General features: G+C 27.1%; 1 protein-coding gene and 1 long non-coding RNA gene across 2 annotated transcripts in view; both read right to left on the bottom strand.

Annotated features, from left to right (window-relative positions):
* The window catches only part of LOC129966987 (uncharacterized), a 4,467-nt gene extending 2,841 nt beyond the window's left edge, over nucleotides 1–1,626 (bottom strand). The window contains exon 1 of the long non-coding RNA XR_008784336.1: nucleotides 1,553–1,626. This is a non-coding gene — a long non-coding RNA (uncharacterized LOC129966987). The remainder of the gene's footprint in view (nucleotides 1–1,552) is intronic.
* Nucleotides 1,627–15,357: 13,731 nt separating this feature from the next.
* Nucleotides 15,358–50,365, bottom strand: LOC129966178 (ubiquitin conjugation factor E4 A-like). Its single transcript, XM_056080581.1, has 18 exons — nucleotides 50,208–50,365; nucleotides 46,459–46,716; nucleotides 45,301–45,404; nucleotides 37,256–37,408; nucleotides 36,104–36,239; nucleotides 35,084–35,286; nucleotides 32,283–32,468; nucleotides 30,139–30,256; nucleotides 28,416–28,625; nucleotides 26,820–27,071; nucleotides 25,977–26,233; nucleotides 24,376–24,527; nucleotides 21,212–21,404; nucleotides 20,367–20,480; nucleotides 19,570–19,821; nucleotides 18,948–19,211; nucleotides 16,563–16,720; nucleotides 15,358–15,923 (listed from the first exon to the last, which is right to left on the bottom strand). Exons 2-18 carry the CDS (start codon nucleotides 46,709–46,711, stop codon nucleotides 15,803–15,805), a joined length of 3,126 nt encoding a protein of 1,041 aa, XP_055936556.1. The 5' UTR covers nucleotides 46,712–46,716; nucleotides 50,208–50,365; the 3' UTR covers nucleotides 15,358–15,802.
* Nucleotides 50,366–72,089: the final 21,724 nt, after the last annotated feature.

Here is a 72,089-nt window from a genome sequence, read left to right on the forward strand (position 1 = left end):
GATCCACCATTCTGCTAAGAATAAACAGTGTTTTATTCAGTGCAAATTTCAGGGACCCAGTCTCTTCCTCAATTTCCAAAATCATATAGGCGGCATGTCATTATAAGTGGCACTGAACATTTCAAATCGTCATTTGAAATTTTCAACAATTTGTAAATAAAATAATAATAATAATATTTTTCGAAGACACTGGAAAGAATTGAAATAAAAATTTCTGATTTCCCTGACATAATTTATTTTTTGCAAGAAATCTGTTAGTAACTATTCCATCTTAAAAACCTTTTCGAGCACACGGTTTTTTAAATATTTATCAGAAGCGATGATCAGTTGTCTAATACTTTAAAATATGACAAATTAATTAAACTTAATTGAGTGACATGAAAATTCTGGACTAAATAAATAAATATAATAAGGAAAAGAATATTCATATTTTTATAAAAAAATCCTAGGTCCTTAAATGATGTAAAAAATACGCAAATCATGTTTGAATTCATATTTCAATAAATAAAATGCATTCATTCTTTTAAATAAGAATCGCATAGTGTTTATAAGCATTTAAAGCTGATTTTTCTGTAAATATACGGATTATGTTATATTAGTTAAAGAAAAAGTTTTCAAAACATTCATTTTGAGATATACGGATGTTTCCAAAATTTTTTTTGCGATAAACAGATTTAACTTTTATTTATTACGGTATATTATCTATAAAAATCAAATTAAGAAAACAAGAAAGTGAAAACTGCATCTTTTTTCTGATTTTAAAATAATATAAATCTGTTGTTGTTGTTGTTGTTTCTTATGGCACTTGCCACGGAAAAGCCCGCTGTTCAAAGACAGCCGATTTAAGCCTAAGGGGGAGCGCCTCTTGTTTTTATCGTAGAGCCAACTTGGGCCAAGAGTCATTCGCTTGCACAACCCCTTTTTACAGGAGGGCACATTCACACAACTCACAGATAGGACAGGAAGAACAACCATGCCCAAACCGGGACTCGAACCCGGGACGCTCAGATCAAGGGGAAGATACGAAGTGATGAAAATTTTAGCTTTAACTTGAACAGCTTGCTAGGGAAAAATCTATTTCCAAGAAAATTTCCATTCATCAAGAGATAAACAGGCTTATTAAAAAAAAATATATATATATATTGATTTTGGAAGACAAAGGGGATATTTATTTTTAAAAATTCAATTTTAAATTTGTAAATGTCTTTAAAGATAGTCTAAAAATTATAGTGACTGTCTGTTTTAAAAATAGCAGTTTAATGGGCAAGCTTTCTAAAAACCGCACGAAAAAATATATGAAAATAGAATAATAAATTCTTAGCAATACTATGTTAATAAATGACCAAAAGTCTTTAAAAATTCAAACTTGATATAATTGCTTTTAAAAGGTAAAAATAGTGGTAAATATTATATAAGAACTAGAGAAAAATCAAATGGAATACATTTTCTAAATGCTATATTTTTTACAAAGAAATCGATATCGATATTATGGCGAAAAGCAGATAAATGATTATATTAACGATATAATTTACAAATAAGATTACAAACTTACTTGGTGGCAATTTAGAGTAAGAAGTTTCAACAACAACACTAGTTAAATTTCACTCTGTGAAACAAGACTGAAACTTCAGTCTATTTATACTTAAAGCAATCTAAATCGAATAACTGTATTCGAAAATAAATCCGTAATTCTTTATTGCTTTATTATACACGAAATAGCTGGTACGACTTATTTTATGTAAAGAGTATGTTTTGGTGCTTACGTCAGAGAGACCCGCGTTCCTTTGTTCAAGAGTGTTATCAGAAACACTTGGTATTGTTAAAAAATTTCAAAATACACAATTTCTGTCTCAAGTTCAGCATGAAGATTTGCTATTATATTTGTTTTGCAATTTTGTAGGTGGCAACTGTAGTCTAAGAATTATGAAAATATTTTCGATAAATCATCAGAAATCGCACAACAGTAATTGTATTGATGAAGACTGAGTTTATAGCTCAGCAGAATCCTATCGTATGAATTTTAAATTCTTCCAATATTAATTTCTTATAATTTTATTAAAAAAATTTTGCATTCATGTGCTTAGTATACATTAAGTGACGTTGATCATGAACCTTAACATAAATTGTTTAGAATCTTTCTCAAGATGCTTGGTAAGAACAGAGGTAGCTTGATGTGATTTTTAAAACACTTTTTTAAAATAATCAAAATAATTAATTTCATAGAATTTTTAATATATTTTAAATTAAATACTTAAAATAAAATAGATTACCCCTTTATTTTGATTTTTAATTTAAAAAAATCAAAATGGAGGGATATAGTAATAAAAAAAGTCATTTGCTGTTTATCTGTTTCTTTCATTCTCAAATATGTAAAGTTATAATTTTCAATTTAAATAATTTTACTTTAGTTGGTAGAATTAAAATTTTGAGCATGCTACAATTTTTAGAGTTTTGTTACAATTATTAGAAGAAACAGTAATACGTTAAAAATAACTGTATCGTGTATTTAAAGAAATGAGACATACGATAATTTATCTAGAAAATAATAAAAAGAAACAGGCAAAATTCTTTTATTTTATAAATTTATTAACAAAATCAAAAAAATAAAAATATTGAATGATACACTTTACTTCTTAATATTCATAAAATTTGAGCAAAAGATTATTAAGACATTTAACTAATAAAAATAGCATTGATACAGAACTTTTTGTTGCAATGAAAGAAAAAAGAATCTTAATCACTGTTGTCAGTTAGAATCAAAGAATTAAATTTGAATGTTTATTTGACAAGTTAGATTTCAAAGATTTAGGTGGATTTGAAATCTGATCACGTGCTTCCGGGCATAAATGTAGAAAATGAATGTTTAAGAAAATTCAGATCAATAAGGAATAAACCCTTTCGAACTGTAATCGATTAAGGGCATAAAGAATTTGGCAAAATGCCAAAGATCCATAGAAAGCGAACCCTATTCGGGACGATACATTCCTATTTCACGGGAGTTCCCTACTATCTGTATACGACTCCAGCGAATGGCCAAAATTTCTTTACTTTCTTTTAAGTAAACAATTTTTTTTACCTCACCTCTATTAAGAAAATTAAATAGATAACAATAACTCTATTTGCAATTCCGGTAATAATTTCGGAAAGCATAAATTCAAAAACAAACAAACAAAAAAAAAAAAAAACTTTTGCATTTAAAAAAAAAAAAGGATCTGTTCACTAATGTTAGTTTTTAGTCGAACTATTTTCTGATTTGCTAAATTTTTTTAAATACTGCCTCCAGCCGAAAATATAGTACACTTTTTAAAAATGCTTTAAAGATTAACAAGAAAAATAAATAATTTAGTGATTACATTGGCTAGTTTCTGTCAGACAATAATTGTTAAGCAAGACGAACATTGAACATTTCACGAACATTGAAATTAAGAAATTATTAATCAATTTTTTTGTGATTAGGTTAAGATAAAATAAGAAATTACTATATTTACGAAATAAATTATTTTTTATGAAATCAGAATATATTGCAAAAAGGGAGAAGGAATTCATTGAAATTTCAAAACGATTCCTCATATCGATAAAGTAAAACTTTAGTCTTGAGAAAGGATTATGAGAGAATTGAAAATGTCCTTTAAAAATAAAACCAGATCTTACTTTAGCGTAAAAACTTCTTTTTATTAGATTATATTACTAACTTGATAATGTCTATATGTTGGCATACTATTTGTAAACTGTGTCATATAGATACAAAAATCTTACAAGCATTCTAAAAGATAGATGGTTAACTACCATGACATCAAAGAAGGGTGTTGCCATAGAAAATATCAAATTTTGTGTCATTTTAAATATGTAGATAGTTTTAAGAATATCATCTTTTAGAATACATTATTTTCTTTAAAATGTATTTTTAGTTTTTATGTATGATGATCGACAATAGAAAGAGCTGAATGGTTCCTTATTTTATCCATCACGTATTAAATTCTTGGATAGTAAATCTGCACTAAGGAAAGATTTTTAGAAATTTAATATAAAATAAGTATATATATATATATATATTTCATTAGAGGTATATAACCAAACGAAAACATATTTACACCAACTCAAAATTCAAAAAATAATCTTTTTTGGTTAAAATAATTAATTTTAATGATCTAAAAATAATTTTAAGTATATTTTATAACAATATTTTTCACTTTTTTTAGGACCTGTGTTTATTTACGCTCGCGATTTAATCATATTAAATTAATTTCTTACTTTTCATCATTGCTGTAATTTAGAATAAATTTTTAAATACAAAAATTACTTGATTTAATGACTGGTTTGTACTCAGCCAGTTATAAGACGACCAGTAGGCAGCGCATGCGTAGAAAGGCAGAAAAATGTTGTTTCGTCAATGGCAAGTAATTGTCCTGACGGGACAACAGCATGCTGCTTTATTGTATTCCCTCCCTTTTACTGCACATGCGTTTGTAGAATTGTGGTGGGTTTTTTTGAAGTGAAAAAAATTGATCACTTATAGATTAATTCCGACATGTTTTGCTCTTTGTTCTATCTGATGCGAGATTGAGTTTTTTCATTTTATTTGTCATTTCTTTTTTATAGTTTTCTAAATTTAGGTATGTTGACTTTTTATTTTATTTTTTTATTTTACCATGTTTCTCTGTGTAAATATCAATCATTTTAATACGATACGCAATGAAGAAGAAAAATTCAGGGACACCAAAGCGGGAATTATCTTATGAAATCAATCTGAATCTATCTTATGAAATTGTGGAAAACATAATCAGTTTCTTTCTGCGATTGCGCTGCTTACTGGCAATCTTATAACTGGCCGAGTGTAAACCCGGCATATGTCTAAAATATTATTATGATACAATGTCTCAAACTAGAAGGCTTGAATCTTCTTTAAATTTTAAATGTATTTATAAAATTAGTATTTATTTTGTATATGTTGCAAGTTATCATTGCTATAACTAACAGTAAATTTGAAAAATAAAGATTGGTTAACTAAACCTAAAATATGATATTTGATATTTTGGACTGAAGGCTTGAATTGTCTTTAAATTTTCATGTATTAGTGTAATTAATGTTTATCCCGTACATTTGCTTATAAATAAACTCCTTACTTAAAAAATAGATATAATTTTTTTCTTTGAAAACATTTCAGTATTCGAGAATAATACATTTTTTTAAAAACAATTTCAGTATTCGAAAATAATACATTTAAAAAAAAATCAGTATTCGAAAATAATACATTTAAAAATATTCAGTATTCGAGAATAATACAATAAAAAATATTCAGTATTCGAGAATAATACATTTTTTTTTTAAATTTCTTGAAACGAAAAAAATAAGGTATGCTTGGTATCACATAGTCTCGCTACGCCCCTCTATTGCTGCTGTATAGTTAAGATTAATTTTAATAATAAAGATTGGTGAAGAAAACCTAAAACATCAGCCAACTTCATTTCGGATCAGAGGCTCAAATCGCCTTTAATTTTTATTTTTCATGATTCATAAAGCTAGTATAATATGGGGCTTTACATCAAACATACTGTATTGCAAAGACTGTTTTTATGAAAGCCCTCGAGAAATGAAAGGATTATATTTTCCATTTGATTTCTCAAAAAATTATAAAACAAAATTTATTTCCCATTTTTTTCTTTTCTTTTATCCAAAATCCCGCCAGAAGACAAAAATCCCGTCTATCTGAACTCTGAGAACAAGCACAATAGGAAGATAGCTGAAATACGTATTTCATTTCACCCGCTTGGTTATTATAAAATCAATGGGAAAAAATATCGCCTCTTTTCCTATTCTGCAATTTATTACGTGTTAGACGAATGCAATAAACTCTTGCCCAAACAAAAGCACCATTGAGTAAGAATTGCATCATCTGACTTCTGAAAATAAAAATTAAAAGCAAATGCGTAGTAAAATAAGCTCGTCTTATATCATAATATAATAGATGATTTTTCGTATGATAATAAGTTTTGAGTCTGAATTTCTCAATGTTGGAGTCTCTCTATTTTAAAGCATGATATATTCATAAACAATATATCATTGCATAGTCAATCGAAAATCGTGTTTTTCTGTTGATTTGCATTTTTTTTTTGTTTAATTTCATGGCTTAGTGATAAGAATAAAACAATTGAGACGATATTCCATTGCCTGATTGGATCGAAAATCTCATATACATATATAATTTGGGTATCATGAATACATATAAAATTTCATTCATTTTTACTTTCTCGTATAGGGAAAGTCTAGTTATTGTCAAAAAAAATTCGAACTCGAGATTTTGACAAATCCCCACGTTTTAGACCTCACTGAGTTGGAAAAACACATTTTTAAGAAAATGTCCGTCTGTCTGTCTTTGATAAAGATAACTCGAAAACGCTTTAAACTAGATGGTTGAAATTTGGAAGAGAGGAAGTCCGTCCGTCTGGTTGTTTCAATATAAAACGATAATAACTAAATGAACAGAGCTATAAAATTCGATGCACATATTTAATATTTATAATGTCAATATGTGCATCTATTGCCAAATTTTGAGTCAAATCCAACAACGGGGCGACTGTCTGTCTGTCTGTGCTTTCAAAAACAAGTCAACGCGATCATTCAAAAACGCAATGATTTAAATTCATCAAACTAAGTATGGGATTTTGTGACTACAAGTGCAATTTGGTGTCAAATTTTTGTTTCAATCGGTTGAGAAAAATGTGTCTAAAACACAAATTCACTACTATTAACACATGCCAAAGATTAATCGCCAAAAACCTCGCCAAGGATGGCACGATAGATTCAGTAAAAATGCTAAAATTCACACCAAATATAAATTTTTTTAACTATTGTACGTCATTGTCATATAAGGCGTTCTCTGGCAAGACAAGTTTATTAGAGAGTATGCGAGAAAGTTTTTGGAAGACCACTCCCCCTGGTTTGTTTAAGTTTGGATGCTCAAGAGCAAATAGACAATTTATACCGAGATAGACTTGATGAAAAGTTTGACACGTCTATAATTTTGATAGAAAGTTCATGTATTAATTTTATTCTGCTCGCTTGTAGCGTGAATTTTATCAAAAACTTAATGAGGTTTCTAATCAAATAATCAATTTTAACTTATCCTCTCAATAATTTCGACACATATTATTGAACCAAAGCTGTTTTTACATCATTTTAAAATTTAAAAACTTAGCTTTTCCATGCAGAAATATTTGTAAGTAAATTTTTCAAAATTACTTTTTATTCTTTTATCAGCCGGGCTTATACACGCGTACGTTGAGAGATATTCCGTACATTTTTGTGTGAATGATATGTTATTTTAATCAATCGAAAATTATTAAAAATAATTTATGAATCAATACTAAAGCCTTGTTATGTTTCGAAACTAAAACTGGAATTCCAAAAAACTTTTTTTTTTTTTTTTTACGTTAGAAATCTACAGTTATTAAGAAAATTGTCACTCCGGGTAAATATCGTATAAATATTGAGCTTCAGCTATAAAGATCATAAATCTTTCTCTCGACAGTTTTTACACTAAAATTAAGGGACTCGAATATTTCCTTTACATGGTTAAATTAAAAACAAAGTTATATCAGTGGTTTTTCTCGGAACTGTTTAATAAATGTTCTCTTTAATAAATATATGTGTATATTAATGTGTGAATTTCGAAATCGGGATTTTGATGCCACATTTCACACATCCCTGAGTTTGAAACACATATCTGTTGTGTGTTGTGACTTATGGCACTTTACAAGCCCGTTGACAGTTATCTGTGAGAAATTTAAGCCGAGTGAGCATCTCTTGTTTTTACAGTAGCACCAACTAAGGCCAAGAGCTAGACTTAGACGACTTAGCTACTCACGCGTCACAACCCTTTTTACGGGGCAGACTTCATTCACAAGTCATAATTTAGACCTGAAACAGAGACGATCACCTCTGAACTAGTTGTTTATTCTTGACATGGAGGACTTTGTGACCACGAAATATGTATACATGAGAGTCTTCGGCCGGCGGGGTTCGAACTCACAACCTAAGGGATGCGAGTCCAATGCTCTACCAACCGGCCCGTAAAACATATCTTTTGGCATTATGTCTGTCTGTGAACACGATAACTCAAAAATGCTTTGAGCTATTTGATGTATGGACTTTGCACACATTTCTACTAAATGTTTGAACAAAATTTGCTCAGAGGAAGTTTGTCTGTGAAGAGCAGGAGTTCAGAATAGTTAAGGATATAGTTGCGGAAGTTAGATATTAAACGCTATAAATTCACAGATTTTTATTTCCACAATCCTCATATAAGTGTTTCGTGCTTAGTACGGATATAAATAAAGCCGCAATATAGTTTGGACAACTTTTTAACGATTGAGCGAAACTAAAATTTGAATACAATTGACATACAAGCTACAATTTTTTAATCTGCATTTTGAAATTACAACTTTAGTCAAATTTCATTTATGCAATTAGTTATGCTTTTAAATTAATACAATTAATATTCTTACATAATACAAACGTACCGACAGACAGACAATAAACTTCTGGATGGATTTGGTTCAGAATTTGATACAGATCTGAACTTAAGATGATAAAATCGTATAAAAAATTTTATGTATCCAACTTTTTGACTTTTGTATTTATCCAGTTCGCTTACACTCGGCCAGACAGACAAACTGCCTGAGAATGAATTTTGTTCAGAATTTTATATGAATCTACGAATTTCGTATAAAGAACACATATTAAATTTCATGCGTCTAGTTCGATCGGTTTTGAGTAATCCATTCACAGACAGGCAAATATAATTCGAAATTCAAGGATTTTCCGAACTTAAGGAGAGGTGAAATGAAGAAATACGCCACTATCTCGAGATCGATTTCTTCAATCGATTAATCGATCGAGGCTTACAATATTTCCTCTTTGTATGCTTCGTATAAAAGGTGGCCGAAAGAATGGAAAAAACAGTTATTTTCCTAAATATTGCACCTAATACTATATACTTCTAATTACTAAGTTTCATTAAATAAGATGAGAAGTTGTATGAAAATGCTTTGGCTTCTATGGAGGTTGATAATACAAAACTGTTTTTTTTTATTTAATGAAATATTTAAACGTACCCCTATAAAGTACAAACGACAATTACTAAAATATTTGTCGATACTCACAAAATTTCAGGTTTCTATCTCAAAATATACAGAGATATGCTTATTTCTAAATTGAGAAGGCTTTAAACCACAAATGCAGAAGGAAACACTTATTTTTGAAATGCATATTTATTTAAAGCATAAAAACTGTCATAACAAATATTTGTAAAGTAGTTGAACATTCAATCGTCACGATTGGAAAGATATTTGTTACTCACACATATTGTTGTTTTCTTTGAATGGTTGACAGTTGCAACTTCGATTTTTTAAAGAAGAGTAAATTGAAAATTTGAACATTTAAGGAATCTCAAAGTAGAACGATTCCGAATGTGCTGAGGGAAAGTTCAGTTAAATGAACGTGCGGTTTTAAAGCAACACTAGGGCTATTTTGGAACGGTCCTAGCCATTTTGAACTGCGATCAGATGAAGAGGGCGACACTTGAGCAGGCACCTCCCTAAACTAACTTCCGCACCACACCAGCAAGAGGACGTTTGTCCCCGACGGATTTAACATCCACCAAACCCGTTTACACAACTGTTCTTCTGTTACCGGGTCTCGAACCTGAAACACTCCGCTTCATGGTGTAAGGGGAAGTAGATCCCTCGCAATTATTTACGTGATATCAAGCTTTCGAAACAAGGGGGAAAAAACGAATGCATCTAGCTGAGAAAAGTTTTGAAATTAAGATAATTTATGCAATACCTAATCGTAACTCAACTACATGTGTATATATTATTAAAAGATGGAACTTTCAAAAGGTGTCGAAAATGTTCATTTTAATCAAGCGTTATAAGTACTTAAACTAATGCATCATCTATTTATTTTTTTTAATTTAAAAAATAAATAAAGGCGTTATTTCTTAACTGTCCTTTCAATAACTTATTGTGATAATACATATATCCCTAAAGTGTACAAGATTCATTTAAACACAAATTTGTCTTTGAGTACATTTGCAAATTTTGTAGATAGAAACGCGAAACTTTATTTGATAGTTACTTTTACAACATGGAACTTTATTTGAATTCGTGACTATAGAGAGAATTAAAAGAAAGAAAATTGCAAATTGACACTTTTATATTTTGGGAGTTGTATAAAATTAAAAAAAAAATCTTTTAAATTAATTTCCACGGAAATCAAATAATACCATTACCTACCTTACGCAATGAAATTATTTCCTTAAATATTGCAGAGTAAAGAATACATTCTGAACTTCTTACCTGGAAATCTTTGGATTCCAAATTTGAAAAAGGTCTTAAATTATTATACGAAGATTACAAACCAAATTTCGTTTAATTAATTCGCTGCATCTTTGGATCCTTAAATTCACATACATACAAATATAGAGATCGACAAACAGTTGTGGAATTTGGTTCGAAATTTGACAAGTAGCTACAAATTTGTTATGTAGATCATGTTATCGCAGATTCTTTCAGATTCAAAATTGTAGAATCTGAAAGAAATCTACAATTTTGGTGATAAAGCCAAAAATCTAACTTCAGCCCTTCTATCTTATTTTGTTTTCTTGCCCGTAGATAGATCAATCAACACAATTCCAAAAGTTATTTCATTTTTCTTCTCAAGGTCTAAAATCGTAAAAATTCAACAAAATCTCAAGGTTAAATATTTTGCAATAATCGCTCTTTATCGGTTTCGTCTACGATTGAATAGTTATTACTGTTAAAGAATTTCAAAATGTTCGAAAATAAAAGTTCAAAGTAACTTATGCTTACCGAGCTATTTAGTGTATAAACCTAATGCCTCACTGAATTATATCTGATAATTCTAATTCGTATTCAATATTTAATTCTATAGCACATTGCAAAATTTGTATTTGTATTGACAGTATCCATTTTACATTGCTAAAATTTATTCCAGTTCATATAAGTCGCTCTATTTGCTCTTATATTCGAAGTAAATATGACATATTGATGGTATTTGAATGATCTGCAATATTTACACAAGAGCAAATCGACAAGCAATTCTACGAATTTAGCGCAAAATTCTTCATAATTAGATGCACTTTTAGTAACTTGAGTTCTTGATGTTCTCAACCGAACATCTTGAAAGATGCTTTGTTCCACTTATCTCAGGTAATAAAAGTGAAATTGTTTGATATTGTAAAGGGAAGACTCTAATAAAACTTATGTGCCTCTTAGAGTGTGTATGTTTTAATTTTAAACCAAAATTCTGATTATACACAGCAATTAGTGAGGAAAATACAACGTCATAAAACGCTCCAAGTTTCAAAGAAATTATATTTTTAAAAATGCCAAATTAGATGTGCAATTTCTCTTATCTTTAACAAATTTTTAAATATGTTTTGCAATAATTTTTATTGTAGATTAAAAGATTTTTATAATTATTACTGTAGATTTAAAGATTTGATGGAGTCAAAACACTCCATCAAATCTTTAAAAACTATTTTTCATCTGTGAAGTAAAATTATATCAAATTAGCCTCAGTTTTTGCCTACTGACTTAAAAACAGATCATTTTTTCAGTGATAATGATGCCATTAATCTGGCTTTTATAAACTCTTAAAAATTTCACTCGAGATGTAATTTGCAATATTATTTTCTTTTGTTATAGTAAAATGAAAGCAAATTTCAATTCTTGTAGTCCAATGCCCCTCTTCTTAAAAAAAAAAAAAAAAAAAAAAAAAAAAAAAAATCATTTTTTTAAAAAATGCATTAATTATTTGAAATCTGGAATGAAACACAGATTTTAAAAACTTGTTTCCTCGATTAAAGTTTATACAATCTTTTCACATATTACAAGAAAATTTTCTCTTCAAATTCTGTTGTACTATTTACGCTGTTATTAGCTTAAATATATATTGCATTAAATACATATGAAATTATTCGCAATTATTATAATTTAATTATGATAATCTAGTTAAAATAGAACTATCCTGTAAATGCAAAATGATACTTTTTAAATCTCAAATTTTTTTAGTGTGTAATTTTGCCTAAACTTATTTAATTTATACACATGGAAAAATTCGACTGAATCATTTTATTATGTAGTAAACATTCAATATATTTTCATTTTGTTTATGGATCGAAATTTAGCTCATATACTGACATATTTTCTGTATATTATATTTTCCAATTTGTTTATTTGTTGCAATTAATATTTTCATCTATTGAAAGTTAATGTCTGTCCATTCGTGGAGGTTGCTACAGAAACCGGTTGCTTTAAGAGGAGTCCATTTCATATAGGTAACGGTTCATTCTTACAATGATACGCTTTGCGCCAAATTAGCTACATCTAGTATTGTTAAATTTTTGAAAACGAAATAACTGAAATCTTCAAAATATAATGTATCCCTGTTCTAAGTATATGAAGAGTAATACAAATCAAATGGGATGTATGCCTAATGGTTACATAATAAAGAGAGGGAAAAAAAAATCAGTCAAGAAATATAAAGGAGTATATGAATCAGTTCATGACAAATAAAATTTTTCATTCCATTTGTATTAAATTTAGACAAGAAATTAACATCAAATAGTTGAATATAAAAACGGTAGTATAATTAATCGCAATTATTTCATAATTTCTATGAAAGCTTCTTTATATTCTAATATCAATTAAGATGCTCCCTTATTAAATATGCATGAAACCTTTCCAAAATTTATATTTCAGTGAAAGTAAATAAGAATAATTTTTTTCCAAACACAAAATTAGTAATTATCATAAACATTTAAAAATGGTTTAAAATTTGATTTGTGACTTAATTTCAATAAGCAACACTTCCTAAGTCATATATAACTTCATGAAGTAAAAGTATTCATATTTTTAAAATAATTCAATTGCACATTCAAACGCGCGCTAAAGATCCCGAACTTAAAAAGAGAACCCAAATGAAACCGTTTTTCTTAAATTTTATTTTAAATATCACTTTCCATTATTTATATTGAAAAAAGTTGTAAAAGAATCCTTTTTCCAAGCTTCAGGGAAAAAAAAAAAAAAAAAAAAAAAACCTAATTATTACAAATAAAATATTTTCTCAAGAGTTGTCATTTCAAATAGTAGAGTGAAAAAAATGAGCTCTCCTTTTCAATGAATATCAATATGCATTAGCTGTATAACAATAAAGGAGCAACCCTCGGAGTAAAGTACTGCAACGTTTCGCATAATTTTAAGTGCATGCAATTTTAAAGTTCCTCCATTCTTAAATTTAAAAAAAAAAATCCTTTCAGTTTAAGATTTAAGAAACAAGTAAAAAAAACTATAGTGAAATGTAATTTATTTAGCCCACAAAAAGTTTAATAAATTTAAAAGGAGCAAGTTAAATTAATATAAAAGCATGTACAACTGCAAGGAGATGAATGACTAACAGCTCTAACAAGGGCTTGACGTCCGTTTCCTTTCCGCATTCGTGCAATGTTTGCAGCTTTCCCTACAGGGTCTTCGAGAGAGAGCATCTGCATTTCCGTGAGAGATCCCTTTGCGATGCTGCATCTCGAATTCATACACCTGAAGTCTTTGAATCCAGTGAGCTATCTGACCTTCAGGTTCTTTAAAATTTAAAAGCCATCTCAAGGAAGCATAATCAGTCCGAAGAAGAAATTTCCGTCCATAGAGATAATGATGGAAATGCTTTATAGACTTTACAATGGCTAGAGTGGATTTTTTTTTTTTTTTTTTTTTTTTTTGCTGGGAATTTTAATTATTCTTTGCAGTGTAGTAGTATTTTTGAAAACTATGCTCAATTTTGCAGACAATAAATACCTTAATTGTAACAAAAAATTATTTTTCTGCAGAAAAATTTACTAATACGTAGGTAATCACCAGATTTAAGACAATTAATTTTTAAAAAGTAAGATTAGATATGGTTTACTTAGAATTCGATACATACGATTACATTGCGATAATACTACGCTGAAAAGTAGTTAGAAAAAAACTTTTAAAAAAAAACTTAAAACAATATATCTGGCATTCTAAATGATCAGCACTCGTTAGTAAATACAAGTATTTTTACTAGTAGCTGATTTAGATTATCCTTCAGAAATGCTTCAAATTAAATCTAGAATTCCTGACTTTTTTATGCAGTTACTTTATTTTATTTCAATACAAATATTTCTGGAATAATTTAAGTGTCTAGTAACTTCTCAGTGGATTGAAATGAAGGTATAAAGATTTTAATATTTCACTTCTGATATAGAAGAACTTCTAATTATTAATTTTGATAGATTTTAGCAACCTCCTTCAGTATTTTAAAATTAGAATCATACCTTTTAATGAATGATTAATTATAAATTATTAAATCAATCAATTTCATAAATTACGAAAAATAATGGTAAAACCGACACCTTACTTAAAAATCAAAACCAAAATGTATTTTTAGCAGGAATATATCCAGTACAAGTATTAAAATTTAAAGCTGAAAAGTAATGTAGGTCATTTTAATACTGTGTTAGACTAATACATTAGTGATTGGGAAGTATATATGCCCAAGGCCCCCTTCAAGTAGGGGGAAGGGGGGGGGGGGGGGTAAGCATGAAGATAAAACATTCATTTCTTCTTGTTCAAATGATTAGACAAATAGATGGGCCCAACTATAATCGTATATTACTTATAAAGTTACAAAATCATATTAAGTTAAAATATTAAAGAATTTATAACATTAAAAAATTAAGAAACAGGGGAAAAGACGAAAGTCTACAACGAGTATTTCTCAGAAATGAAATTATGCAAACTCATTCCATACCTCTTAGGAATGTACTTAAAAAAAAAAAAATGCTGTCAAAACAGGGTTTAGGAGGCAATTAGGGTTCAGCTGGAAAGTTCAAGTGGGGGAACTAAATTCAAACTTGTTGCTGGTACAGGTACATAAGGAAAGGTAAAAAAAAAAAAAAAATCTGGTACAACAGTTGTACCGTCCATAAGCTAGAGGTTAAGATGTACAAGGGTAATTCTTAAATAAAATTTTAGTGTCTTTAGTCTTAATGAAATATTTCTATTCTGATTGAATATTTATCTTTAATAAAGTGCAACCTAAATCCATATTTTTCAGTATGAGTATCTGTTATCAAATGAAGAGCTAATAAATACTTCCTTACAAAATAACTGGTGTGATAAAATTCTAAACTTATTTTGGATTTAAAAGTAATATTTCTGAAATCAGTACATGAGAATGAAATATTTTACTTTCAAAATAAAAGAATGGAAATTGACACAGTTGACAAAAAAAAGATTTATAAGAGTCTTGGTATGCAATATGAATCTTTATTTAGCAAATCCTTTCTTTTATTCACACGAATAAATATATGCATTTCTTTCCATAGCAATTGAATGAAATAACTGCAGAAAAGTACTCACTGCATATTTTTGAACATCTGACCCAAAGTTTCCAATTCAAAAGAAAATTGGACACATACTTTGAGGAGAAAAAAAAGGAAGAAATATTAAAAAAAATTCAACTTGCCAAGTGCACCATTTCTACACAAATTAACACAAGACAGTTTCCTTACACTTATTTTATGACAGTCATAAATGGACTATTATTTTACAAAAAGTTGCTTCCTTATGCAACAGTTCTTAAAAATTGTATAATAAAAAAACATAATAAAATACAAAACACTAACTTTAAAGATGTATGAAACATTTAATTAAAATGCAATGGAAATATATTTTTATTTCCTTATGATTTTATAATTTTATGTCTGTGAAGCTGATCTTCGTTCATCAAACCATTTTTGCATCCTGCCTTTCAGTTCATCATCTGGTACAACCATATCCATTGTTAAAGGACTGCGGTTAAAAGGATCTGTCTGGTCACTAGAAAATTAGAAGTTCAAATTTATGTGATTTTGAAGACAAAGAATTTATAACATTCATAAATTTCTAACACAAATTTGTACTCTCTCCATAACATAACTAATCTGATGATGAATCTGACTAAACTTATAATAACACACACACAGTTATTATTCTTTGAAAAATTTAATGATTTTTAATGGCTTTTCTCTATAGAAAGCAGACTTCAGAACCAAGTTAAAAGTCTTAAATTATTTTATGAATTAAAAAAAAATTAAGTGATCAAAATTCATTAATCAAAAATTATATTGTGTTCCATTTGAAACAATATGGTTATTAATGAACAGATTTCTTTAAAATGTGAACAATTCATCTACAAGTTTCACATTTTCGGGATCAAACAAACACCACAACAACTGACTTACATTTCTATAGTATATTCACCCACAAATCTTAACTTTTATGAAAGAAGAAAATGCAACATTTTTCATACAGTTATTTGAAAAATATACATAAAATTATTAAGCTAATTGAAAATAAGTAAAATTAAGAGAGTATAAGGGGCAAGCATTTAAAAAAAACAAAATGGCATTCTTTCATAAAAATTCATACAAATAAACTGAAAACCTTTTTAAAAGTAATATTAAAACAAATCCTTACCTAAGAAGATGGCGAGCAATTGTAGCTCTGTCTACAGTAACACCAGAAGATGGAAGTTTGACAGGGTCTTTCATTAGTGTGTTCATAATTGGATCAAGGAATTCATCTGGTGCTCCAAAAAGTAGTTCATCATCTTGTTGTTGTTTCACAGCCAATTGCTAAAAGGGGAAAAAAATCTTGAATAAAATGTGCAAGAATGTAATTACAAAGTTATCCAGGCAGTATATAAAGCAACAAAGACTACTGACGCAATGTACCCTTCTAGCTATACTAATGTCTATTTTTTATTCTAATAATCAAATCGAATTGAAACATATATTTTTAACATAAAAATATATTAATTTGTGGCAGTTTATTTTAAGAATTCGACTCAATTTCTCACTTATTACATTATAAAACATTTTATTAGTTACATAAAAAAATAATAATAATCACAAAATTTGTTTTTCAAAATCAGACATAAAATAAAAATCATTCAGCCTATTATGATTAAAAATGCCACATAATAAAGTACTTTAACAAATCTCAGCAGAACAACAATCTCTGTTCAAGTAGAAAACATGGCAGTAGCAAAATTTAGTATATATCCGGTTTCTGACATAAGCCAATGACAGTCATGTTCAAAATACTTGAATGTTTCTTTCCCAAATTTAAATACAGAAATTTTTTACAACGAAGACTACACAAGAAGGTCACAGAAAAAATTAAATTGATATTTATGGAGATCATTTACTAATACAAGCTATCTTCATTTTTCTTAAGATTTGGAAATTCTATTGCTTGAAATGAATGAGAGTATCATTATTTAAAATAAATGAAAAAAAATGCATACTGGAAAGTATATTAATAAGAAATCAGAGACAATCATAAAAGAAATTTTAAACAGCCAGACTAAATATTTTTTAGCGATTAAAAAACAAAACCCAGGGAAGCAACAGCCCAATATGGGCCAAAGCCTACAGTGCCCATATCTGCTTTCTTGCCCGAGGGCCCTAAGGTGTGAGGCATATGTGTTGGTTAGGTGGTCCTTAGTTAATCGACCCACTGAAGGGATGAAAAACTGATTCGACCTTGCCCAGCCTGAAGATCGGACCTCGGACCTGTGTGTTGGGAGCCCAAAGCACTACAATCAAACTACCGGGCTTCTATTTATTAGTGCTTATCAGTGCAAAAAAACATTATCTAGGAGGATGTTTGTTTCAAAATCTATACAAAGGCATATATATTTACATCAACCACATACATAAAATGGGAGAAGGATAATCAGTATTTATTTTTAAATTACAGCACTATACAACTTCTGTTTAAAAAAGTAAGCATACATACTAGTCAATTAAAAATAATTCTTATAAGATCATTTAAAAGATGGGTTTTTAGTCACATTGTTCATATAATTTGTGCTTTTCTCACGAGATAAATATGAATATACAATATTTTACGAAGTGAGATTGACAACATAGAATTATATTCTATAATTATAAACTGTTTATACCTCTTACAAATGCTAATTGCTAATTTTACAAGTTAATGTATGATAAAATTAAATTTGTAAATAACACGGTTCATTTTAACTCATGTCTTTGAAATGATAGTTGTAGTTCACTGTATAGTTAAAAAAATAATAATAAAAGAAAGAAAAAAATACAATTGTTTAAAATTATCATAAAGACAAAATCAAGCTGTTTGATATAGACATGTTTTTTATCTTTAATTTTGGCATTGTTAAACTGCTACTTCCCCAAATTAAAAACAATGTTTGGAAGTTAATAACTTCTGAGTCCAAGTATTCTGTGAACCCTCATACATATTTGCATATTTTTTCTTCAAGCAATTTATGGCGGGGAAATTCATAAGAATTTTCAATTTAATCTATTAGAAGCCATGATCCTCATTTGGAGATTTTGGAATTTTATGTATACTACTGGCACCAAAAATAGTTTTAGTTTAGTTTTATTATATATATATATATCAGTCAATAGTATGTGTAACAGAGAGTGTGTGTTCTGACCTTCAGTTCTTTATGACAAGCGAACAAATTTGAAATTTGTTTGTAAGTTGAACAGAACAAAGATGTCATATTCGAAGCATTATATTTTTGGTATAGTTTTTATAGTGTAATGAAGTATGATATATAAGTATATATAATGTAGAGGTTATAGCAATGGTCTGTTACGTACTCATTTTGTTTTTTATTGAAATTATTTTATTGATCATTTTATAATGATATCCTTTCCCAAAAATATGAAATATTTACAAAACAAAACACAATTTGAATATAATTATAATACTATACTATAATTATAATACTTTTTATACAAACGACTTACTTGACCAAAAATTAAAAAAAAAACTGACAGTTATTAGGTTAATGTAAAAATTACTTACATGGACTTTAGAAGCTATGATTTCCAACTGAGATGCAAGAACTCCTTGACCAATCTTATGCAAAACAACTTGAGCAAGGGGAAACAATTCACTAGTATAAGATCTGCCATCTCGAGATACAGCAGAACAAAAACGTTCAGCTTGTATGTCATCATTTAAACCAAGATTTTCATAAATTTTACAAATGTCTCGAACTAGTTCATGAGGCTTAAATTCATACTCTTTGAGATCTTTCACTTTAAAATTCTTTTTCTGAGGTCCAACCTGTAAAATAATTTTTCATTAAAGATTTTATAGTCCAATAATTTAGCTTTAATAATAAAAAATGATGATTTCAAATTTTAACAATTATTTTCAATATTAAATATTAGTCTAAAAATAATAACTTATACAAGCTCAAAATTTTATCATTTGAATGTAAGCGAATCTTATGATTTATAAGTAATGTCTTTCACACATTAGTTTTAAGCATATAATAATATAAGTAAAAAAGAGAAAAAAAGAAAATTTAATTTTTTTAAACTTTAAATCTTTTAAATAACCTCTGAAATCAGTTTAGAAAAATATACAAAAAAGAAATCAAATTAACTTAATTGAAACCAGACTGAGTAAGATTTCTTACCAGATTGAGTAAGAAATAATTGAGCATAGCAGTGATTCGCTCCACAATAGTTGGATGACAAAATATAGACTTGATTTCAGTTGTAAGCCACTGTATTGTGTTTATGGTTTCATTGCTCATTACATTATGGAATTTAGCAAGTAAACCCATATGATGGAAATTCCCTTCTTGTTGTTGCTGTTGGTCAGGAGACATGGTATTCCAAGTACCACTATCTCGTTGCTGTTGAATTTCTCGTAACTTGCTCATGTACTGTTTTTAAAAAAGTTCAAGATATAAATGGCAATCTTGCAAAATATTGCTGTTACATACATTACAGATTACAAATTTTCAATGTTAAGAATTTAATTATAAAAGGACTTTCAAGTTTCCAGGAATAAAAAAAGATTTCACAATTAATATATTTAAGAGTCTGAGATAATATATAAAACAGTAAAATTCTATGCTTAAGATTTATGATCAAGATATTATGCGAAATAAAGTTTTAATAATAATTGACAACAATGGAAAAACATAATATATTGATTATACTATACTGACTGGATAATTGTGCCAAACACACACACACATACAGTTCTGGAAAGATTTTTAGATAATCCCTAAATATTTTTGTTTGTTTCAATTTTTCAGAACAAATTTCTTTGCTGTAAAATGCTTTCTAATATATAATGCATTTGTTGATTTTTTAAAAAATATATAAAATGCAATGACCCAACAATACACAATTTAAAATGTTTACATTTAAGGGTATATGAGAAGAGCATTATTTTTAACTACAAATATATATATATACTCACAGTGAGAGCTTCATCCAGTAGAAAAATAGCATCATTGATCAAAAGATTGATAAAATGAAGAAACAATGGTGGGTGGGGAGATTCCATATTTTGTTCAGCAACTTCAGCCAATTCCTGTAATACAATAAATTTACTTTCTTCTTCAAATATCTAATTTATTTCAATATATTTTTTATATATTAATTCATACATACATTTTGAGTCTTTATTTCATTAAAGAATGCTTTAAATTCATTAAATATGCTTCCTTATTTTCTTTAAATAATGAAGAATACATACTATGCAATTGTAAATTGTAATGGTTGCCATACAAATATATTGCCATACAAACAAATTTTTAAAAAAGTAAAAATTTGTTTTAAAAAATTGAAAGTAGTAAAACTGATTTTAAAAATACTCAATGACTTAATTCAATAGCATTACATTCCAAAAAAATTTCTGGGAAAAGAAACCATGTTAAAAACTCTTTTGCTGAAATTTAATTGCTTTGAAAGTTAATTAGTATAATTCTTTTCCTTGAAAATAGTAGCTATAAATTCAGTGCAATAAAGTAAATTCAGCTCCTTGATTTTGAGATTATATATCAATCTTATAAATGTTCAAAAAAGGATTAGCAAAAAATCCATTGTTGATTAGTAGAGAAATACTACTATTTCATTTTCTAAAACTCTTTATCAAGATATTTTCAAATCCCTATACATATTCAAACAGTTAAAAAGAATACAGATAAAATTTTGGCTACTATTATATAAAAAATTATCTAAAAATAATTATAAAATTAAGATAATACATGAGAGAATGTTAAAACCAATAAGAAAAACAAACACATCTAAAACATTTATTACCTTCATTTTCTTCTTATGAATATCAAAATTCCACAAATAGTCAAGAACAATATACATTGGTCGTCTATACTGGAATTTCTGTTCGAAAGCAACACTTTGACCAGTCATTTCTATGCTCACAAAAACATTTAACAAGGTAGGAATCATTTCATCAACAAATATATGTGAAGTAAAGAGTTTCTCTCGGTAGACACTAAAATGAATTGGGGAAAATATAAAGTTATCACATTTTGTCAAAAGAGCTATTTAAAAAGTTGAAAATATATATAGCATAACTGACAGCAAGAAAACAAAATAGAAATACATTTAGGAGGATTTTTTTTTTTTTTGAAAATTACTTTTAAAATTGTTGTTTACAACACTTCATAAACATTATTATAAAAGAAAATATTAAAACAAACAACAATCTTGAACAAAGAATGAACTAATTAGATGAAAACACATTAATATATAAATGTCAATGGATTGCTTATTAAAAATAAATAAATAAAGCTTTGTGATAGCATTTGAGGATACTACTATGAAAGAAAAGAAAAAAGAAACGAGACTTTTTACAAAATTTCAAATTACCTTTCTAGAGATAAAAATGACTACTAAAACATATGACTTTAGACAGAAATTATTTCTAGAATAGTAAGCAATTTTTTACTTTGAAACATAAAATTACTATTATATGAAACAGATCTATTATTATCTCGAAAAAGCATTAAACAATAAATAACAAATACATAAATCAAGTGCAGTGCTAAAAATGATTAATTATTTAAGTTATTAAAAGAAATACTACCTCCCCCCCCCAAAAAAAACAGAATCAGCTCAATTTAGATTATTTTGATAAATGGATTCAATAATTTTATATTTGATAAAAATTGACTTCATTCTATTTTGCAAACATACAATATATAACATAGTAAGAAAGAGCTGCAAAAATTAAGAATAAAAAAACAAATCCCTTTGCTTAAAAAAAAATGTATAGGCATGCATAATAGACACATGCATTTTCTAAACATGGGATGTTTCTTTTTTATATTATAGTATAGTTTTTTTATCAAAATATTGAATAGTATTTGTTTTTATATATGCAGCAATAAATAAGATTCTAAATGCTGGAATGAAAAGTGCAAATTTTCTCCTGTATTAACTTAACATGCTAAGCTATCAGGACAATTTTATTTTCAACTTAAAAAGATAAGAGTTAAAGCATTTTAGATGTGGAAATCATACGATTCACAAAGTTTCCATGAAACTGACAAAAGAAAAAGGCCATGCTCTAATAGTATGCTAATTGTCTAGTTAAATTTTTAACAGAAAAAAATAGCAGCATTTAGATTGTAAGAACTTATTTTATTAGCTTCTTACTTTTGAAGTTAGAAAGAGCTTTTTACAATGTTTAACATCTCCATATATTAAAATAAAAGTCCATGTGCAATATACAAAAATAAATAAAATGTAAAGAATTTTAAGAAAAAGTAATACTACTTTAAAATAATACTTTTTAAAAATTATAAAATAATGTGTGATAAAATATTTTTAAAAGAAATCAAAATGATTTTATAATTACTGGTTTTAATAAATAACAGAAAACTATCAACAAAATTTAAAAAGATGTCAAGTGTTTTTTTTTTTGTTTTTTTAAGTATTTTCTCAAAAACACAAGATAATATATCACATTGCCTTCTCAACAATCATTAAGTGAAAGATCTCTTCCAATGATCAACTGTTTTAAAGTTGATAAGTAGAAAGTTTTTTTTTTTATATATATATATATAATCATGACAGTATTATGGTAAAGTGATGCGACTGAAGCAATTGATAAAGCAATGATATTATAATAATTTTCATTACACTAAAAATTATTGTAACAAACTGTGTCCAAAATTAATTTTAAAAATTATTAAAGAAAAAAAGTGCAATCAATTAAAACTGACATCACTGGAAATACTATAATTACTTTTAAATCTTTAAGAAAGTGTGAAAATAATTTTACTAATTACTGAATATATTATGGAAATATGTTTACATTTTATTCTACTGGGGAACCTAAGAAAAAAAAATATGTAAATCCCACACACACACACGAAAAAAAAACTATAGAATCTGGAATAAAAATGCCATATTTTTTTTTTATTTCTTTTAAATCTTAAGCATTATATCAAGCAGAATTATTTAATAAAACATGACAGTATTCCTTTGTAGGTTATTCAAGAGAACTCTCCAAAATGACATATTAACCAGAACAATAAAAGATAATTAAATTAATGAGAATAAAAGTTAAGTATCATTTTTTAGAAATTAAAACTAATTTGTGTATTCTTCTTTAACAACCTATAAAGGATTAAACATACATTTACCAAGTTAACTAGAATAAAATTTTTGCCATCTTGAACACTAAAACTTATAAGAGTTTGAATATTTTCAAATTGCAACAAATTTGGCGCAACCTGTATTTCAGATTACCTTTCAAGATAGCCATTTCAGTATTTAAATATATGGTGGTTACCAATGGTGAAGGAAGAAGGAATGCAAGAAAGGTCATTAAATGTTATTTTAAAGTATGCTAATACCCCTGATATATTGCATCCCAGATTTCTTCCCTTTCATCTATTTTCTTTCTTAATACGTCTGATAAATAAACCTCTGAGTTTTTATTTGATTTATCATATTTCACATATGGAAAGAAAAAAAAATGTTTTCTTTGCATTTATCAAGAAAATTGAACACTGTCTAATGCCCCCCCCCCTCCTTTAGAAACTAAGCCTTTTCAGAGTGCTAGAAAATGGTTTTTAAATGTTAGCATTTTTATGATGCTATGAACCCTGCAGTATAGGAAACAAATATTATTTCTTTTACAAATGTACACAAATAAAATTTTACAATTAATTTCATTATATTCGGCAAAATATTGCAGAATTTTCGTTTTTTAATTCAAAAATTATATCAGCTTTTCAGATAAGAACTTTTCTTTGAATACCTTAGATACAAAGAAAGGAAGACATATTAATAAGTAAAAGTTTGTAGATGACACTTTAGCACGCTTAAAATTGAACAAAAAATAATCCTTTGTAACATAAATAATAGTGGGGTTTTTTTAAACATTTTATATGACAAATTACAAACAATTATCATAAATTACAATTTTAAAAGTTTTTTTTTTTTTTTTTTACCTTGACAAAAGAGTGTTAGATTCATCTTCAGGCATCAATGATTCTAACATTTCTGCTAAATGAGCTCGCAGATGTGGATTCTTCACTCTTTCTGGACTACCCATGAACATCAGAATCATTGTCATAAAATGATCCAAATTATCACCTACAAGCTTTTAGAGAAGAGGTAAAAAAATAATGTCAAAAAATACATTTGAGAGCACAATTTCGTAATAAAATGTAAAGAATGCATGTAGTTGATGTGCCATAAAAAATATGTAACAGAAATTTTTAAAAAATAATTCCCTTATCTTATTCCAATTATTTGGTAGTGTTTTTAGATTCATTTGCCAATCATGAATTGAGACATAAAAATCCAAATGTATTCTCACTTCACAAATACTTCATTTAACAATTATTTCATAAATTTGTTTAATAAAATATCTGCCACAATCCAATTATTACACTTGATTCTTTTTATCTGACTCATGAAATAATTACATTTCTGTAGCTCTGGCATAAAAAATTTCTTAATTCAGTACAAGTCTATTTAGAAATATTGCGAAGAATTGAACATTCAAGAAATATCCATTTTCTTGATTGACCACAAGATAAGATGGGTATAGGTTATATAAATAAATTTCTTATTGAATGGTATAAATGAAGTAATGGCTCTTATGGAGTTATCAGTATTATAGATAAGATAATGCTACCTTTTCAATAAAATACATTTTTTTAACCCATCAATCTGTTATCTACAAATAAAAACTACATTATTAGGATCCAAAACTAAGTTCACTAAATGGATTATAATTAAGAAAAAGCTGCAACAGGGAATTTTGTTTTTCAAGAACAGGAATCAATAGTTTTAGAAACAAACAATTATTTTTCTTTAATTATTTTAAGGATTCTAATTAAATCAACTTGAATGGCAAGTATTATTATGAAGATAATATTATAAATAACATTGACGTATTTAAAATACTAGTAAAATGAATATTGTTGCCAGAGAATAAAAAAGAAAATTCACCAATTCCACCTTTTGTCATATATTAATTTCAAAATGATTTAAATTTAAAACTAGGAGATATGCAGCAAAAATTAATCTTAAGAACTGTTCAAGAAGATGCATTTAAAAATTATAATTTTTAGTGAATTTTAAAAACATATCCTAGTATAACATGCATTTAATAATTATAATTTATTTTGATCAAACTTAGGAATTTCAGTAATTTTTTTTTTTTTCCAAAATATCCGAGTGAAAAAAGGACATGTTAAGAGGTGCTTCTTTTTTTAAAATCTTCCAATATAAAATTTTTATGTTTTCTTACATACAAGATTAGTGATCAAGAAATTCAAAAATAATTTTTAATCCATTTCAAAAATAAATATTTTAACATGGCATTTTTGAATATGAAACAAAGGGCAAAAATCATGGATAAACAATTTATTTGTGTTTTTATGTATATAAACTTTGCTTTTGTAAACTACAATTTTACCCAAGTCTAAAAAAATTTGGAAAGGATTTTCTGGTAAAGCAAAAACATTTTTAAATTTAAATATTGCGATGTATAACTACAATATAACAGATACAATAAGGTACATTACTAAAAACAACTTACCTCAAAGGATTTTGTACTGAAACGCTTTAAAAATATAGTACAATCTATAATATTTTCTACAATAAATTCAGGAACATACGATAAGTTACAAGATGTTTCATTCTGGGGAGGAAATTGTGATGTTTTGTATACATTTAATTTGTCATTGGTAGATAAGTTGACCAGCCAAGTAGCAGATGCAATATGGAATTTCAGCATTAAGTGAAGAGTTTCTGGTACTAACAAGGCTGTGCGGTAACTTAAAAACCGTGTCATTCCTACATAAAGAAACACAGTTTATCAGTATAAAATTCAGAAATCTCGGATTGTAAGTTTTTTCAAAATTATGCTTAAATAATCTAAGTATTATTTCACTTAAAGCATATAAAGAAAATAAAAGTATGAACTATAACAAATGGTTACATTCAAAGAAAATAATAAGATTTAACATAGACAAAAATCAAGCACCCAACAGTCTTTGGTATTTTATGTGCAAATGTCTATAAAGCATTCAATAGATTCCAGACGAATTTTTCTGTTGATGTTGCTAATGATTGGAAATAACATTAGAAGATTAAAAAAAAACAAGATTAAAAAAAAAAAAAAGGAAACTCTCAAATTAAGCTAAAAAACAAGCCAAGAAGATGAATCAGCATGCCAGTAAAACTGATTATTTAACATCTTTACAAAACAGATTTTATTATATTAATGTAAAGGCAAATGTACAAACACATAAGTTTAAAAAAAAATTATTAAAAGCAAACATGCTATATTTGATTATCTAAACACACAGAAGATTATGAACTCATTTCCTAAATAAAATATCAAAAATTTAATTTAAGAAAATAATTAAGAAAAACTTGCCTCTTTCCATTTTTTCTTTCAATTGCTGTCCAATTTCTGATGATTCTCCACCTTGCATGCGAGCTTCTTCATACAGCCTTTGGGTGCGAATTAAATCTTGATTTTGTTTTACCATTTTTTCATTAACAACATGAAAACCAATTCTAAATGCATAATGTGTAAAAAAGAATATCTCAGTCATGAAATTGTACACTGTTTCATCTGTTTCCATTGGCTCATCTCTAGGCAAAAGGCAAGTTTCAGATGATATACCTAAAAAATATATGTAAAAAAAAATGCATAAATAAATTTGATCAAGATAAATTACAATGCTCTAATCATCTCTAAAAGAAGAAAATATTAATAATGAATACTACTGCTTCTTTATTTAAAACTTCACTAAACTATAATACCCTGGACAAAAAAGTCTACATATCATTACATCACTTTTCTTTAGTATTTTGGGGTATATAAAAGTCATTCAATTTCTTTTCCAACACAATTTTCTAAGAGAATCTTAGAAATAATTAGACAATTATCTATATCACTGGCCTGAAATTCAAACCTTTTCATTATTTCATCAGGTATTTAAACATGATCAAAATCAAAATTAAATGGTATCGAAATCTAAAGAAGGATTCTATTTAATATCTGTATAGTTTACAAGATGACAAAAGAAGCGGTTAGAATATTGTAAAATTTAGAAGAAACATGAATTGTATATTTACATTTTTATGACAGTTATAATATCATGGGACTAGTCTTTATTAGAAAGGTTCATATATGCAATGAAGAGAACATAAGTAAGACAAATAAAATAACATGGTTTTAATGTCAGACAGTTTAGCAGAATCATAGACATGAAGTTATATCAAAGCAGCTTAAATAATAACAAATATAATCAACATCCCAGGTAAACAAGCTGATCACCAAAGGGAAATATAAAACATAATGCATTCATTAGGAACATAACAATTAAAAGCAATGAGATTACAACTGTACAATACGTATTCTTACTATGTAAAGGAAACAGGCAAGTATATTTAATGACATTATATTTTGTATGAAATATCGATTCAAAATGTAAATTAATATAGTTTAACTAATGTATAAAAAATTTATAAAAAAGGAGTTGAACAATTAAAATTACTAATTTTAGGAATGCGATGATGTAATTGAGAAAATATGGAATCTCCCCATGCACTATTATTTCTTCATTTTATCCATTTTTTGAACAATGATGCCATTTTTCTATAAGATAAAGCTCGCACTATGAATATATATATATATATCTTTGTAGTTAAAAATACTTCTGAAGTCCTGTAATGATGTTTCATGCATTGAAGACTTGTAATTTCAGTTTTTTAACCCATTATCAATATGAAATTTCAGCATTTCAATACAAGTAAACATTATTTCTCAATTAGCATAAACAATTTATGATCTAATGATAAAAAAAATTAACATTCTATTTTTTTTATTATTAGTTTTTTTTTAATTGCATGTTTGGAATAAACTGACATTGCAGTTCTTAAATTCATGTATAATTCCAATCAAGAAATGTAAAGATTTTTTTTTTTTCTCTCTCTATGCATGATTCAATAAATTATAACTTACTTTTTATATGAACTCCATTTTTCTTTGTTTCAGTTGAAAGAGGTGCAGCACAATACAATGGGTTTACTTTTGCTAATTTTGGAGAGCATGGCTCTGCAAATGGTTTGCATAACAGCAAAAGAACAGCTAATAAATTAATGAAAAAACCATCTGATCCGTGAAGAGAAGCATACACTTCAGGCAACTGGCTATTCCAAATTTTGGCACGTCCTATAAAATAAAATGGATCTTAGTAATCTTTTCACATAAATATCTAAGAAAATTTATTTACTACCTTAAAAAATATAATTGCAAATAAATATTATATCTATTAAAATAAAACTATGAATCTAACAGTACTTAGAAGTTTTAAATAGCATTATTTCATTTTTTGTTGTTGATTAGACTAATTTTTATACCTAGTAAAAATTGATAATGATAGGAAATTTTTAGCTGAAATTTTTGGTCTGATTTTCATTTTTTACTCAGTATTTTCATCAAATTGCAAAATAGTTAACAGGGTTTTCACTGAAATCGGAGGGGGAAAAAATCCCTCTACGCATATTTAAGATATAAAGAAATGCACAAATAGTACACCTGTGCTAGTTATAATGCAATATAATTTTAAGAAGCGGAAAAAGCAAAGAAAGGAATCAATAATTTAATATTATTCAAAATAATATATAAAAGAAGGTTTATATTTACACATAAAAAATTCTCTTTATTTATTATTTAGAATTTATTAATACCAAATTTATATATTGGGGGGAGGGAGATATATTACCTCTCATGTCTTTAATTGTACAAAATTACGGACTCGGGTGGAATATAACAAAAAACATTTTTGTTATCATGATACAAATAATTTAATGATTAGTTAACAAAAAACATTACAAATCAAGATTACTTTTTTTATTTATAAATTTTTATCAATTCATGTATTTGGACATCAATTTCTACACCCTCTGCAGATTTTTCAACTAATCAATTTTATGGATAACAAATAAGGTATGACATTTTTGTACAGCCTAATGTACACTTTTTTAACTACTTCACTTTTAGTGAACATACAAGAAAATATTTTGTATATATCATTGAATGCATTAAAGACACAACAAACTGTAATGCTCATAAAAATCCAGTTTTAAATTATAGTTCATAGAACCAAAAAAAAGTTTGAAACTGGTTTATTTTCATTATATATATCTTAGTATACAAATTAAAGAAGATATATTTCACATTCCAGTAAGCTCGTACTTGATAAACTTATTAATTCATAATACAAAATAAAGAAATTTCAATTGGGATTTTGCATAGATCTGAAAGAATATATATTCTTGTCTTGGTAAAAAGCCTTCTGTATTTAGTGAAAATATAAAATAACTTTAAGTTTCCTTAACTGAAGTGAAAAATTCCTCAGTCAAATTCTGAATTTATCTATATAAGTATATAGTAAAATTTACGGAGCTCATACAAGTAATGTTAAAAACAGAAAGACATCAACTAATAGTGTTTTATTAGACATTTTAAGAAAAGTATAAATGTACTTTGCCGATTATATTTTTAAGAATATAGTACATCAAAAACTTGAAAAAGGAAAAGGCAAAGGGAACAAATAAGTAAAAAAAAAAAAAAAAAAAAACCTATGGAATATTATTTTTAGCATCAGACTGATTGCACAGAAGAAGTATAATTCAGAAAGAAGTATATTAGAGAGAAACTATCATACAAAAAGAAAGCATACCAGAATTTGCATCTAGGCAACAACCAAGCCACTGAAGAAGTAGCTCCCTACTTTCTGCTGATTTTCTTAGTATTTTTTCTAATAAACGATGCATGTCTTTTGCAATGGTTATTAAAGGCTATATAAAAAAAAAGATATCAATAAAAATTTTTTTAGTTAAAAATAAAACAAAAAATAGAAGTTCATAAAGAAAGTAGGCACAAAATTTTACTTTACTAATTAGCATATACAGGTTTATTAAAAAAAATGGAGCCAATTTAATTAATTTGCATTTAATGTATAAATTGTTCATGAATAATCTTTATGCTAATGAAAAGAGGAAGTTTCAAAGTTGTTTTAACATAGGCTATAAATTTTCACCCCCCCCCCCAACAGCTAACCACTAAGTGATAGCCAAGTTTGTCCCACACACGAAAAAGGATGTTGCGTATTACACTAATCTTGCAGCAGTGACAGAATTCTGCAGGTCAGCCAGAGATTTTGAGGAAGTGGGATGTAAACAGCCAGCTTAACATAAAAAGTCACATGACAAGATATTAAGAGAAGTTAGTGAATAAAAGTGTAGAACAAGTCTTGATTCACCATGTGATCTATCCATTGCTGAGGAAGAGATTGAGTTAAAAATCTTCAGACATCATGGTATTAATAGGGTAGAGCTCTATCCTCTTGGAAAATGAAGAGAGAATCATCAGTAAGTAGAGGAAAAAGTCATTGTTCCAACAAATCCAATTGTTATTCTCCTTACAATGTTTTCCATAAAAAAGAATGATCCACAAATTTTTGTCCATGATAGAATACATTTACCTTTGACAAATTTCTCTCAAACTGCAATGTTATAAAAGGATTTTACAGACTTCATATGTGAATGCTGTGTCTATTCACTTTCCCACTAAAGTGAAATTAAGCTTCATTGCAAAAAATTAAGTGTGATAGAAGTGCATCATCTCCTATCATTTCTTGTATATGATTATAAAATTCAATACACTTTTTTTTATCATTCTGAAGAAGAGTCTGCATAAATTGTAAAGTGGTGGGGCTTGTACAGCTAACACCATCTCAACAATCATTATATAGTTGGTTGGGGTATTCCTAGTTTTCTATTAACTCTATTGGTTAACTTTCTTGGATTATAAACAAAACTGTCTTCCATTCTTCTGATATTCTAATACATGTGGTAAACCAAGGCCTTTTATTTTGCAGACATCTAGTTTCTTGAAATTGTATAAACCAATCACTAACACCAATTTAGTTGCTTTTCCCAGTTGGTGGTTCAATCTGAATCAGCAAAAAAATGTCCGTTGCACTGTAACTGCTGGCTCATTTCATGTAAACTCAAGAATGTAGAAAATCTCATGCTGTCTAGTAACTATCTTACTCAAAAATAATTGTGATGAGATGTGATTGGTGTGAGTACCCTACAGTTATTTACACAACCACTGCTCTTGTGGCCATTTATGTAACTATCGTTGCCCAAGCAGTGGTATACAAAATTTTGGACCTCCCTTTTTCCCTTCGGATATATAGGCTGTTTACATCCAATTCATATTTTGTGAAATACAAATTAAAATTGGATCCTTCTTTTTGAATAACCCATACAATAAATACAATCAGTGACAAACCTACAGTAAGAAACTGCTTTTTGTTAGTTATGTGTCAGAGAAAGATATGATTTTCTGAAAAATTTAGTAAAACTGATTAGCTATATTTTCAAGATGAATATATGCTATTGTTTTCTGATGAAGATTTGTTATTCATTATAAATATTTTTTTCCCATTAAAGTTTCTGTATGTATTATTATTTCTTTAAAAACAAACATTGGTATCGTACTTGAGATTGAATTGTATACAACTCCATTGTTATCAAAAAATGTAAAACTAGACTATTTTAAAAATTAATATTTACAAATAAGAAAAATGAAATAAAAATCCCTACAAAGAGTTTTAAATTCTTTAAACATATACATAAAATAAATCGTTGTTCCTCATATTTCTGCAATGTTTATTGGCTAACTCTAGGAACAGTAATATTTTTTTTATTTACATACTAAGTACATATAATAAATAATTCAAAAATACAATATAGGAATAAATTTAGAATAAAAGGGAAAATCCAAAATTGCTAAAAAAAATTTTAAAGTGTTTACCATTGATAATCGTTCCTCCGTAATTGAATGCTCTTGATTTGAATACCTAGCTGGTTCCTGGAAAAATTCATATCTATCAAACTCTGATTTTGGCAAGCAGGACACTGCCAGAGGAAGTCCCAATAAGCTATTCTGATAAGACTTTCCATTTTTTATTTCATTTGGCATACTAAATTTCAATAATGCCTGCAAAAAAAAAAATAATAATAATAATAATAATAAATAAATAAACATTTTTAGGTAAAATAGGGAAGAAAAAAAATGGAATCAAGTAATATAGATTATAAATTTTAAAAAATATATAGGGTATCCGTAAATTATACACATAATTTTTTAAAAATTTCTTAAAATATAGTTTTAAATAGTATATGAATATTATTTATACTGATTATTATTTTTCCTCAAAGTTTTATTAATTAATGCATGGTAGCAGATTAAATATTTTATAAATTTATTTGAGAGTAAATTACAAGGCTTAGATTAAAATTCATATTACAATAGTAGATATAAAGAATATGGAATTATATTGCTCATTTATGAATACATATTGGAACATTCACAGAGATTCATGAACACCATAAATTGAATCATTGTTGAAGGAACTGTAAAAATCTTATTTTGCTTCATTCAGCAATTTACAGCTTTTTATGGATGAAATGACTTACAACATGAACACCATTAGTTTTCTGAACAATTAATGCAATAGTTTTTTTATTAAGTAATGCAAAAAGAAAATTTCTGTTGTTACTACAAAATGAAGATTTTTCATTCTGAAATCAATTAATCAATTAACCTGTTGGTTCGTTAAGAATAATAATTGCTGAAAAATTTCAGTTAAATATATTGTGTGACTTCATCCTAATGGCCTATTCATTAAAATACTTTAGGACAAATTTTGAGATACATAATTCATATTATTTTAGAAGCCTTATACTGTTCTTTACAGTATTAAGTATTTTTAAAATTTCCTATCAACATCTTTATGCATTCAGTTATGGTATAGGAAAAAGCAGCAGTGTTTAAAAATGAAAGCCTTTTTAAAATTTCACCTTTCATTCCTTCTGAAGTGAAATCTTAAAAGCTGAATCTTTGTAACTTGACCATCAATAACAGGAAGGGAAAAAAATAAATAAAATAACATAATAGGTAAGAAAATTTGAATTTTCAGATGATGTAAAAATTATTTTTATGCTGTAATATTTTTAGTAGTAAAATACTTCCACATTTTGCTTAATTTTTTATTAATTACAATTTTAAAATAGTAGTTTTGAGGAGTGCATTCCTACAATCTGAAGTATACATGTTCCATATATGAAGTATATATATCATAAGTATATATACCAAGTTTAGTGTGTCTAGGTCAAATTATATGGCTTATAGAGCACCAACACACGTTCATCTTTCTTATTAGTAAAGACTTTATTTTATAATATTCTTTACTTCATTAAATAATGCGTAGACAACTAGTGTTATCAGTTTGTTTCTTGAATAAAATTCACTGACATAAAATAAAATTATTGATTAATAAACACAATATAATTAAATAAAATTCCAATAAATATATTTTATTTCTTTGTTTTTCTGAGTAATCATGACATTAATCATATATAGAAACTTCATTAAATATCAAACAAGTGATAAAATAAAAAAAATATTTGTCAATTTTTAAGACTGCATTACAAATCTCTACAAATAATAAAAGCAAATGTTTGTGCTTTGGCTTTTTACAAAGCAGATCTTTAAACACCAAAACTCCCAAATTTGATATATATACATTTCAAATGCTGGAAATGTTCATCTTTGTGTAATTTTTTCCCCCAAATTTTAACTATAATTTCAATTAATTAAAAATAAAGTAAGATTTTGGCATTTTTCCAAAATAATTTCTAAAAATATTATTGCCTAAAAATTATTATTACTCTGATTTAATATTGAAAAAATCTATTTGTCATAATTTTTTTTTCTTTCTCTAATTAAAAAAAAATCCAAAAGTATATTTTTATAAGTATATTTTTTATTATTTATTTCCACTTTTGCTACAAATTTATTTATGGAAGTGTAAAGATTCTATTTATATTTTTAATATGAGTTAGATTGTATTATTATATTTTTGGCATTGAGTTTTTAATATTATTCTGACTTATTTTTAATATGCTTCTTTTTATAGCATTTTTTTTACTGAATATTTTTATTGATTTTTTTTAGATTTTAAATAATTATAATTAATTTGTAACATCAGAAGTAAGCATTAATGCAAAAATTTTAATATTCATCAGATTGTTGCTTTTTGTATCTGTCATCATTTTTATTGTAGTACATACAGAAAGTTCAAGTACTAATCAAATGACAGAAAATTAGGGAGGATGCAATGAAGAATGAACAGGAAAAGTATTAGACTATTAAAATTGTTTGAATTAAAAGTCAGTAAAAACTTATTTAAAAAGTAATTTGCTGAGGTAACCACTAAGACAAATCTATAATGTAAATAAAAAAATTTGCAAACAATAATCCTGCTAAAGCAGCTGGTAATAAGAAGTAAATAATTACACCTATCAGTTGTTATTTTAAGAATAAGTAAGATTTCCAAAAATGAAGGGAAAAAAAAAAATTGGATATGAAAATAACTGATAACTTAAATATTCATTTTGAAATCTATTGGCAAATGCAGATTCTAGAAATTTTAAGACATAAAAGAGAGAAAACAGAAAAACTAATTATTTTAATAGCCATTAATGCTGCATAGCCATTCAATCGCTATTAATTCACATAAACAATTTTCTCAATAACTAAAGAAAACTTACTTTGATTAAGTGGTCTGATTCAGTAAAATAGGTCAAAACATCTATATACATAAACAAATTTCTATCAGATAAAGTTGTTACTGCTAACTTTTCTTGTAAATGACTAAAACACGGCTTAAGAATTTCAGCTAGATTTCCACTATCGAGATCCATGATTGAAGTAGTAACATCAACCAGGAACTGAGACAATACTTCACAATGGCCTAAATTAACAAATGATGTTTGAATTAGGATTGGAATTAACTGATTATAATGAAAGAATGTTTTTCAAAATCATAATGCTCTATATACAACAGTTATAGATTAAACTTTTAATTTTCATCTTTTCACCCTTAAAAATCAAATAATTGCTTTATTACTTAATTTTAAAATATTATTTTTGAAAAAAGTGAAAAAAAATATACAGATAATCTACTCATAATTCATAAAAAAACATTCAAATCTTTAAAAGCTATTTATAAAGATTAAGTAATAGATTGTGCTATTTAAATAATTGTTAAATTAAAATTCACCATCGTAATTCCTTATGATTGTAGGAATAAGATCTTCAAACAACATGATGAATGGAAACAAGATAAAATTAACTTATTTTATAACTTTAACTTTTTTATAGCTTAAATCTTAATTTTTAATCTTTCAAATTAATTAATAATTAAAAGCTACAAAAAACGATAAATACAAATTGCTAGTTGTCTTTAACAGTTTTTTGCAGTATTTCCAAAATTAGTAAAAATGCAATGTTCTACTACAAAGTATAAGCTATTTATTAATTAAGCCTAATTAGCAGTATCTAAATAAAATGCAAAAATATGAACAAGTGATATTTGTTATTTCACATATTATATAATAGCCTACTATGTTTTAATTAAATGCAGTTTTTTTCATATTTAATATTGCTGGTGAACTATTAATTAAAAAAATAGAAAAATTTACTTATTAAAGCCAATAACATAAAAAATCAGATGCAATATAGATAATAGAAAATATTTCAAGAGAAAAAGAATAAAACTTTTGAATTACCTGATTCTTGGTGATAATGTAATAATAATTTCATTAAGTCTTCTGCTAATTTTGCATCAGGGAACATTTCAGGGTTACATAAAGCAGATGCTGTTTGAGTTACAATTACATGGTGTGCAGTTTCATATGGTCCAATCTGAAAGAACAATACACACTTACAATAGAGTTCCAACTTCTTTAATTTTCATAACTTCTATTAAAATTAATATAATTAACTGCATTGATAGAAATAAAATATTCAAATTCCAGAGATAAAACAAGAAATTTTTAAAAAAACATTTAGTGGATTTTACATTAATTTTTGGAACAAATTATCAATAATAAATATCATCAGGGTTGCCACACTAATCTGAAAAAGAAATCCCCCCTGTATCTATACAGAGTATAAGAGGAAATGCATGAACATCATTCTTGTTAGTTATAACAGAATAACAATACTCCTTAGTTTTAATTAAAGAAAAAAATAAAGAAAAGTAAGTTACCTGAAATAAAAGTATAGTAAATTAATGTTTATATTTATATACAGAAAAAAAAATATATCTTTTTATTTTTGCTTATAATTTAAAAAGACAAATTCCCATGTTAAAAGGGGAACATTAATCCCTTCCTGATTTCTCTGATTTTTAAAGTCACTAAAAATTAAGGAGTTGAGTGGAATAAAAGACAAAATAATATTCTTGTTAACATGAACAAACCATTTATAATTCCTTCACAAAAAAAGAAAAAAAAAATGTTATAAAGCTTTTTTTCTTAATACCAATTCATATATCTATGCATAAATTTCTGTAATTTTTGTAGATTTATTCAAGGACTAGCTTTTAATAAATGTGAAATATAAAAATGTAAACATAAATTGATAAATAATGTTTTATGAATATTTTCATATTTTAAAATCAAACATAAAAGAAGGAAATTCTTTGAAAATCTAAACAAATTTGTATATTCAGTAAACATACACATATTTTATTTGATGAATGCATTAAAATAATTGTAAATAATTTTTGAAATTGTTAAAACATGATGATGATGCACTAATACATTTAAATTATCAAGTCAATAATTTGTTTAAATCATCATATTAGCAATCTCAACTAAATAAAATATACAGAAGAAATTATCTTCAAGAAACCAGAGAAAAGATCCTATACTAACCTTAAAATCCCTAGAAGTTTTTAAACGATAATAGGACTGATATAGGTAGAAAATTATTCTCTTCTCACTTGTAATAACATCTTCATCATCAAATTTTTTCCTGCGAATTATATGTTGGGAAGGTTCTTCAAGTAACAGACGTTCAAACACTGCCTGTAAAAACAATATATCACGATAATCATATGAAATATATTGTTTTTATCTTATAAAATTATATCAGAATATAAAACTTTCAATTATGCCAAAGAATATGAAACAGTACATATTTTATTTTTGAAGCAAATGTATTTAAAATGCTTATTTCTAGATAACTCTCAATAGAAATTCAAAGTCAAGCATATAACAATTTGATAAAACATTTTTAAATCAGAAAAACATTTATATTTACAAATATTCGTAAGTTATCAAATTGCAATAGAAATAAAATTTCCAAAAAAGAAGACTTGAATATAATTTCTGAATAGAAATGGCCTTTTTATTACTTATGGCATATACCAAAATAGTAATAAAATACTTTATAAAGAGCACTAAACCTTCTTCTTCTTTTTTTTTTTTTTTAGAAAACACAATGAATAAGAGGCTTTAAAATTTATCACCCAAAATTAGAAGATGGAATGAATAAAATATTCATAGATAAAAATATTAATACAAAATCACAGATACGTATATGTTAAAACTTCTTTTAAGCCCTTTTGCCTTAAGTAATAGTTAATTTTTTTATAACAATAATATAACAGCTTCTAAAAAATTTTTTTTTAAATAATTCTGTTGTAAACCATATTTTTAAGTTCTATTACCTTCAATAAATTGTATATTTAAAACTATAACAAATAATGTTCTAAATATATAAATGTAAAATATTTCTTAATTTAAAACATTATGAAATGAATATCAAAATTAAGTTATCATATCTGTATTACTTGCATTTAAGAAAAATGCATATTAGCTTTTTAAAAAAGAGTATTTTTACATTACATGAATATTTTTTTTAAAAATGAAACATTATTCAGTCTGGAAGATCAATAACTCCTTCCAATCGCTATTTAAGGTAATAAAGAAAATAATTTTTAATAAGTAATACAAGAAGTTGGTTTCTACAACCAAGCTCATGTGGACCAAAATTGAACATATTTAAATACTTTGGTATAATTGATGGTAGAGTTTTATCAAATATCTGTTTGCCTAAGTATCAGATGATAAACAAATGTTCATTCTTGTTGATGCAATTATTTAACTAGTGCATTCTTGTCAGTAATACTGAATTGTTGAATCAAAAGTAACAGTTTGCTGAATTTGTTTGATTCGTTGCTTCAAATATCAAAAGAATATATTTATGAAAGTGACTTGAGTTATTTAATTGTTTGTTTTTCGGAGTCCTGCAACTAATGATTAAACTAAAAATGAAGGCACTAGGATACTAGAAAAAGATGGTAATGAAACAATACCAACATTTAAAAAATTCATTAGCCTTTGTCAGAATACTGAATAAAGGGAAGAATTCAAAATAATAATAAATAAATAAACATTCCTGCTAAAATAATTCAAATCAATCTTTTACAGCTGAGTAAGTTAGATGGTATTCCTAAAATCTTTAAAAGTAATCATGAATAAAGTCAAAACATATCACAAAAAAAAAAAAAAAATGATTATGTAAGAAAGAGGGGATTATAAGAAAGTCTCTGAAGTCATAAAGTTCTGATGAAATAAATGACACACATATTGTTCTACATATCCTGATGTCTCAAATGACAAAATTAAAAATTATATTGGTCAAAGAGATAAATAACACAGTTACAGTATATTTGGTTTCATTTTACAAAATAATGAATTTAAATTTTTGGATAATTCTAGTTTTAACTAGTTTAAAGATTATGAAAAAAAAATCACAATAATTAGAATTATTATGAATTATCTAAATAAAAATAGCATAGTAATTTACCATTCCAAAGAGTGAAATTTCACTTGATAAATCTTTATAAAATTTAATGATTGAAATTCATTATGAAATTTTTTTTATGAATTTGAATTCTCACCAGATAATTATATTCTTTTTAAAATTTATGTTGAAATATATTGTGATAATTACATTATTACATAAAAAGAACCACTTATATTCACTACTCCATATATGGAGTCCTTAATTCTTCCTTGTGATAGAAAAACCAACACTTGCCTGTCGCGCCTTGCCAATGGCCACTTTAAATGTCTTTTCTTTTCTCAGGGTCAAAAATCTTATCCTCTTTGCCTGAAATGCTGCCAAAATCAGGCCTCTGCTGAACATATTCTAGACTGTTTAGGACTACTTTGGGGAGAAATTTATTCTTCTCCCTTCCTCGGTTTTGACTTTCTTCTCGTTAACAGATTTTTGGATTTGTTTTGACTAAGTCAGGCCATGGAGATTAGTAACAACTCCATATATCAGTGAATTAAATCTGTGGTATATGCAAAATAATTTTTGCAAAAATTCAGTAATATAAGCCACCAAAATAGGCAAACTTTTTTTTTCCCACATGAAGCAATTTTATCAGATAATGGACAAACCTAGTTTTCCCCTAACTTACAGAAAAATATTATCCAGTTATCTAGAGTCTATTATATAATTCAAAATTACTTTACAACATTATAAATACCGCACAAACAATAACACAAGCAACAGCACTAAGCATTTTAAACATTCCTGTAGTAAGATAGACAAGATATGCAACAACAAGAAACTGCATTAAAAAATATTACAAGGTATCTGCTTTACAGAATACCAGAGCCTTACAATAAGGTGTGACGCAGTATATACATATAAAGATTGTGTATTCCTCTTGTACTAATTCAATTAATAGCATGCAATGATGCATAAATAATGAATATAATGTGCCACCCCCTTTGAAGCAAAGAACTTACCTTCACATATTATTTTCTATTTCAAATTATCTCTAGAGTATTCACATATTATAATCTAGTATCAAACTATAATGCAACTGATGGTTTAAGTTAGGAGATTCATTAATATCACCAAGCTTGAAGCTAAAGATTTTTGCCTTGCCAATAATAAGAGATACTGGCAAAACATTAACATTAATATTTATAAAAATCTGAAGTTATCAACTCAAAGTTCATCGATTAATCATGTTGGTCCCATCTTCAATTATCTCACCTGTTTTATAGGTATTTCCAATGTGATTTTCACACAAAACATTAACACTAAAAAAAATTCCATTTTCACCTTTGAAAAATCCTGCTATTTAATGCTAGCATGTACATTTATTTTCTGATTCAAAATGCAGGTCCAGTCCGGAATGGCCAGTTAGATGGTGATTCACTAAAGGCCTCCAAGAAGGTGGCTGTTGGAGGATGTCACACTTAGATTTATATCATAATGAAAGATGTTTCTTTTATAAGTGTACATATACAGGGAAACCCAAAATAATGTTGATAAAATTAAAGGACAAATCAGAAACACAGAAATAGAAAAAAAAGTCACACTGAATCTCGGGCACAAATGCTACTGTCTGTCCACGACAAGAACACTGCTAGACAGTCGTCTATGTTTACAGCGGGCGTTATAGAAACAGGTAACTGTAGGAAGAGTTCATTTCGTAGAGGTAGATATTAATTCAAGTTTCTTATGTTGGCACGTTTAGCGCCAAATTGGCGATATTTGGTATTATTACATTTAATTCTTGAAAACAAATTAAAAAAATAATTCACTAAGCTGAAAATCATTTGCATACTCGGAATATTGAAAATATCTGCTATTCCTGTTATATGTATGCAAAGAACAAAACAAATCAAATAGAAAAAACTGCATAATTATTTGTATGTCTAACGACTGCACAAGAAGAAAAAAAATAATTAAGAAGTAAAATCATGCATGACAAAACATTAATCATCTTCATTTCATTTGTTTAAAATTTATATAAGTTATTAATATCAAATTCTCCGCAGCAAACGCAAGGTAATCTGTCTAATTTAAGATAAAAACTATAACAAAATTAATTGCAATTATTTCATAATTTTTACAAAAGGTTGCTTTTATTCTGTTATAAAGTAAAATGTTCATTGTTAAATATGCTTAAAACCTTTCCAAATTTATATTTATTTATTTTTCTGATGTATATACTATTTCCCGAAACACAAAATCAACGATTGCCATACTATCAATTTTCAGATTTTTAAAAATCAAACTTTGATTTGTAACTTATTTTCAATATGCAGAAGCTTTTTACAGCATAATTAATTTCGCAAAGTTTATATGTAAAAGTATTCTGAATTTGAAGATAATTCAAGAGTTCATTTATGCACGTACCAGATGTCCCGGACTTAAAGGAACCCAACTAAATAAGCCCAAAATCGCTTTCCATTATTCTACGAAAAACGCGGTAAAAGTTTGTTTTTGTATTCCAGATTACCATTTATTTATTTCCCTCGGCTTGAAAAAGAAATACAGTTATTTCAAAGAAAAAATTTTCTCGCAAACTGTCAATTCAAATAATAGAGCGATAAATGAGCTTTTCCTTTCAATGTATATCAGTAGCATGAGCTCGAGCAATAAAGGATCCAAATTCCTGCATGCATTTTATCACTTCGGGGTTTAAAATTCTTCACTCCCAATGTTCATCACATTTCTATTCAAAGCCCATCAATGCCGTTTGAGAATACTTATCTGCTACCGTTTTATTATCACAATCAGTGCACCTGAATAGTAAGGAATCTCGTTCCATACTTTAATCCTTCTAACTCACATTAACGTGCATAAATTTTTAGATTCTTGGAATCATAGTTAAGAAGGAAAGCTATTGAAACAACAGGGAGGCGAGAAAACAAGCCTGAATAAATGACTATATTTTATTGAAAAAAAAGTAATGTGCTATCTATAATATAATATTTTCTTCATACCATTATATAGTTGAATAATATTTCGCAATAAAAATGTAATAGAATTACTTCTTAACAATTGCATATACTCATTGAATTCCAGAAAAGAAATTAAATTGTTTTAATCTCTAAATATTTTCATATAGCATAATAGAATCACTATTTTTAATTTCAAAGTAGTTCTTTTTTTTTTCTTTTAAAACTATAAATACAATTTCTCAGAATTATTATTTAACACTAAGAGCAAAAGGTTAAAACAATGTTTTTTATTTTTTTATTTTCCACTTTTCATCTTTTTATCTTGACAATGATTGTGATAGGAGATAACTGAATTAATTATACCTGTAGATTTAAGGAAATTATTCAATAATTTCGATGAAAATAAAATACTGAATTGTGAAATATACTTCTTTAAAAAATAATGAAATTCAAAGTTCCCTGCAAGAACTTTTTTAATAAATTTTCAATACACTTTTCAAATAAAAAATTCAAAATCAATTAATTTTACTTATACAAACAGCTGAGTATAATTTGCTTTAAAAGTTTCAACTGTTCATTTTTTTTATAAATATGATCTGAAATGGATTTCTATATTTTCCAGTTCCGTATATCGATCAATTCAAAAGGTGATCTTATTTATGTTAAAAAGTTACATTCAAATTTACGATAATTATTTTATTAAATTTCAGTTTATAACATTAAATAAAAGTTTATGATCCAGAAAAAGCTATAAAAGTATATATATATATATATATATATATATATATATATATATATATATATATATATATAATAATGATATTTTAAACTTTAATTTTAATTTAATTAATTTTCAATGTTTTCTTAATTTACCGATAGTAACGTGCTTGTGATTTTAAAGTCTCTCTTTTCTTAAATCGAAAAGGCATTTTAAAGGATGTCGAAATATGAGACAAAAAAAATATTAAATAATGAAATGCCGTTAATATTAACCAAAGAAAAGATTAATAAAATATAAAAGAAGTAAGCTAAGCGAATATAAAGATACATGCAACTGCGACTAAAGCGAGAAGACGAATGAGCAACAGGTTTTCTTTTATCGCTTCACATTGACGCCAAGAAAAGGAATACCCTCTAGACTTCTATCCGATTCCACCCATTCAAAATGGATAGTTCCTATATGAACCTGTTTCTATAACGCCTGCCGTAAACATAGACGATTGTCTAGCAGTGTTCTTGTCGTGGACAGACAGTACCTAACCAGTGGACACTATTACGAGAACTAAACAAACATGCATCATTCCAGGTAATGGTTCTTTTTGAATAATAAATAATGTCTCTTGTTTGCTGATATATATATGTAGTTGTATACAATGGTTTGATAAAAAATATCTTAACAACAAAATACATATCCAAGATCCAACTAAAAATCCTGCGAAGATGATGCATTTCTGCAAATGGTTTGAGATGAATGCATCTATAAGCTTTCTGGTCAAAACATTTTTCACCTCTAAAAGTATTATTGTTTTATTACATATGCAATTTTTCTTTCAACTGTTTAAAAAATTATAAATTAACCTCTCTATCATCCTTGAATTATATTTTGCTGTAAAAGTTTTTCATTTCCCAACAGAATTTCTGACTTTACCTTCTATGTGGCTTTTTATTTATTTCTGTATGCCTCCTCTGCTCTTTCATTCTGTCAAATTACCCAATATATATATATAACCTCCACCATTATTATTGGCATTGCAAATGAAACAAAGATCATTTTATAATCAAGTATAATTTTTTAATAAATTGAATTTTCAAATTGTTGAATAATGTGGTTTAAATTATAGAAATTATTCATTTTTGAGAGGAATTTCTACTGTACAACAGCAATTATTTAGAATTAAAATTCTTATTTGCATAATATGAAATAAACAAAAGAATGAATTTATTAATTTAGGTTGCATGATGAACAAATTTTAGTCTTATACAGTCAACGAATATTCATTTACTTTGCATCCTTTTTGCAATGATTGTTTTTGAATATTAAATGACATCACAACTAATAGAAATTAATATGGACTCTTCTTTTTAATCAATTTAATTAAATAATTTTCAAATTACAATTAAATGTGAGATTTAAATTCATCAGACAGTTTAGAATCTTATATATTTTCAATAAAACTTACTAGTACAGAAAATAATTCACTAATAAATTTTCAAACTCTGAAATAAACACAATGAAACTTAAAGCTCCTTAATTTCCAGTGTTTTATTTTGATTTTATTGACTGATTTTGATTATTTTCAAAGGGAAGGTAATTATTATCCTAAAATATAATGATTATTATAATCATACACATGATCTTAATTCAGCATTTTATCTTTATTATTCAAGCACAGCCTTGGAACTTACAATAAAAACTATATCTACAGAAGTTTCAACATGGATTCTAAACAAAAGAGGTATAAAATAATCCTAACACATGCAACATATATATATACACACACACATGCATATATATACACCACATTTCAAATTCACAGAGCACACTACTATCTGGAACATAAAGCAGTTTCCAGTGAAGTTGAAAAAAAAGAAGGAAGATATCAGATTCTTAATGGCCGTTATTACTGCATGTCATCACTGTGCACTTGCCAAATTAAATGCATGTTTACAAAATCATCATAAAAAGGCACATTATCATTCATTTTGAATATTTTTATAAAACCTGGCAAAGTAGTAGCAAAATACAAAAGTAGACAAAAAAGAAATGATGACAAGAGACAAATGTTGAAATGCACAGTAACTTATAAAACAATAAGCATTTGTTATCGATAATTGAAATTGCCATTCATCTCCAAAATGCATCTGAGCTAAACATATCAAATGGATATACCTTGCAGCAAACATTTATGACAGAATGATAATCTGCAAACTAAGGGGATTTCATGCTATGGTGCCAAAAAATACAACTGATTTTGACTTCACCAGAAATCAATATTCAAAACAATAATATAAAATCTAAATTAGCTCACTTTCTATTACCAAATTTTTTTTTCAAATTACAAATGAAGTTAAAGTAAAATTTCTATTATATCTACAATTCTCAAACTAGTATAAAAGTAAAGTGAAATTATAATTTGTTAATAGAAGTCACTATACAATAAACACAATAAATACAAATAGCACAAAAAAAAACTTACCCTATCAATAGAGTTTTCATCTATTTCAGTTTGATAACATAAAGCAACATGTACTTCATTTAAGAATATTAGAGAAGATGGTCCATTCTTATTACAGCATGGATCTATAAAAAAATAATATATTATTTAAAATAGTACTAAATGATTTTTAGAATTTATAAAAATAATACTAATTAAACAGTTTTTTAACAATAGTATTCAAAATAATTTAAGATTAATGTTTTGAAAAAAAAAAAATGTGATTCATAAAATTATTTAAAATGTCCAACTAATAGAATCAAATGTTCTAATTATTTCCATATCACAAATTATTAAACCAAATCAGCCTTTTAAACAGAAATTAATTCATTGTCAGAACTGCAACATATTACACAAAAACAAAATACAATAACTTTATTTTTATATCTGAAATACATTTAAACACGTTTCAGTTATTAATATAACATTTATCTTTAAAAAAAATCCCACTCTAATGATATATCAACATTATTAAAAACACACATAATAATAATAGTGCAAGTTAATGTGACAACTCAATATTGACATGTCATAATGAAATTATATGCTCAGAATTTAAATCTTTTGTACGCCTTACATATACATTTTTTTTCACTAAATCAGAAGATTGATTTATTATGACATTAATAAAATCAATCTGAAATTTGTTTTCACAAAAAAGGAATGGTTCAATAGTATATGGCTGCTGAAATTCTTCTCAATTTCTTCAAAATAAAACTTATGAAAAGCATATTTCAACAGTCAAATGACAAAGCCAAAGATTTCTTATTTTTAAATAAATCTAAATTAATTCACATGAGAATTATATACACTAAATACAAAATTGATTACCAAATATTTTAATAAATAACTACATTTTTAACTTTTTAAATAAATCTATGTAATTTTTTTAAATATAAAATTTATCATGAATTTAAAAGATGAAATTATTTCAAAAATTCCATCTATATATAAATAATAGAGATTAATAATTAAAACTGTTTGATCATTTTTTAAAAAATATGTTCAGTAATATGATTTATATTTCATAATTATTTCAAATTACTATAAATTTCAGCTAGTCATAGAAAATTGTACTATTCATGTACTTTCCATAGTTAAATTCCATTGCAAAATATTAATTAAAACATTATTTAATACCTTTGGATAATGTTATTCGAAATACATGTTCATAAAAATGACTGGAAATGTGCTTTTCTCTTTCGTCCAATTTGGGAACTGTCACTTCCGAAGACTGCATTTCAGCACCAGATGATTCTTGAGAACCACATTCACCACTCTTACTAGGTCTGTCAATTATTTCAGATGGAATCACGCCAGCTTTAAATGCATCATTTTCATCAGGACACGGAAACAGAGCAGCAAATGGATTTTTATACTCTGGATCTGACATGCTACCTTGAAATAAAAAAAGAACAAAATATAAATAACTGACTTCATATATATATATAATATTGACTTTTTTTAAATAACTTTTGTAAGTTTCATATCATGATTTCCTTCTTAAAAGATATATCTTGGACCAACAAATTATATATTTAAAAACTGTTTAAATTTTTTTTTAACTAGGAAAGATTTATTTTAACATAAGTTTGTACTAAAAAACATAAATTAAAAAAAATAAAAAAAAACTTACTAATATCTTAAAAAGAATCTTTCACTTATTAACAACACACAGGAATTACTTTAAAAAAACAATACACAAGAGTTAAGCATGCCAATACTTAATAGTATTAATATTCCATCATTTCAGAGCAATAAAATAAATTCAGAGTTATGATAAATTGTCTTGTGGACATTCAATATAGGATTACTTCTTTTTACAAATGCAATATAATCACTATCAGCATTTTTTAGAGAATTTAACAATTCAACTGATATTTGACCTTTCAAATCACATTTATCTCTCTGCTTAAAGCCCTTTGACAGTTTTAACTAGGCTTGACAATGGAGAATTACAGAATGAGATACTAAACTAAACTGTCATCTGTTCATTAGATCTCCAAGAAAGTCCACCCATTATAATAAATAGATGTTTTACCAAAAGTAAATACACTATCAAATAGTTTAATGAATTATCAATGCTTAAAATATAAATAAATGAATTTTTTCCCCCTTTAAAGCATATGTTTGTTATTTCAAAAAGTACATTTTTAAACAAAACTTGTTTATGCTGCTTGGCCACATACATTTGGCTATAAAATGTAGATACTTAAATATCTACATGTGAGGAGCATATGAATTGTTCTTTATCTAGAGATAGATCTTGTTGAAAACCACAAATTCTAAAAACTACCTTCCTTTCTCTTCAAATAAAAATCCCCACACTAGCCATGCTGTTGTTATTAGTTTATGCAAACAAATATCAATATATATGCAAATCTACTTTCTAGGACTTTCTCAAATTTAGAAAATAGTTTAATAAATAATGAAAATAATAAATGATGAAATAAAAAATTAATAGTTTAAAGATAAGAATTGAATTTATTAAAGAAAGGTTTTCAATTATTTAGAACTTTCAGTCCATTACAAATAAATATAAAATATCAATATAACTAACCAAAATAATTAGAAAAAATTGTAATACACTCCCAACTGTACATAAAAGCATAAGCTAAAAGTAAGTTGTATTTTCATACAATATATTACACCAGACAGCTTATATATGCTTATTTATTGTCAGTTTTTAATGCTGTCATAATTCTTACCAGTATTTACACAACTTATTGCTAAAATTTCAAAATTTTCTTGCATTTTAATATTATAAACCAAAATTAACAAGAAATTATTAGTTATAAATTTAATTTATTTTTGATTATTATGCAGAAAGATTACAGCTTCTAATTACATTGCCATTCTGACAGATTCAGTATTAATCATACATTTCAGCAATTAATTAAAAAAAATTGGGGCATTTTTTAACATTCAGCTACTCACTAACTTATTTCTAAAAAGTTGATCAAAATTGCAATCGACAATGTTCCTTGTTCAGCGTTGTTAATTGATTGGATGAAAAGAGGTAGAACACTGTAGAAGGAGATTATTAATTAAATGATAGGAATGATCTAAAGAAAGCTTTTTTTTTAAAGTCTTTGATCTTAAAATTGGCATTGGACTGTCACTATCGAAATTGGTTGCTACAAGCAAATGACTGATAATTAAGAGTCAGTGGACTTTCTATACATTTAGATACAGGGAAGCCATTCCATGCTATTTTGATAAATGCAATTGATTAATTGTAATGCCCATAATCATCACAAAGGGCTATAACTGTATTTCATAGCTTAAAAAATAAAATTTATTTAAAATTACTTAATTCAAACAATTTATAAACTGCTTGCTTCAAAATAAAATACTCAGTTACATATTATAACAATATTTTTCTGCCACTACTTGTACAAAATAATACTTTGTAATGACTTTCATAACACACAGTTACCACCTGATGCATTTAATTTCTCAAAAATAATAGAATATCAATTAGAAAAATATTACATTTGAAGTTCAATTCAGAACTTTAGCTAATATCTTATAAATATTATATACTACAAAAATTTGTCGTCTTTTTTTTTTTAATTTTCCTTTAAAATATATTGATTCTGAAATTTTAAGCCTAAAAAATATAAACACACTCTTTTTTTAAAAACAGCATATGCTTCTTATTGATTGCTGCTAACTTCATTGAACTATTCAAAACCTCATAACATTAAGGAACATGACTTAATAAAAAGCTTATAGTTTCAGAAGACTCAGATTCTAAAACATTATTTCACTTGAAAATTAACATTATCGCACTTTTATAAAATTATATTGATCTAAGAATTAAAATATAATATTTGATTCAAAGCAGGAAATTCAAGTGAATTTAAAACTATAAGCTCTACTTATAAAAAAAATATTTAAAATAATAATTCAAATTTAATAAATTAATTTTACAATACTAATGTCTAAATAGAAAAGTTTTACATATTCTGATATTTACGCATGCACTTAATATTTGTTAGTCTTACTGAATCAGAAGATTACTTAAATCCAATTATTTTGACTGTTGTGATGCAGTTATATTGATCATAATATTCACACATTTAAACAAATATAAACCTCAGATTGCATTTATACCAACTTCCCTTTGTCCTTAAAAATAGAGATTAAATAATTCATTCAATATGAATAATATTCAGAAGTTTTCATTACTTTTTATTATTAAATATGTTATTATTTCTAAAATTAATTTCTTCCCAATTATTACTCTTTCCAATAAAGAACATAGTACCTACAACTGTACAAAAATGCAGAAAATCGACTGTTCTTACTATTTATGACACAATTATAAAATGTAAAAAGTAACTCAGTTTTTGAAAGAGTCTAAAACATTAAAAAGCCACAGAATTATGAAAAAAAAAAAAAAAAAATGGCGATCAAATTTTAAGTGTTTAGATTTTTTTTTTTTTTTCATTTATGCAGAATGCAATCTAAGTACACGTAGGGACTACTTTTGTACGAACTGACAGATAGGTATTATGAATATCTTTGTAATCTACATGAGTAAAAAAATATCTAATGCACGAATTAAAAAATTAATAAATAATTTAATTCATATCAAGAATACAATTCTTGTGGCATTTACTATTCACGAAGTTAAAAAAATTGTTCGATAAAATTCCTTTCTCGAATTCATACAAAGGATTTCAAAGAAAATTGTCGTTCCCAGAAAATAAAAATTATTTTCTATTAAATGCACTCATTAGAAATTTATTTCTCACAATTTTCATTCTTTTATAAATACATCTGATCAAATATTAGCATTTAATAATAGAAGCAAATATTATTATTCTAATAATCACTACTCTTAATACACATGATAAGGAAAAAGAAAAGTTTCAACTTACCAATTTGTATATTTCAATCTTCTTAAAAATCTATATGATCTGACTTAATTGCATGCTTGTTTAGAGCTATTGCACGTACTTTAATAATGTAGCAGCTACACTATATTTCCAGAACGAACAAATACACAGAATCACGTAAACAAAAATTTTACTTAATATTTTTGGCAATAAGTTGAGATGTATATTGGCTGAAAATAAAAAAAGCGAGTCATCATATATTACAGTTGTAGTAAATAATGACTGCTAATGATGCAGTTTTGGAAACATAAAGGTGGTGGAGAGGATTATATTGATAAAAATCAAAGCAATATCGTTAAATTTTGATGATTTTGATAATAATAATTATAATACTTCTATTCATCTAGATATTTAAAGCAAATAAAGTTCCACACAAGGAAACCACATCGATTCCGATTGAAGAAATGTTACCAAGATAAAATTCATCAAATTAAATAATGAAGCATAAAGTTTTATAGATAGAAATGTATGAATGGACATAGTAAATCAATATCAATAAAAGGAAACAGTGGATAAAATTTTGGAAAAGTGAAAAGTTAACCGAAATTTTAAAAAAATGTATTTGAAAATTTATTTATTTTGGTGATTATGATGCAGCATATGTCAAATCTACTGATTTCCAAGCATCTAATGCCCGTACAAAAAAAAAAAAAAAAAAAAAAAAGAGGGGGAGGGGCAAAATTAAGGCTTACAAAAAATACTTAAATTATGGTAGCAACTAAACAGCAAACTATTCAGAATAGCGAAGCGATCAAGCCTTAAGAATAAATCAAAATGAAAATATTCTTCTGAAAACATATAAAACAACAGATGCTGACCCTCGCTCTTTAGTCCAAATGCCTCCAAAATCCACGGCTATTTGCTACCCTGTCCATAACTAAGCTTTTCTCTGCACAATTTCTAAGCTTTTTTCCTGGTTGAATAGATGGATAATATAACTTATTGCGGGAAAAACAAGCACACTCTATTAGCATAAAATGCCCGCAAACATTGATACGATATTGTCTTGTATTCAGAATATCTAATAACATTATAGAAATTCGGACAATATCTTGAGAATCCGATCCTTGAAATTGTCTTGGGAGCCCACAATTTTAGAGGACCCCACAACTTATGATATTTATGAAGTAATTTGATTTTGTTCCTTCCTGAGAGTAATTTCTTATAAATGCTTGCTATCATTGTTTTAATATAACAATTAAAAATTATGTATTTATAAAAGTCGCGCGATCGAACTTACTGAAAATTAAAATGTTATTCTACAAGTATTCTCAATTATCGTTTGGCAATTATATATTATGTTATTTTAAAATTCTAAAAGAATACGGTGTTTTATAAGTAAAAACATTTCGCTATAATTAAATATTTTTAAAATGTTTTGCCTTTTTATTGCTAATTTATTAATTAATTTTAAGTTTTATTTTATCGCTTTTTCTTAGCTATTTGCAGAAATCAACTTTTTTGAAACTGATCAGCTATGAAATGTTTTACTATTTCAATTTGCCATATATAACTAGCTACTAATGTAAAGATTTAAAAAAAATATTTATTTTTAATAATTGAAGAAAAATAAAGGGTGCCCGAAATTTGAATTGCACCAGGGCCGCTCAGAGGCATACCCACATAAAATGGTGCGTAGGGAAGTATCAAAATAGCTCTTTATCACTATTTTTTAAATTACAATTCTCATTTCTCCAACATCCTCCCCCACCCCCTCTACCAAATATTATGCCGGAATAGAAGCCGAAGACAAACTTAAATAATTTTTGAATTAATATGGCCTACATCTTAATTAGTCAAACAGATTAACTAATTTATTTTTAAAAATTAAATAATCTACATAGTAGTTTTAAAGGCAATTATAAAAAAATCTTGATAAATTGTATAAAAACATTTAAAATTATATTTTAAAACATAATGACTAACATATCAAAATGTGCAATATATGTGATTATTTTAGAGAGAAAATCGTATACAAATATCAGTACTAGGGATCCCAGCAACGAGATTAATGGAATATTTAGTGATTTCATATTTTTCTAATACATATATTATTTCACACTAATAATTATTTGAATTTCTCGTTTAAAACTTTTTTTTGTAATTTAAATTATTAATATGTCAAACATTTACCGACTATGTCTAAAAAAATCTAATTAAAAACTTAAAAAAAAACACCTTTTTTTTTGTATAAATATTTATGATGCCTTTCAGATGAATGTGCCGTATGCATTTAATATTCATTATGCAATTATATCTATAAATATTAAAAGAGGAAATATATGCTTCCTGTCTATAACCACATTGGCGTTTTAGTGGCCAAACTGTTAGAATTAACTTTAAGCAAATATGACTTGGAGAAAGTGAACAATCACCTCAAAACAAATTTTCGATAAAAAATTTTAATTAATCCAAAAGAAAAAAAAAACGACTTCTTCCGATAACTTTTGAAACTATTATCTCACATAAACATAAGTACTATCCAACTCCAATTACTTCACCAACTTTTCCAACTACATCACCTTAAAATTCAAATATATTTGTAGCAACTTAAAATTTAAACACAATTTTCAACAATATAATTAGTTGTGCAATTTCTCTCCAATTTCAACAAAGTTTAAAGATTATCTCCAAGTACGATTTGTGGCAATAGTTTCTATTGAAAATTATGCCATACCCATATCTTTGCTTCATCAAACCATTAAATCGATTTTTTTTTCATTTGAAAAAGATTATAGTCTCGATAACTTTTTATTTTCACGAATACGAAATACAGAGAAAGTACCGTAGTCGTTAAAAATTACGAACTCGAAATTTTTAGGAGCCTCAGCGTTTTTTATCTCCTTGAGTTCGAAAAACCCATTTTTGGAAAATGTCTGTCCATCTGTGACAAAGATAACTCAAAAATGTTTTAAGCTGGACACGTGAAATTTAGTATACAGTCTTTACACCAGATTTATAGATTTCTATAACATTCGAGTAAAATCCACTCAGAGGTTGTTCGAATATAAGTGAACACGATAATCACTAAATAAAGAGAGCTAGATGGATAAAATTCGGTAAAAAAAATTACTTCTATAATGTAGATACTTATCAAATTTTGAGTCGAATCCAAAAAAGATTTGACCATCAGTCGGTCTGTATTTTCAGAAGCATGTATACAAGCGATAACACAAATGCACAATGATTTAAATACATCAAATTTGGTATGTAATTTTGTGACTGCCAGTCTAGTTTTGTATAAATGTTTGTTTAAATCGAATAGGAAAAACATGTTTACAACACAAATTCGCCTTTTAGATACTATTAATCGCATGCCAGGGATTATTCACCCGAAATCTCGCCAAGGATCACATGATAGATTCAGTAAAATGCAAAATTCGCGACAAAGGTTAATAACTATTGTACATCAATACCATGCAAGGCATTCTCTGGGACATCACTTTTATTAGAGAGTAAGCGAAAAAATTTTGGGGAGACTAAGCTGATTAAATCAAGAATTTTACGTAATGAAAAAGTAGTCAATGATTTGATAGGCTTCTCTCACTTTCTGTTCTTCAGGATAAGGTAATTTTTATTTCAGGATTAGATTTTTCATATCATATTAAAAGTAAATAAATTATTTAGGCAATTTTCATAACTTTTAAAGTTATAGACATTCTTAACTATGCATTTTATATGCAAATAGCAATCTTTCTTATTTTGAAACTTAAAAAATTTGTAGCTATTAATTTATGTTATTCATTTAATTGATTTATATAGATAAATTATAAAATTCATAAATTAATCATGAATTCAGGGATCTATTCTTAAAAATTCTAGTGTCACAATATGTCTTTTTAGTAGCTTTACAAATGGAAATGTTTGAATTTAGTACCAGATATTAATTAGATGCGATGCAAAATAGGATGTTATTTTTCGTAAACTGAAATAGAAGAATCTTTTTTAATACAAAATAAAAAAGATAGCTATACTTTAATTTTAAAAATTACTATATACATAATTGAAGAATGTAGCAATCCAATTCAAAAGAGTATTTTTACAAGTAATTAACATGAACTTGTTAGTAAATTTGAATTATTTAATAAAATAAAATTTCTTTCTTTAAAATAAATTAGAATTTCTTTGTATTTTAATGTTAAGCTGAAGATTTAACCATTAAGCTTTCAAAACAGCCTTAGAAATACCTTGTTTTCAACGAAATATACTTCAAACATGCCGAAAATAATTTTTATTTAATTAAATTTAAGAAAATAACTCCATAGCCAATGCTACAATCACTGAAAGTATAAAAAATAAATAAAAATAAAAATAGAATATCGATTAAAATGCTTATAAAAAAACTGAATTTTTTAAAATTTAAAAATATTGCTTTGAAAAATTAAGACTGCGAGTTAGTATAAATTGCATTTAAAAAAATAGAACAAAATTCAACTCTAAGCTCCAATAAATGAAAATATTTAAAAATTTTCTGGAATTTTATCTCAGTTTAATGCGATTATATAGTCTTAGAATGAAGATTAGTCAGTATTTTCTTGATGCAGCTGATCTTCCTTGAACTCCTTCAAACTCTTCTATCATATCCTGCATATTTTCTTTCATATCGAACATCTTCCTTTATGCGTCTGCCAATATGATCTTTCTATAGTATTTTAATTGTATTAGGAAGGTTTTTTTTATTTCTTTAAAATTGCATCTAAATTTAAATTTTAATTTAATTTTTAAATACGAAATACTGTAATCAAATCTCTAGATAGGAGCATGTAATTAAATGTTTTGTTAATTTATCAGAGTTTGCTACGTAAAACTAATTACATAGGGAATAAAAATCAACAAAAAATGATGCATGAAGGTAGAAAGAGAGAATGAGGTCTCCGAATTTTCATTGCTTAAGTGCACTTTAGAGGATTTGATTGACATCTCCTAAAGCTTTCACTAGGAGGTGAGGACTTAATATCATCATGATGCTAAATTAGATGCCTCTGGAACTATTATATGTCTCTTTTATAGAGACTTAACACATATTCACTTGTATTGTAATCATAGATTATTCCAATTTTTTTTTTCTTTTTGTTTAATATTCTGTGAAAGTAAATTTCCTACGCATTTTACAGAAATTTAGCTTCATGTAAGAACCAAATCATACCTAGATAGGAGCATGTAATAGTAATGGTATTTTAAGTTCAGGATTAGACTTCTGCCAAAATTAATATCAACTAGCAATCCCACAAATATTAAAATTATATTATGAGCACATTTTTTTAAAGAAAACATCAATTTTTTTCTCATTTATTTCCCATGTTCGTGATTATAACTTAGCAGCAAAATTAAAAAAAAAATAAATAAATGTGTGTTTGAAAAAGATTTAGAAAAGAGTATTTTTCCCCCTTAATAATTTTATGTAAGTATTTCTGCATTTCGAGGTAATCAAGAATTATGTACTGAAAAAACGTACATACATATATTTAATTTTTTGAATTGTTGTAAGTGAATTATATATATATATATGTATTCAAAATTCTGAATAACAGGGTGAAAACCAACAAAATGTTCTGCATTTTTTTGCAAGCTAAATGATAGCAGGCATTTTCACCAAATATAGTATAGTGCTGTTTTAAAATTCATGATTTTTTTTTCTCGCTAACTTCATAATACAAGATTACCATATTTATGCACGTTTGAAAGATTGTGAAATAAAATTTCCCACAATAATGGATACTATATTCTTCCGCTAAGTTACGAAATCGAATTGATTCGTGGGAAATGTCGATTTCATGTAGCAATTCGATTTCGTAATTTGTTAATTCTTCTTTTGTCTTTTAAATGATGATGGAGAATAAAACATTCGTCCTTAGAAAACTTAATTTTTTTTAGTAGATCAAAGCTACTATTTTACAATATTAGATTTACGATATTTGATATCGTATAATATTGTGCAATAGTGTATGATTTTGCAGCATATTTCGCAATCTAGATATTCGATATATGGAGGAAGACGAACAAATTATGAATTTTGATAGCAAGCAACTAAAATAAATTAAAACAAAAAAAAAGGTTTATTTTTTGAAAAGCAGATCATATTAACTATTTCATAAGATAACAGATATTTTTAGTTTTATTCTGGAAAATTAAATAGCTAATGTAAAAAATTGTTATTACCTCCTGTTGCGTGATGAATCCGTGTGATCCATAGTTATCTAATTACGTGGATAAGAGGAAGAACTTTTATAGCATTTAGAGTTATTTAATTTTAGTCCGAATTTAAAATCATTTTAGAAAAAAAAATACTTTTAAGATTCGGACCTAGAATGCTTTATTCAACAGTTTTCTTGAAGAAGAATTCTGTCTTGCAAATATTTTTTTTATAAGAATATATTTTGTAAGAATATTTTTGGTGTAAAATTAAGTTTACATTAAATTTTCTTAATCGAAACATATTTTTTTATAAATATAATATTAGCTAGTGGCATAAAGTACTATTGAGCCATGAAATGATTATTGATAAACAATTTAATTTCTTGTAAATATTAAACGATTTGTAATTACATGAAAAATAATTCATTTAATCAAAAAATACACCCATTTTTACTTGTCGGAATAAAGCAAATGCTAATCTCCCCTTCAAACTTTTTTTTTTTCAGTTTCATAAGTACCATTACATTTTTACTTCTCCATATAAGAAATATACAAAAATAAAATATTGTAATTATCAAAAAATATGAAATCTATATTTTGACGAGTCTCCACGTTTCAAATCTTCCGTCGACAGAGCATTTTTGGAAGTCTGAAAGGCACATTTTGAGGGTTATGTTTTTCTATGAACACGATAGCTCAAAAACATTTTATGGTGATTTTATTAAATTTTAAATGAAATCCATTCAGAAGAAGTCAATCTGCCAGTCGTCCTATTATAAGAGAACACGATAACTACTAAACATAAAAATCTAGATAAATAAAATTCGATATATTGATCCATATTAATCTAAAATATAGATTCTTACCAAATTTCGAATCAAATCTGTCAAAAGATTGACTATCTGTACATTCGTATGAATGAAAATGCATTAACTGAAAAACAAAACTACTTAAATCAATGAAATGTGATCTTGAGACTATAACTATGGTTGTATGTCAAATTTTAGTTTTAATCTGCGGGAAAAAAGATGTCCAAAATAGAAATTCGATTTTCTGTTATTTGTGCCTTAACCACATGCTAGAAGTTATTCGAAGAAAAAAACCCGTCAAAGATAGCTTGACAAATTTAGTAAAGAATGATATATTCACGCCGGAAATCAATATTTTGTAATTGTTCCCACTAATGCCATGCAAAACATTTGCGTCCTTACCCAGAGTCCACAATTTTATAAAGAGGAGGGTGATAATTCTTGCATTATGAGAAAATTTTTGGAAAGACTATACTCGTTAATTTCTTATAGAATCTTAAAATAAGCTGAATTCTAAACATGCATTCCATTCTTGTAATAACTTCTGAAATATTTTTTTGGAGAAAAAAGAAAGAATTTATCTTGAGGAAACAAAACTCGTGAGAGGAAACAGACGAGAATAAAAATATTAAATTTGATGAAAAAGAGGAAGAATTGTATGAAGTCAGAAATATTGCTCAAAGAAGTTATTATACTTTCATGAAAATATTTGATAAATACATCAAGCACAAAAAGATAAAAAATTTTCAGAGACCAAGTCAAAGACGCCTTACTGATATAGAAATAAAAGCTGTAGTAAGAGAAACCAAAGCAAGTATAATTGTGCTTATAAAATAATGTCTAGACAACTACTTTCCCAACATTTAAATTTAAAAAAAAATTATTTTACCAAATAATAATAACCTGCCAAATTTAATATGAACTTGTAAATTAATACTTTAATATAAAAGGAATTCAAAATGTAAATGTATTTGTAATAAAATGGTATTAAGCAATAAAGTACTTTGGTCATAGACTATTAATCTGCTGTCAAAAAAAACTTTAATGTGCTCTTTGGTGGTTTAAATTTTAATGTGTGTTTAATAAATAGATTGGAATTTTAAGATCTGATTTAAAATAATTAACTAAATAAGAGACCTTTTTTTGGTCAATTGTTTCGCATTCAATAGGATTAAATATATTATCACAAGTCGGTTGTTAAAAAAAGAATATGCAGTGCTTCTATAGTTATTATATTATGTTCTGTAATTCTTATTTTCTTATTTCGTAATTGGAGATGCTGTCTTCTGAGTTAACATATTTTCCCTATATGAGTAGTTTATGCCAATAACTGTGCTGTACCCAATTTTTAACGGATGTAGTTATTGGAAATAGGCTTCTGAGTACGCACGTTGGGAAATCATACGCAATGATCTCAAAATTAAACCTCTAAAACATTCGCAACGAATTGTTGCAGTTAATCATTTCACTAATGATTCATCCATATCAAATTCCCTTAAGAGACCCAGAACTATATTTAACCAACTTTCAGAAAACAAACCAGCTGTTCAGGCAACGGGGACTCAATAATACGTAATCAAGAGCAATTCTAAATACCAGTTCATTTATTTATTTAATTTCCCCCACTTTTAACAAGTTATTGGTATGGAATCTCCAAGATATAAATTCTTATATTACATTCTAAATTCCTGAAAAATTTTCATATTTTATCCCCTTAAAATAAATTAAAATTTTCTCTAATTAGTAATTTTTATTTCAATTAAAAGGACTATTCGAAATTAGATATGGAGGTGTATTTTGGTGTTTCTCATTTAACGAAATTCCAAAAAGAACATTTAGTTTACCATATCTACAAAATATTAATCAAATTATACTGTACTTAAGAAAAATATAGAGCATCGTGGAAGATTTGGATTTCTGATTTAATGATGCTAAGAAGAAAACATAAAAAATGAAAAATATTAAAAACAATTCATTTTATATAATACATAAACATGCTAAGAATTTTACCATGTTAAACATTTTAGGCCTAGAACTTAGTTAAAATTTCAATTAATTCAAAATTAAGTAAGATTTTGGCATTTTTTCAAGATACCATCTGAAAATATTATTTCCGAAAAATTATTTTCACACCATATTAAATTTTAAAAATTAGCATTTTCAAGGACACAAATTAAATTCTGTATGATTAATTTCTCTCTAATAAATTTATACAATTTGTAAATAATATATACAGTGGCTCCCAAAAGTGTTCGTACACTAAAGAAATTTGCAGAAATTGTGTTCTATACTTCTTAATAAAGCATTTCATTAGTTTTTTTTTTAATTAGCATCTTTAAATAGTTCTTAATAAAACTGAACAAATATTTTTATAAAAAAATCAAGTAGTATTGTTCTAAAAAATAAATAAATAAAAAATGTCACAAAATTAGAACACAAAAGTCTTCGTACATCCAAACATTATTTATTTAAATTCATCATAAAAATATCTTTTGCTGCTTATTTTTCTTCTAATTGAAAAATACACTAAAATCGCTTGATTTCAGTATTTAATATCACAATTATTTATTCTATTTACTTTATTCTTAGATATGACGCGCATTCGTAAAGAAACGAGTTTAGACGTACGTAAATTAATTATATTTCATTTTAAAGCTGGAAAATCAATTAGAGGCATTGCAACTATAACTAATCTACCTCATTCAACGGTGCAAAGCATAATAAAACGTTACAGAGAGGGAAAAAAAATTGCAAACAAGCCTCGTAATGATCGCTCTCAAATTCTGTCAGCTAGAAGTCAAAGAAATATTGTGAGTAAATTTCTAAAAAATCCACGTCTGAGTGCAATAAAGTTTACTTCACAATATAATGAATCAAATGGAACTTCTATTTCCTGTGAAACTATTCGTAGAATTCTTCGGAATGCTGGTATACATGGCCGCTCTGCACGAAGAAAATTCTTTGTAAGTCAGAAGAACAGAATTGCTAGGCTTAAATTTGCCAAATCTATGATAAAGCAGCCAAAGAGCTATTGGAATCGTGTCTTATTTGCAGATGAAAGTAAGTTTAACATCTTTGGGTCGGATGGGAAAATCATTGTATGGAGAAAAAAAAAAAAAAAAAAAAAAAAAAAAAACAACGAAGAACTTAATCCCAAGAATTTAGTTGGAACTGTAAAACATGGCGGTGGAGGTGTCATGTTTTGGGGGTGTATGTCAGCGGCTGGAGTAGGCAATTTAGTATTCATTGATGGTATAATGGATCATAGAGTTTATATAAATATTCTCAATAAAAATTTTAAAGTGTCAGCACAAAAATTGGGCATTTTAAACAACTTTGTGTATTACCAAGACAACGATCCTAAGCACATGGCCATGAATGTTCGTCTTTTTTGCCTCTATCATTGCCCTCAAACCCTTAAAACAACAGATCAGTCACCGGATTTAAACCCTATAGAACATATTTGGAAAGAATTAGAGGTGCGAATAAGAAGTCACGACATTAAATCGAAAATTCAACTTAAAGAAGTAATGATCGAAGGATAGAACAAGATCGGTGCAGAAGTAACCGACCGTTTAGTTAAATCTATGCCCAAACGTTTAAAAACTGTTATAAAGAATATCCTACTAAATACTAAACATTTATAAAAATTTAGAAAATTTCATATTTAGTGATGTTTTTTTAAAGTGTATGATCACTTTTGTGTCCTATTTTTGTGCAATTTTATTTATTGTCATTTTTAAAAAAATAATTTGCATCGTAATTAAAATTTATTCTTCACTGCTTTATTAAGAACTGTAAAAATATGCTATGAAAAAATTTTCATGTAAAAATAAGAATATATAATGGTAAATAATGAGGTTTTTAATTGATTCTTGTTGGTGTACGAACACTTTTGGGAGCCACTGTATATATATATATGTATATATATTTCGGAAGAAAATGAATACAAATAAAGAAGTAGTGCCGGACACATTAGCAGAATTCTGGAAGAACATTAAAAGAACAGTTTAAAAGCAGAGGATTAGCATTTTATATCAGAAACAATATCAATTTTGTTTATTTTCGTATTTTTGATTAAATAGCTAATAGAAATTAACTGTTAAATTAATTGAGAATCGTCTGAAAATACTCATAAAAATCTTTCTTATAATGTTGAATTCACAGAGAAAAATCTCTTTCTCTGTGGTTGAATTTTTGAAAAAAATTTAAAGCATTTGTACAAAAAATATTAATAACTTATGGAGAAAATTATATTTAATTGCTGTATAGCTCAATTCCCATTAGCATTTTATTTTTATTTTTCATTTTATTTTAAAAAGAAACAATTTCAGATGATAAAAGGACTTTGTATATTATCATATTTTATACAAAAATAGATTTTACATTAAAAATATTAAACATTGAAGTATTTAAATCCCATGCAACGCCAGATATATCAGCTAGCACATAATAAAGAGTAAATACAAATTTTAATAATCATTTATAGATATTTTCCTTGGCAATACAGAGGGTAATTGCAAACGGTTCCGACAAATTTTTATGTATATGACTTCTTGATGATTTCTGTGACAAATTTTTATGCATATTAGTTTCTTGTCAAATGTATATACACATTTTCACTAACATATTCATTTACAAATGTCAATTTATAAATGAATATGTTAAAAGAAAGAATATATAGCAATTCCCAAAAGCATTCGTACACTTTTAAAATGTAAAGATAAAGTGCTATAACCAGAAATTGAATTCGAATATGAAGTCCAATATTTTTCATATCATTTCATTGTGACGCTGAAAAAAAGTTGATTTGATTTTCTCCTTTATATTTTTTTAATAAAAATGAAAATGCAAGACGATAAGCAAGAATCGTTTCATCGAAACATTTTCGGATAAATTTATAACTAAAATTTATGTAGATCACATTTTTTTTCATTTTTTCATTTTAAGTTCATTAAAAAATGTTTGCTATAATTTTTGTTTGCTCACTTCTCTATTTATAAATTTACAATAGCTCATATTGTTCGTTTCAGTATTCTGAGACGACTTTTCGACGATTCTATCTCACTAAGGGGTGAGACACGGAAATATGTGCGCATTTCCAGAACTTACTTGATTGTTGAATATAAACATTTCCTCCTTTCATCTTTCCTCTCACCCCTATTTTGTAAAATTAAACTCATCCTAACGCATGCACAAAACCTCGGTGGGTTTTAGAATCCATTGGCAAACGATAGAAGAAAGGAAGCAACAGATAACTTATGAAAAGTGATTATTTTTCATCATAGTAACGGTAAGTCAATTCGGCTTATCGCTCAGTCGGTAAATATATTCTATTCTAGCACTAAGTTTGATAAAACTCTTGTGATTATGTGATAATCGAAAACAAGGTGAGAAAAGTTCCTCCAGGAAAAAAAAGTTATCATAACATTATATAGATTAATAATTTAAAAATATGTTCGGCTGTTGTAAAGATTGCGACAGAGTTTACAAAAATGTTTTCTACTTCAATTTTACTTGCACCAATACGACGAGGCTCAGATCAGATGGATTACATGGACGTTATTTTGTTAGTGCAAAAGAATAGAAAGCTTAGGCTTTCATTCTCGATATCAACGATAAGTAAGCCTCATATGTATTGGCACATTAGCATCATTTGCAGATGAAAGCAAAACCAATACTTTTGTTTCTGATGGCCATATTGATGCACGGTGAAGAGAAAACTAGGAACAGAGAATTAAGAACTCCTCCAACTAAGTTCTTTGAGATTTAGTTCGAATAGCATACCCTCCAACATTGGTTGCCCAGTCATCAGTAGCACTTCTTACCGCTATATTATAATTAACATAGCATCAACAAATTATTGAAAAATAGAAAATTCCAAAGAATTTTAATTAAAAAATATTTTAAATTTAAAATTATTTAACAGACTTATTATTGACTAAATGTACAAATGAAATATATATAAAAAAAAGTGCCTAACAGGAATTTGTTGATCAAACAAATTAATAGTTAAAACATTTACATTTTTTCTTCCTTCATTGAATAGCAAGCACTTTTTAAAAGTTACCATTGCTCAGTTTAATATCATAATAAACACCCATATACATTTTTGTAATACGAAGTTATTCCGGTATTTTTGTATTCATGCTCAATTAGATTCCTTTTTTTTCCTGACCATGTTAAAACATTTTTTCACTGCCAGCATTGTCGAGGGTTGTTTCGAAAAGAAGGTATTTTCGACACTTTGTGTAGTTCTCCGTAGTTTTTCATTATATATCCGTAATTCCGTAATTTTCACCTAATTTCCGTAGTTGTTGGTAATGGAATAGAAAAGCATCCATCATCACTGGTTGGTGGTGAATGTCAGTATTCGAGCTAGGTAATTTGATGTTTATTGAAGGAATAATAGATCATATTCCTTAATTAAACATTTAAAAAATTAAATTAAGGAAATAAAATTTGAATGTTCTTTTTAAAAAGGATAATGATTTGAAATACATTGTTTTCAAAGTTCATTTCTGGTGTCTCTATAATTGTCCATTAAATCTGAAAACATCTCCTACATTGCTGAATTTAATTCTAATAGAATATATTTTAAGGAAACTAGAAAAAGAGCACGAGGTTATAGCATTAATACGTAAACGGAGCAAAAAACAGTAATGATGAAAGAATTGGAGGATATTGGTGCAGAAATATCAAAACTGCAGTACACTGCTATGGCCAGACATTTAAAAGTTGTTGTGGATGCTATAGAATATTGTAGTTGACCGAAATATCATAATATCTATTAATCTGTATAGACTTCTTTAAAGCGTACGAATACTTTTGAGATAACTGGTTTTTTTTTTTTTTTTTGTAATTACTGATTTTTCGAAAAAATTTTTTGAACATTCTTAAAATATTTAATAGAGCTTTGTTAAAAAGAATTAAAGATATTATTATAAAATGTTTATTCTGAATTATTAATTTTTAATAATGAGCAGAGCGCTATTTCCTTAAATTAATAAGTGTAGGAACACGTTGGGGATCTTTAGATATGTGAAACCGTATAAATTTTAGGTAACATTATATAGAGTGAAAACTAAGTTTTAATGCAAAATGAAATTTCAGTTTTGTGAAATTGGATAATAAAATACAAATAATTCAAAGAAAATGCATTTCAGAACCAGCGGAAATGGTCTTCCCGAAACTTTAAATCCAATTAAAGTCCTTTCTCCCTCTGCATAAAATAACAGATTTTGGATAAGGCGGCAAATGCCTTACATGGCATAAGCGAACAGTAGTTACAAAATATAACGAGCATTTTTGCATTATACCACTTTATAATCTATCTATTGTAAATCACATTTTTACTGAATCTTTCATGTGAATATGTATGTAATAATAAGGTAACATACTGAATTTCATTGATATAAATTATCCCACTTATGAGTTATTGCTTTTACATGCATGAGAAAGTGCATTTAGTGATTTGTGATGCGCGAGGATAGAACCTGGGACCGTGTGGTTCGCAGTCCAGTAACATAACCAGGATACAAAAGCATATACTCGTGTAGCGTAGTTGTTAACTGACTTATATGCTAGTCATCGCAGACTCTCCCTCCAGTGAGTCGGAGGTGAGACGAATGACACGGCTGTTGAGTGGTGACGTATTTAGCTGTTGTCTAATGGGCTTGTACCCAGTTGAGTAGCGACAAGCGTTATGACGAGTGTATGTGTGGGTGAGTGGTTGCTGATGCTGCATCACGTGAGTGTGACGACTTTGGGTTGCTGCGTCAAGTGAATCTGACGACTTTGGTTTGCTGTGGCGCCACAACAGCTGTATGAAGTTTGAAGATTCATCGTCCGAGTTCACCAATTTAGTGGAATTGAAATGCGCGAGGACAGAACCTGGAACCTTTTGGTTCTCAGTCCAGTAACATAACCAGGATACAAAAGCCTATGCTCTTGTAGGGTCGTTGTTAACTGGCTTATATGCTATTCACTACATGCAGATCGTCAGACAGTTCAACCTTTTGACAGATTTGATGCAAAATTTATTTTAAAGGCTAAACTTTTGTATCAGATTTTATCTACCAAGCTCTGGTATTGCGTTTTGTAATTATCGACGTCACTTGTAATCAAATACCCAGTTAAAAAAAAATATGGGAATGGATTGCTTCAAATTCGACAGAAATCTACAAATTTGTTCTTAAGTCCATATACCAAATTTCATCCATCTATCTCAAAGCGTTTTTAACTTATTGAGTTCGCAGGCAGACAGAATTTTGATATAATACCAAAAAAGTACTTTTCGAACTCAGTGAGGTCTGAAACGAGGCAAAATCTCGATCCCAAGAAACCGACAAAAAATGATTGTCGTACTTTCTCTATTCTTTGCATTCGAGAAAATAAGAAAGTATTCATTCATTTATTATAGTACTTTTAATAGAAATATATCTCAAGCCTAAATGAAATCACCATTCCTAAATAAAATATTTTTTAAATCCCAAAATGAATGAATCAAAACGATTACTCAACTAGGTTAATACTATATAAAAAATGGCATTGTTCTTTCCATTTATTTCTATATTTTCATATTTACTTCAAAGAATTTTGTGTATACTTTTATTTCACTCGTTTTGTTTTCGTAAAGATAGAATTTTATAGTATATTTTTCATTGTCTTCAATGCACTACAACTACAAAATTTTGTACAACTGTGAATGCTTTAAACTTCCATAGATTTTTACTTTCTCGTATACGAAGTGTGGTGAAAGCTTATAATCCAGTTAACAGCTACGCTACCCGAGAAATTGCTTTTGTATCGTGGTCATGTTGCTGGACTGCGAACCAGAAGGTCCAAGGTTCTATCCTTGCTCATCACAATTCGCCACAGAAGTATATATAAAGTATCGTAAATGCAATAACTCAAAAGCGCAACGACTTAAATATATATGAAATTTGGTATGGTATTTCGTAGCTACAAGTGTAGTTTTGTGTCAAATTTTTGTTTCAATTAGCGGGGAAGAACGCGTCCAATCCCCAAAATCGATTTTTCTGATATTGTTAACCGCATACCAGTGATTAGTCACCAAAAAACACACCAAGGATCACACGATAGATGCAGTAAAAAGTTGTTACTTCTGATTGCACTTGCCATGGACAAGCGCGGTGATTTTGAATTCAGCGATTTTAAACCGGGAGAGCGTCTCCTGTTTTTAGCAGCGCCAACCAGGACCAAGTGTGCGATTATGCTACTCATGCATCATATACGATTGCACAGTCCCTTTTTACAAGGGGGGGGGGATACATTCACTCATCTCACAGATAGAACAGTTGAAGAACAACCATGCCTGAATTTGGATTCGAAAACAGGACGCCCAGATCACGTGGAAGACGCGCTACTCCTATATCCAGACGCTGGCTCAAGTCATAGTAAATTATTGCATGACAATGCTATACATAGCATTCTTCAATGATTATCATTTATTTAAAGTGCATATTAGAAATAATTAAATAAAAAAAATGAGATTTGTATCAGGAAGTAATTTTTTTTGAAATAAAGTATTATAGACTAATTTAAGTTTGAAAAAATAGAAAATGATAGGAAATTAATTAAGATTTAAATTTTATATACATATATGTAATGATATTTTAAAATCTAATTTAAATCCTAATTATTTTCCTAATTTTTATCTTAATTTAACCCATATTAACTACATCTTAAAATGTTCTCTTATTTCCTGATCCAATTCCTCTTTTTATTCGATTACTTTTAATACACACTCTAAGAAACTGTAAATTCAACAGGTTCTCACTCTCCGACTGAAGGGATAAAAATCTATAATGTTCGCAACTTTCTTTTAACGATACCTAAATTTCTCTTTTCTAAATCGACACGCGTTAAAGAAATTCCTATCAAAATTTCAGTGTAAAATCCCTCGAAGGGAAAAATTCATTCTCTTCTGTTCTGTGTCGCGATGTAGATTGAGGTATCTTGTTGCTTCTTTCTTGTACGTAATATGCCTCCCAGATGAAAGAAATCGAAGTTAAAAATTATTCAAAATTGTTTTCACACACACACACACACACACACACACACACACACACACACACACACACACACACACACACACACACACACACACACACACACACACACACACACACACACACACACACACACACACACACACAGCATTTATTTCGAACAGATGCGGCCTTCTTGAGCAATATATTTTATTCTTCTTAATGTTATGAAAAGAGCTCAATTTTTTATTCATTTTTGACATTTTTTTCTAAGAGTCGTGGGCTGTGAGGAAACTGGGGGGAAGGAACTACGTGACAGAGTTTTGAACTTATAACTAGTTTCAGTAGGAATTCACTAAATCAGTGTTTTGAGTTCGACATTCGTTAGAGTCAGAGTAATAAAATAAGAGTCCACCCAACTCTGAAATTAAAGTGAAATTCCAAGTATGAGTAATTAGAAAACTATTATTTTTATAATGCAGATAAATTAAAATTATTATATGTATGTATGTATGAAATGCAAAATTCAGTTATGTAGTCATAAATAGCATAATACACATATGCACTTTATCAATGATAAAATATATTCTCTGAACAAATGAGAGAAAATGTGGTAATTAACATCATGATAAATCAAAGGATCACTGGCAAAGCCGGAATATTCATGCAGTGTAAGCCAATAAAAACGTTTCTCATTCTCTCCTTCAACAATTTAGGAATTGAATTCAAATTAAATAATGAATATTAAAAAATTAGTATAAAAGCGATGTCAAAAATACAAATAAGTTTAAATTTTTTACTGTCTTGTCAGTTTACATAAAAAGGCATATCAAAATAATTTAACGACTATTGCCTCATATTATTGAAATCTGTCCCTAAGGCACAATCAGCAACGAACATGTTAAATATAAGACACCTAGGTGCAGGGCCGGCCTTCTGGGAATCCTAAAGATAGATCATTTTCCACTGCGTTTTATTTTTAAAAAAATACCAAATGATGATACCCAGCTTCGCAGCTGGTTAATGTATAGGAAATCGCAAGACTCGGTTTTGGTTTTTATTGTATATTATTTACGAAAAGGAGGACAAATGAACAACTACACGATTTATGAGGGATTACAATAACTGCAGATAGCTGTCAAATGTAATTCAAGATCATGAGCGTTCTATTGGCTACTTTAATTCGTTTATTGTTTGGAAAGAATTATTAAAACGACTAAATTTATGTTTGACTATTGATAAAACAAATCAAGTTACTATGTAAAAAGAAACGGGACGACTTAACTATTTCAAAGAATGATATTGATTCTAATTTGAGCATGTAATAACCTTCCACTTCGAGAAATCCAAGAAATAATCGGGAGCCTTAATAATGGAAATTTTTTAAGTTCAATTGTATTATTACGTAAATACGATTCTGTGCCAATGGATCAAATAAACGGAATAAAAAAATTCAAAAATTAGAATTGTGCATCATTTAATATCTAGATGACAAGAACAAACTATTTTTGCGTTAGGGAATGAAATCTTTAACAAAATTAAAGACGGTATGAAAGTATCCATGTACTATAGTATCTAAATGTACTTCTTATACTTGCCGTAAGGAACAAATTTCAGTCATTAGATATACAAATCTTGAAGAAAAAGATTAAATATCAATGAGTCATTTACAGGGTTTATATAAATAGCTGATGTAACTGGAGGACTAGAAAAATTCTATTGAAAAGATTAAGTAAGCTTGATTTAGATATTATGAATTGTAGAGACCAGCATATGACAACGGTAACAACATGAAAGGAAAATATAAGGTGTACAATCTAGAATAATTGAATAGAATCTGAACCCTAATGCAATTTATATGTCTCCCCAATTACATTCTTTTAACTTATTAATTTGTGATGCCACTTCCAGAAATGCATTTTACAATTTTTTGGATATTGTAACGTTTATATTGTTTATTTTCTACAACTACAAAAAGTGGGGAAATTCTGAAAAAAATATTACCCTTAAATAGTTATACGACACACGTTAGGAAGTCAAAACAGATTCGGTAGAAACAGTGTATACACAGTTTGAACAAATTTGTAATATCTTAAAAGACTTTATTGATGTAAATACCACTCACGAAGCTAAAAGTTTGTGGGATTCAATACCATAAATGCCATTGATTTTCAGTTTAATAGTATGGGTTCCAATATAGTCCAAATTTATCAATATCGATAAATTATTTCGATCAAAAGCAGTTGTTCTTGGTTGATTTAATTTTAGTCAATAAAATTAAAACTGAAATCCAAAATTTAATACATTTTTAGAAGAAGCGAAAGTTATAGTGTGTAATTTGAATATTTCAAAACATTTTTCTGAAAAAGATTATATCCCGAAATAGCAAATAAGAGGAATTTAGATGGTATTTTTAACAGTATAATTGATACCGTTATTGCACAAATAAAAGATAGATTTAAGAGTATTTCAAATTAATTCATATATTACTAAATTAATTATTTCAGTCATTAGAGTGAGTCACTCTTTCAGACAATTAAAAATTAATAAAGAATTGTCTTCCATCAAGCATTGTGTACAGAAGGCTTAAATGCACTTGCTATATTAAGTATCGAAAAGGAAACTGATAAAAAGAATTGTAATCTGAAAAAATTAAATTTTCCGAAATAATGAATAGCAAAATTAAACTTGGAATAGTAATATATGTTCGTGCTTGTTTTTTTTTTTTTTACTTTACAAAAAATTTAGGGCTCCAAATTGTTTCTTGCGCCCAGGCACCTTTATAGAGAAGGCCGGCTCTGCCTAGGTGAAAGGATTTCATCAGTTGGGTTATCTTCCATCAGCTTTCATCCTCTAACTGTAACCTTTATGAAATTAAGAATAGGAAATGGAGGAGGAAAACATCGTGTTTGAAAACAGATTTAATTATTTAAGAATATTTCGGAATATAATTTCCCCGAATTTCTTGCCACCATATTTTCACCACTTCCTGTTGATCTGGTACTTCCTATTCTATGAAACATTTTGTGGGGGAAGAACATGCGATTTTTATTTTAATAGATAGCATTAGAAAAATTTGTTATTCCATATGTTGAAAACACATCATAAGTGTGGCGAAAGAGAAGGATTTGTCTTGCGTAAATGTCCTATATATTTCTATGATGTAAGTATTGAAGAAAATTTCATAAAAATTGATAATTAAATATCATATGTTTTGGAAAATCGCAGTAATATGAGAATGCTTCACATTATTAACTATTTTATTAAACCATGAACTTCATCTCTAATAATAATAAAGGTGAATGTGTGTGTTGCCGTTCTATAGTCAAATTATTTGATTTACAGCTACTAAATTGGGCACATAAACACATTAGAGGGCCCGAATGTATACCTCAGAGCGATTTCTTTGAATCTTAAATAGAATTTTAATTAGTTAAAAATTAATTTGAATTTTGGTGTTTTCCCGTGATATCTTCCAAAAATATTATTATTTAAAAATAAATTTTACGCTTTTTTAAAATTAAAAAAAATTCTTTTTTTTGGTATCAAATTAATAGCTTTGCTGAATTTTGGCAACTTTTGAAAAAGCCTTTTTTTGCTTGCTTTCGATTTGCTTGATTACGCTGTTGCCCTGAAGTTGAAAACATTTTCATTGTTTCAATATTTAATCACTTGATTTTCTTCTATTGTTGAAAGTTTAAGAATAATTCTAATATCAGCATAGTTTATTCGTGTACACAATAAACAAAACTTAAGGTATTTGACTAGATTGGAAACAGGAATTTGAATGAAAATTCGCCTCAATTTTTTCTTTGAAAAAAAAATAGATATGTCTTTGTTTCCAGCGGTATCTTTATTTTGTCTCTGTGCAATTAGAACCCAAGTTATAGCAAGCTATTGATATGTAAGTGATGCTTATTTATAAGCATTTAAAAAATTTCAATGCATTTTCTAAAGAACGAGGTTTTTTTTTTTTTTTTTTTTTTTCATAAATCTACTGTACGAGTATCGTCATACCACGCAAAAAAAATCAATGTATCTTAATGAAATTTATAATTAGTGCTCATTATGTTATGCAGAATAATGAACTATGAATTTGATGTTGGATACTCTAGAAGTGGATCTATAATTGTTTAATGTAAATATTTTTGAAAAAATTCAAAAATTTCATAGATAATTTCATATATTACACATAAAAATTTTATTTTTGAATATAATTCTTAGATAATAGTTAACTACACTCAAAGAATATGTTACACATATAATGTTACAAACAAAACTGAAATGAGCAAACAAACAATTTTTTTCTCTCTAGAGCAGAGGTTCCCCAATTTTTTTTTTCTCGTGAACCACTTTCAAAGTTTTACTATTTTCAGTAGTCCCCCTGCTGCTACATTTCTACTATATTCCCAAAACTCTTAAAAAATATCACCCTAAATTGGAGGTGTTAAGAAGAAAAAAAGTAGCACATTTTCTTGTGTCCTATTTATTAAAATAATACTTGTGGTTATACAAAATTATAAACATTTATTATTACAAACAATCAACAATTGACAAAAAATCAACAATGAACTCTGAAATGTAAATCGACAATAAAAAATAGTCATACTTTTAATGAGACGGATGTACTTGATGAATTGACAGCAAATTATCAATATTTGGCTTCAGTTTTGTAAGAAGTAATCTCAAATCTCCCCGTTCTGTGATGTTCAATCTGCTCCTTTCAATATGCTTCTCGCACGGGCGGCACTTTGCAAGTCTCGACATGTGGTGTACACTTGTACTATTATCTATTGTTCTATTCAATTCTGTGTTTGAACTGAGTCTCGAATATTTTTGAGTACCTACCTAGTGAATGATGCTACCTGTCTACGTTGATAGGTAATTCCAAGCCAAAATTGTTTGTT

The sequence above is a fragment of the Argiope bruennichi genome, chromosome 4 (assembly GCF_947563725.1).
Source record: "Argiope bruennichi chromosome 4, qqArgBrue1.1, whole genome shotgun sequence".
NCBI lineage: Eukaryota > Metazoa > Arthropoda > Arachnida > Araneae > Araneidae > Argiope > Argiope bruennichi.

What these genes read in the sequence shown, in the direction of transcription:
- LOC129966178 (XM_056080581.1), bottom strand. Translation starts at nt 46,711, where the DNA reads ATGTCAGATCCAGAGTATAAAAATCCATTTGCTGCTCTGTTTCCGTGT. An exon ending in AAATGGAGTTCATATAAAAA is followed by an intron (nt 27,072 to 28,415) that starts GTAAGTTATAAT and finishes TATATTTTTTAG; the next exon opens with GTATATCATCTGAAACTTGC. An exon ending in TACTGGATGAAGCTCTCACT is followed by an intron (nt 19,822 to 20,366) that starts GTGAGTATATAT and finishes TTTTAAAAACAG; the next exon opens with TACATGAGCAAGTTACGAGA.